This window comes from Vigna umbellata, chromosome 7 (genome assembly GCF_029865625.1).
Source record: "Vigna umbellata cultivar VRB3 chromosome 7, Vumbellata_1.0, whole genome shotgun sequence".
Classification (NCBI taxonomy): Eukaryota; Viridiplantae; Streptophyta; class Magnoliopsida; order Fabales; family Fabaceae; genus Vigna; species Vigna umbellata.
The window spans coordinates 8130521-8202609 of record NC_142171.1 but is presented as its reverse complement, the minus strand read 5'-3'; the positions used below and the strand labels follow the sequence as shown (position 1 = coordinate 8202609).

The window sequence follows — 72089 nt, the reverse complement described above, 5'->3', positions numbered from 1 at the left end:
CCTTTTTCATGTTTTCCCAACAACCCCAAACATGAACATTTAACAATACCACACAAGATCTTCTACTTAACTCAAGGTAAAGATTTTCAATCAAGGGTTTCAGTGTATGTTCAAGGCTAAGGGTTCAAAGGATAGAACACAAAGTGTTCTCTTTTAGTGGGCTAACTTTATGAATCTGGCCAATAAAAAGGGTTCCAACAAATGGCCTTGATCATATGATGCAATACAAGCAATTGATTCAATCATAGAAAACCTGGGCAAAATCATTCATGCTTTCAAAGTAATAGCATTCAAACATAACAACTCTGGAGCTCAAAACCTCACATATAAGCTCATTCACATTTGACATACACATCCTGCTTAATTTCACAATCACAATCATAATATCCTGCATTTGTTCACAAAGCTTGTGAATCACCTGTATAAGCATTTTAATGTGCACATCTATCTCAACATCAATCAATCACTAATCATCATCAAGCATTACTTATCACACAATCACAGTTAATAGCAAACCATCATAACAAACCATGTTTCCAATAGAGTACATCAAACCCTAATCTAAAACAAAAAATAAATAAGTTTAGAAAACTTAAACCAACAAAAACATAAGCATATGATAGCATTCATCCGTAAATGCTATCTCAGCTCCTCATCAATCTGAGCTGTCCTCTGTATCTTCCTCTTCTTGGATCTTCTAGTCTTGATTCTTTTTGCCCGATGAGGAGGCCATCCCTGCATCAAACATAATTCACAAAACCAAAAGATACATTGTTAAGCATTAGTAAACCACAATGAAGAAATCAGCCCCTTCAATGATGCTTTCTCCCAACCCCAAACTTAGATGGAAAACTAGTGAGCAAGTGAGTGGAAGGGAGATTTTCTAAAAAGGGATGAGGGAAAAGTTGTAGAGAACCATTGAAAAGGTATGTAGGAGTGTGTGTGCAGAGAAGAGTCTAAAAAGAGAAACCAAAACGCAGCTTAGGGTATAAAAATACCCTAATGGGCTCGGGTTCCGCTAAGGGGAAACTAAAGCCCATCTGCGAGAGTACCGCTCAGCGGTAAGTTGCCGCTCAGCGGCACTTAAGTGATGTGCTCTTCTCCTTCTTTTCTTATCCTACGTGCCTCCTAGACATGCCCCTCACTGGTTCCCTGCAATTCAATGCTTAAAATACTTATGCAAACCCTAACTAAAATAAAACAAACAAAAACAATCAATCAACTGGGTTGCCTCCCAGGTAGCGCTTGTTTAACGTCACGAGCCTGACCCAAAATCCACCAACACCCATCAGTAGGTGTTTCAAACTTACCAGCACCCATCAGTAGGTGCAAAATCTTCTCACCAACACCCATCAGTAGGTGTTACAAACTTAGTATCCTTCAGTAGATACTTAATCACCTAGCATCCTTCAGTAGATGCTAGATCCAACAAAATAATGTCCAGAATAATGTTCACAAATTATAAATTACAAAACCAAATCAAAAGTTTGTAAATCCACTGGGTTGCCTCCCAGCAAGCGCTTCTTTAACGTCACTAGCTTGACCCTGTTAAAGCTCACGTTCCATCTTCTTTATAGTTGACGTAGTCCTTCCACCAACCTTTCAACTGCTTCCTTTGGACTGTCTTAGATTCTCTAGAATATGGAGACTCTATCTCTATCATCTCCTTCTCTTTAAAGCCTTTAATAACCCACAACTTGTTCTTGAGTCTTACAGGTGTGCCAAGTTGGAGTCTTAATTTTTTCTAGTCTCTAGGAACTTCTTCTCCTTTTCCAATCTCTTCTACCTTGGGTGCCTGAAAATACAAACAATGGTTATCAGAAACCTTAAGATTTTTATTTTTACCTCTAGTTATGGGTGCATCTCGAAATGCAGCTTTATAACTGGCTTCTTCCTCCTTTGCTTGTATCTCATCTTTGAACACATCCACCACCACTCTCTCCTCTCTGTCTTGAAGAACCACTATACCTTCATTCACATCAATGATAGCCCTAGCCGTTTTCATAAACGGCCTTCCAAGTATGAAAGGTATTTTCTCAGTTTCCATCTTCATCACCACAAAGTCTGCCAAGAACTGAAGTTTGCCAACACAAACTACAATGTCTTCTGCAATCCCACATGGCTCCTTTGAAGATCCATCAGCCATTACAAGATTAACCTTTACAGGTTTTATTTCAACATGGCCAATTTGCTCCAATAGAGAATAAGGCATCAAGTTAACACTTGAGCCTAAATCAAGGAGAGCTTTCTTTACCTTTTTCTTCCCTATAATGCAAGGGATAGAAAAACTGCCTGGATCTGCTGCTTTTGGTGGGAATGATTCTTTCTTAACAGTTATACACTTTTCTTCCTCATCCTCTCTACGTCTTCTTTTTGTAGAGGTTCCTTCATCTGATTTGGTGTAAACTGCTATTTTCTGTAGAATTTGTTCCCAAGGAGCTTCATTATCAACCATTTTGAATAAATCTGTGAAATCCATTGGTTTCTCCTGCTTTGTTAGAAAAGGAAAAGTGTCCTTTCTTTCTTCTTCTCTTCTCTCTTCTGTTTCATCTTCTTCCAACTCAATGATCTCTTCATTTACACTCTTGACCACTTTGCACTCTTCTCTGGGGTTAACCTCAGTATTAGCCCCAAAGTTTCTGTTGGGTCTTTCTTCCAATTGCTTGGTGATCTGACCCATCTGAATCTCCAGATTCTTTATAGCAGCTTCAGTGCTCTTTTGAGAAGATTCAGTTTTCTGGATGAATTGCTGAAGAGTTTCTTCCAACTTTGTTGATCTGTCATTAAGCATAGATAATTGTTGCCACAAGGTTGGTTGCTGCTGCTGCTTATTAAACTGATTAGCCTGCCCTGTTTGTCCTTGGCCAATGCTTGGATGTGGTTTCCAACCCTGATTATAATTCCCTTGACGGTATGGAAACTGATTAGCCATGAAGTTAACATCCTCCAAGGCCTCCACTGGAAAAGCACACTGGCCATTTATGTGATCACCTCCACATAGTTCGCACAACTGGGTTTGTATCTGGGCAGCAGACTTCAACTCTTTAGGTAATTGAGCCAAAGTTTTTGTCAGAGTCTCTAGCTGTTGAGTTAGAATTTTATTCTGTGCTAGCAGAGCATCATGCGTTTGTAATTGTAGAACCCCTTTCTGCGGCATAGGAGCTCCTCTTTCATTGTGCAGCTCATTATCACTTGTAGCCATATTTTCAATGATTTCAGTTGCTTCCTCTGGAGTCTTCCATTTGATATTGCCTCCAGCTGAGGCATCTAGCATCATCTTGGTTTGTGAACCAAGCCCTCCAAGGAAAGTTAGGACTACTTCTTGATCTTCAAAGCCATGCGTGGGAGTTTTACGTAACAAGCTTTTATACCTATCCCATGCATGTCCAAGTGATTCTTCCATGCCCTGCTTGAATGAAGATATCTCTTGCTTTCCCTTAGTCACTTTAGATTGTGGGAAGTATTTATTCAAAAACTTTGCAACCACTGCTTCCCACTCCGTGAAACTTTCTTCTGGAAAAGAGTTCAACCAAAGTTTAGCATTGCCTCCCAATGAGAAAGGAAACAAGCTAAGTTTGATAGCTTCGTCTGGCACCCCATTAATCTTGACCGTGTTACAGATCTCATTAAATGTTGTAAGGTGCTCATATGGGCTTTCATGTGATAACCCATTAAATTGATTACTCTTTACCAGTTGAATTAATGCTGGTTTGACCTCCATGTTGGCTGCATTGACTCTAGGTCGAGCTATGCTATTGAAGTGCTGAGGTCCAGCAAGATTAGTGTAATCTGCAAGAGTTCTTCTAGCATTATTATTGTTCTCCATACTCCCTGTGCTATGAACAGAACCTTGTGGTGATGATTGTAGGAGAGTTTCAGGAGAAGGGAAAAGTTCTCTGGACGTTCTGATTCTTCTCCTCCTTCTACTCTCGTCTAGCCCTTCAAGTAGTGGTTCTGTTGTTTTCTTACTTCTAGTTCGAATTGCCTTCTGCATGCACAAGAAAACAAAACCCTAGAACAGATTTGTTAGCACAAAAAGATATAGAAGAAAATAAAGATTGAAAAGATATAAGAAGATAAAAGATTTAGAAGATAGAATCAAATAAAATAGAATAAAACCTAATCTAAAAAAAATAAAATCTAATCTAAAAGATAAAATAAAGGCTTAATTACCTACTTAGTCCCCATGTTCGGAGGTAATTTGCTGTTTAGTACCCGGTTTTAAAAATGTAGGCATTTGATACCTATGTTTTGAAATTTGTATCAATTGAATCCTACCCACTTAACGCCGTTATAAATCTAACGTTTTTTCTAACTGTGTATGTGATTTGTGGACGAGCGGTTATGGACGAGCGTTCGCTTCGTTGGACGAGCGTCCTCTTCTGCCTGACTGGGCGTTCGCTTCGCTGGACGAGCGTCCTCTTCTGCCTGACTGAGCGTTCGCTTCGCTGGACGAGCGTCCTCTTCTGCCTCGCTGGACGAGCGTCCTCTTCGCTGGACGATCGTCCTCGTCGCTCGTCCACAAACGCTCGTCCACAAATCACATACACAGTCAGAAAAACGTTAGATTTATAACGGCGTTAAGTGGGTAGGATTCAATTGATACAAATTTCAAAACATAGGTATCAAATGCCTACATTTTTAAAACCGGGTACTAAACAGCAAATTACCTCCGAACATGGGGACTAAGTAGGTAATTAAGCCTAAAATAAAATAAAATCTAACCTAACCTAAAAGATAGAATAAGAATAAAATAAAATCTAACCTAAAAAGATAAAAAAAAATAAAATCTAATAAAATAAAATAAAATCTAACCTAAAAAGATAAAAAAATAAAATCTAATAAAATAAAATAAAATCTAATCTAAAAAGATAAAATAAAATCAAATAAAAAACGAAAAATAAAAAAAACAGAAAATAAAAACAGAAAACAGAAAAACAAAAAACAAAAAAAATAAAATAAAATAAAAATAAAAATAAAATCAAATAAAATACAAACTGAAAAATATAAACAGAAAAATAAAATAAAATAAAAATTCGAAATTTAAAATAAAATAAAAAAAAATAAGTCAAAGATAATCAATAATCACACAAATTAACCAGTTAAACCACGAATCCCCGGCAACGGCGCCAAAAACTTGATGGACAAATTTGTAAGCACCAAAATATGATGTCACAAACTTGTTTCACAATCGGCAAGTATGACCGAATCGTTCAAGTAATAAAACTTGGTAAGACCAAGTATCGTTCTTCCCAAAGGACTCACGGCCTAGTTTAGTTATGTGATTTGTTGATTAGCTAGGACTTACAAACGAAATATTCAAAGTTTAATATGCAAAGACAGAAAATAAACATGTATGCATGAATTGATCAATGGCAAAGACAAAAGATAAACACTTTCAATGGAATATATGAATGAATATGTTGTTGGGGGTCAATTTCATCTCATCCACTCTCATATATTTTAGGAATTCATCATTCAAATCATCATTGTTAATGCCACTCACTAATGTACCATTCTAGATGGCTTCTCCCTAATCAAATAGTTCATACAATTCCTAGCATTCCTAATGATTAGTTCATTACCGCAGGAGCTTAAGGCAACCAATATAATATTGTCAGTAAAATATTGGGAGAAATTCCCCGGATCTAGATTTCCCCGTACGTGTCCGTATCAACAAAACCAATAATCATGCATTAGAATGAGTTAAACAATGCAAGCATTGAGCAAAGAGGAAAAACCCTAACTAATGATGAAAAGAAAGCATATGTCTTAATTCAAAGATGTATTCAACAAATCCATATATGAGAGCTTCAAGAGATTACATTGATTCCCCAACAAACATACAAGGTTTAGTTCACCATATTCATGGTGAACCTAGATGAATAACAATGAAAGTATGAAAGAATAAACCCAATAAAGGTGAAGAGGTAGCCTAAGCATCCAAGATCCTCCTTCAAAGGGGTGAAAGAGAGAGTGTTTTCCTCGTTTCTGCCAAAGATACTAACTATAGGACGTGCAAGCCCTTATATATTAATCTAGAGTTACAAAAGATTACAAAAGTCCAAGCCCAAAAAGTGCCGCTCAGCGCCATTTACCGCTCAGCGGTGGTTACGCGTCTTCTTTCTTCCCCTCAGCGGCCATTTGCCCCTCAGCGGTTCCAACGCCACCTCTTGAGTGCCGCTCAGCGGTAGTTTGCCGCTGAGCGGTGCCTTCGACTTCTCCTTTTTGCACTCTTTCTTGTCTTTTCTAATGTCCTCTCTCTTATTCTTCACTTCTTTCACCAAATTCACCTCAAAACCTGCACAAAAACACTTAAATCAAGCATAAACCTGTCCAGCTCTCTTATTTCTGAAAATATAAACAAAAGGCATGATTTCAAGCTAGTTTCTAAGTCTAAAGGTTGCTTTTAGTATCAATTTTAAGCATGAAAATAACAGTTTTTCAACTGTTATCAGTTAACCAACAAACTCAAGGTACATATATTAACCAAGGTAGGGAGGACATTCTCACAGCAACCATTGGAAAGCTAGACCACCCAGGTCATGTGTGTGGCGTTGGAGGAGCTATTGGCATGAAAGACTACTTTGACCCTAAACAAAAAAGTACAGATTCCTTGAGTCAGGAGGCATTGAGAAAGTTGGAGCTCTATATGGATGAAAGACTAAATGAGTGCACGACTATTATGGATCCACGCTTCATAGAACGCCTCCAACAACAACAAGAAATACAAAGGACACTTAAAGAAAGACTTCAAACCATGACCCAACAGAAGGACAATCTCCCCACTGAAGATCCAACAAGACATTGTCTGAGCACCAAAGGCTCATGCTCTAATGCAGATCATACTGACTACACTTGTCAATAAGATTTATTGGTTGATGAAGATTCCCCACCTTTAAAGGCCGTGGGACAACAACTTGCAGGAGGGTAGACTATTCATGGAGCTCTTCTATTGCCCCACTACGTGTGTGTGAGAATTGATGAAGTCTGAGACCCCACGCTTAAGTGTTAGTGCCGACTTTTGAAATACAATTCGTGGGGGAGGCCTTAGGCACATTTATAGCTTGGCTTAAGACATTGATCATGCCACATTTTGGCCTACCACAAGTACTATATTGTTATTCTTAGTATTTTATGTCCAAGTTAGAAATAAATGATTAATAACTTTTAAGATGTTTATCTCATTTCTACTATCTTGAGAAACAGCCCATGCCTAAACCTTTAATCAACTGCAATTTAATTTTGTTTAAGTTACTTAATAAAGAGGAATATTTCTTTATCCTGTTTTTATTTATTTATTATGATTCCTAATTTTATTGTATTTTCTATGTTTTGAATTATGCCTCCTGTTTTCCTTTAATAAAAATTATGATAATTGTTATTTATTTGTTTATGACTTATTTTCAAGGGGAGTTCTTATATTTAGGGGGAGAAATATGTTTAAAGGCTTAATTATATTTATCTTTTGTCTACTAATCCCTCTTCTTTAAGTTATGTATGAGTTACAGATCAATACAAGTTACAAAAAGCTTTAAATTAAAATATTTTTTATCATCATCAAAAAGGGGGAGATTGTTAGCATAAAGCTAAAGAGCAGAAATTTTGATGATGTCTCAAAGTCAAGTCTCAAGTGCTCTTATTGCAAGAAGATCTTCATGAAGACTTGATTTTATATTAAAGCTTTTATAATTTTGTAGATTTATGTATAGGATGTGGTTTATAATTGATTCTATGTACTGTTTGTCTTAGGTTGCGTTAAAATTTATTTTAAATCAAAAAACCTCATTTTATACTAAAGATAATTGATTATTAATTTATAATAATCGATTATCAGTAATAATTTATGACTTGCCATAATTGATTATAATGAGCAATTATGAGAATTTTTAAGGAATTTTTTTTACCGTTGTGTATTCATTAAATGTATAATTAGTTATCATAATTGGATAATTGATTATCACACGTTAATTAGTTGACAACGAATTTTTATAGGTATCCTTGAGTGAGATCTCTGTAAATTAGATTGGGACTCTCATTCTAATATACAAAATACAAAATACGAAATAAGTGTATTTTGAAAAATCTTATCTGCAATGTGCGATGGTAAGTGTTCTAGGGTTTGTTGAACCCTTGTGCTATGGCTTTGAGAACTTGGTGTGTTGGCATAGAGCGAGAACTTTCACAGGGAGTGTTTTTGAGTGTTGTTGTTGTTGCTGAGTTAAAAGCCTATCATCCTTTGTGAATCATTCGGAGGAGGTGTTCATCCTTTGTGAAGATTCAGAGGAGGTGTTCATCCCTTGTGGGTTATAGGGGAAGTGACTTTCATCTCTTGGGGTAACAAGAGAGGTGGTTTCTAAACTTTTACAAATTGTTTCTTTGTGATTGTAATTTGTAATTGTTTTGTGAGTAGTGAACTGTTTATCTTGATTTGAGATAAGTGAGTAGATGTAGAATTGGTAAGATCCGAACCAGGATAAAATCATCTGTGCAAATTTCTCTCAACCTTACTCTCTTTATTTGTTATTATTATTTGCTTAGTAAGTTTAATTGAGTAGAAATTAAAAGGCACACGTTCGTATTAAAAACCCTCTTGGTTTGTTATTCCGCGCTAATCATTCTGCTACAGCCGCTTTGACAATTGCAGAACAAGATGATCCTTTAGCAAAGTTGATGAGAAAATTACATTGGTTGAATAAAGGAATGATAGAGTTGGAGTAGGACTTAAGACTATTTGGCCTCTGGTGTCATGTGTCATTACTCCAAATGATGCACTAGAGGTCATTAGTGAAGAAAGGATGTTAAACATTTCAATCGTACAACTATGGTGCATGTAAGATTTTTTATTGTCTCCCCTTTTTAAATATTGAAATTATTACTTTGTAATATATATACTTAACTTTATTGTTAGAGGGTACATGGACACTATCATTGTGGACCAAGGTCGGACATCCCTGTATGAATTTTTTGAACCTTAGATCATTCAATCATCTGGAAACATAGTTGAATTCAAACAATCACATATGCAAACATGGATGGATGAGTCCAAGAGAGAGATGTACATCGCGCTATACATTGATAGGTATGTGTTACTCATTGTAAAATTTTATGAAGGTTTAATTAATCGACTCATTATTAATGATTCATGATAGGCGCCATTGGCAACTGATGATGATTATACCAAGACAATGCACAATTGTATGGTTTTGTTCCCTTCACACGAAGATGAAACCTGACTTGAAATCCTTGTTACAAACGTAAGTGTTACATTCTTTGATATCAATTCATTATGATATTAATATATTAACTTATGTTTCAAATTTAATTAGAGTTGTCGGTAGGCGCAAAGTATAGCAAGTTCAAATAATGTATTCAAAGGTTGCGCTTCATTGATCTTTAACTTATTAATTTTCGTATGTGAAATTTAGAGCTTCATATTTGACTATTTTCTTTGCCATGTTTAGTATAACAAGTAGTCAAATTATGGGCATTCAACTACTACATCATGTCTTGGATCAAGACCATCATCCGAGCATAAATCAAAGATGATTTGATTGAGGTAATAATATATTAAAGTCGTTTTCTTTTTGTAGTGGTTCAACAATACATCACCAATAATAGAGGACACAATAATGAAGATATGACAAGAATGAACAACATATCTTTTAGAGCGATGGAGTTAGGACATATATTAGTTTAGCTTTAAATTTTAGTTTTAAGTGTTATATATTTAGTTTATAGTTTTGATTAATTCAAACAAATTTCAAAATACATTCTGGATCTATGAAATGCCAAAACAAGTTTTTTGCTATTCAGATTTGGTAAACTGTAACAACGAATCTTTTATTTAAAAAAAATAGAAGGAATGTCTGAGAGTGCCATTTTTGGACGTCAATTGACATCTAAAAGATACACTTTCAAACGTACAAAAGTTTGCAATGCCAATTCCAGAGAGAAACCTTCACTTAGTGAGCAAAGTGTCGCATAGTGAAAAGGACGTCAAAATCCATCCTTCCAACATCAAACACCATTCATTTGAAAATCCAAAGACCACCGAATTTAAAAACTGACGTTAATCAACTCCTTTTTCTATTTTGACATTAATTAATGTTTCATAGTATAACGCCAGTATTTCGATAGACATTAAAAATAAAAAAATAACAATTTCTTCCTTTTTTATAATTTTATAATCTTATAATTGTAACATGTGATTTTTAAAACATATATATAATAATTAAAAGAAAAACTAAATTAATGACATAGTAACATTTTAAAAAACCTAAAATCATAAAGATAGATTTTAAAATTTATAAAATTAAAGATTTTAACAAATTAAAATTGATAAAGTAAATTTAAATGTTTTTATTTTATTTTATCAAAACAAATTTTATATTTTGTGTTGCAAATAATATATTTTGTTTGATACATGAAATATATTTTTGACTTTCTAATTTTTAAAACATTTATTTATTAAAATAATATTAAAAAATTATATAAGTTAGTATGTAGAAATTAAAAATATTATAATATAAAACATAAAATAGACGTAGATAATATATATATATATATATAAACATATATGTATACATATAAATATACATTACTTTATGTTTTGGTCATGTTTGGTGTGACCCTACTAAAACACTCCTAATTGTATTGAAGACTGGTGGATGCTAGAGATTGGACGGACGAACACTGTTTAACGCGCTGCAGAATGAAGACCGAGCGGGTTTGGCTCCAAGCGGGCTACCATTGGGAGCTGGACGAACGTTGAAGACCCCTTAAAACATTCCGAGATGGTTTCGAGGCCGGACGGTTCTTGATGACTGGACAAACACCTTGATCTTCCTCATGTTTCAAGTTGTTCGTTCTCCCTCCTCCTCCGAGCCAGACGGGCGGATACCTGTCAAAGGCACTCCGACGCTCAAGTTAGTAATGTAACCGAGCGGTAAGTAATGCATGTATATAGTGCATCCTATGCAACCTGTCTAGAAATCATACCTGGGACTCTTATTTATATTGGTTGTATTGGGCTTTTACCTTTTGTCGGCCTAATGGCGGTCCAATCACGCCTTAATCTCCATTAGGTGCTTTAATGAGCTATTATCGTTTGTAATCTGATCATATGGCGGTCGACCAGTATGGGTGGTTAGCCTGGATAGAATCGTTCGATTCACGGGGTCAGGGGACCATATGGTATACCGACGTTTGGGAGAGTTGGACTCAGTTTTGGGTGCGTGAGAAACCGTAAGGTACACTTTCAATCTCATTAACTTCTCACTTTTTTATTTTCTTTGGTGCATCTTACACCGAATATTATACTCAAGAACGAGTTGGAGTTATAAAGTGAAACATCTTTTCCCATTGCATCGCATAAATAAGAAGGATACACACTCAAATTCATCGATTAAAGGGACGAGAAATTTTTGTTTATTTTTTCATTACCGAAAGATCTTTTCATTAAAAAATCCATTGATAATCCATCGATAATGCATATTTCACTTATTTAGTTAGAAATCGTCAATGAATAAGGTTAACATGTCAAATAAGGCTAACATGTCAAACAAAAATGATACTTCAAATTTACAGTGAAATTCAGAATAAAAAATATCAGTATAAACTAAAACCCAACTGAACAACTTCTTCATACTTCCGACCCTTAGAAAGATACATCTCAGTTGAAACGACCAAAACCTATTCAATATTTGTCTCCTGAACTTTGCAAAGTGTTTTTCTCACCCTGGCAACAAGAAAACCGGTTAGAGACATTCATGGATTTCTAACTCTTCTTTAGTTCAAAAGCTCATCAGATGTAGTCAAAGAATGCCATCACTTTCGTCATTGTTACTCTTCAACAATTGTTGCTCTTCAATAATTAACTTGCATTAGAAAAACAACAAAAATTCATTAAAAAGGAAAGAAATTAGAAAAAGTAATACCACACCTAATTTAAAAGCTCTTATAATTAAAAGAAGTATTCAATGTCAACTAATTTCTATTTTATAATCTGTATGTATAAACTGAATTTAGTCTATGATGAGTCCCTTAGAAAAAATTACTAAATAATAATTAATTTAAATGACTAAAAATACTTAGTCATTGAATTAACCAATTTAAATACAAATTTTTAAACTGCTCAAAAAATATCAAATTAGAATCTTTGTTTGACTAAACATCTCACTCGTATCATATAAGAGACAAACTTGGAATGATCTTATCAACACTAGTTTGAGTGGAAGAGTTAGAAAAAATCAAATATTCAGCTAAATATCATTTATGATGGTTGATTTTAGCTATTCACAATATTAATTTTCTTTTATAATGTAATTGTTCATCAACATCCTATTTAAGGAAGTATTTATTTGTATTACCATAATTATAGAATTTTGATTGTACATTACTATCTGTATTTAAACAATACACACACACACACACACACACACACACATATATATATATATATATATATATATATATATATATATATATATGGGTTTGCTAACTTGTATACGCCTGTTTTTCAGTTGGTACATTTTAGCAATGTGTACTGATAACGGTTGATTTTATCGTTATCTGTGATTCAATTTTGATACTAAATTAATCCTTTTTGACTTTGAAGGTTGCTTAAACTCTTGTTTTAGTTGAATTTTGTGAATAACTGAATAGAGAGTATACTTAATGATTTTTATCACTAATTCCCTCAATTTTGTAGGTTATTGGTATGTTTTGGAAGAGGAGTTGAAGTATTATGGAGTTATAACCCAAGAAGGACAGAAAAAGAACCAAAATAGAAGGTTACAAAAGGTCGCAAGACACCTGGTTGCCCTTTTCTCGGACCCTGGGTGTAGGAGCTCACGCAACCATGCCTAATTGCCCTTTTATGGGCCCCTCAGCGCTAGTGCAGGGCGCTTGGTTGCCCTTTCTGGGGCCCTCAACACCACTCTTCACCGCAGCACGCTTGGGCGCCCTTCTAGAGGCGCTGAGTGCCAGTTCTCTTGCAGTGTCGCCTGCTTGCCCTTAGTTGGGGCGCTGAGCGCTAGCGACTTGGGCTTATGGGCCAATTTTTGATCTATTTAAGGATTTGAACGCCCTAGGGTTCACATCTTTTGATGGCTGAAGCTTAGAAACACACTTTTCACCCCTTTGGAGAGAAATTTGGGGATGTGGGAGCTCTCCTTTTCTGTTTCTAGGGTTTTTAACTCATTCTTCCATTGTTCACCCAGGTTCTCCATGACGATGAGAACTAAACTCATTTGCTGTTGGGGAAGATGTAAGGTCTAAACTTTCATGTATTTAAATATGATTTAAATTATTTTATGCTTCTTTCATTTCCTCCTTTGGTCAATGCTTGTTATGTTTTGATCACTCATAGCATGATGTTTGGATTTCTTTGTTATTGGGAAATACCTAGAAACCTTGATCTAGAGAATTTCACCCAAAATAAATATTGCCTAAGGAAAAGGGATAGGATGTTTAGTTGCCTTAAGCTTATATTCGTAATGCATAATTGATTATTAGGGATGCAAGGGATTGTGGTCTAATAATTAAGGATAGGCTTTTTACACCGAGAGATCGAGTTCTAAGTAATTTAGAAAGTGACGTTAACAATTTAATGAAGAAGATGAATTCTTATATACATGAAAGTAAGGAAGGTGAAATCTAAACCTCAACAACATAATCATCTCATATTATCAACACCATTCATTCTTGTGTCAATTGATCAATTTGCATTCATATTTACTTTTGTTGCATTTGCATTTAAACACCAACAAAATTGCTTTTCAGTCTTAATTGGTTAAGTAATTACATGACTGTTTAGTGTCATGAGTCTTCTGGGATACGATACTTGGTCTTACCATTTATTATTACTTGTTACGATTTGGTACACTTGCCAATGAGTTAACAAGTTTTTGGTACCGTTATCGGGGACTTGTGGTTTAAACTATACTTTTGTGTGATTCTTAACCAGTTTTGACTTTATTTTTATTGTTATTTTACTTTTGTTTGTTTATTTTTAATTTTTAGGCTAATTGGGTGCTCTAGTGTTTTGTTTTCTTTAGTGAATGCAGGATAAGATTCAACACTAGGAGCACAAATATATCTAAACCTCTCTTTTCAGGTCTGAAAAATAGTAGAAAAGAAGGAAGAAAAGGATTTCTAGAGAACTTTTTCCCTCTCCTGAGACTCTTCAACAACCTTTCACATTATCTGACCAGGAGATAGAAGATATGGCTGACAATCAGAATGGTAGACGTACCCTTGCAGATTATGCAGCGGTCACTAGACCTCTTGATTTTAATAGCATTGCAAGGCCAAGAGTCAATGCCGCAAGCATTGAGATGAAGTCTGCTCTCATTCAACTGGTGAAGAGCAACCAATTCAATGGATTAGCTCATGAAAATCCATATGAACATCTGGCCACTTTCAATGAAATATGCAATACAGTAAAGATTAATGGTGTGCCAGATGAGGCTATTAGACTTAGCTTGTTCCTTTTCTTAGGAGGCAATGCTAAGATGTGGCTTAATTCATTGCCAGAGAATAGCTTCACTAAGTGGGAAGATGTGGTGACAAAATTTCTGAATAAATATTTTCCTTAGTCCAAGGTTAACAAAGGCAAGCAGGAAATTTCTTCTTTTAGACAGGGCATGGACGAAACTCTAGGTTAAGCATGGGATATATTCAAAGGTTTATTGCGAAAGACGCCCACACATGGCTTTGGTGAACCCACAATGGTCATTCTTTTCCTTGAAGGACTGAGTTCACAGACTAAATTGATGTTGGATGCCTCAGTTGGAGGTAATATCAAGTGCAAGACTCTAGAGGAAGCTTATGAGTTGATTGAAAATATGACCGCCAATGATAATGAGATGCATAATGAAAGAGCTCAATTTCAACTGAAAGAAGATCTACAATTACAATCTCAAGATGCTCTGTTAGCTCAGAACAAAATAATGACTCAACAATTGGAGACTCTGATGAAGAAAATCTCTCAACTACCTCAAGAATTGTAGAATATATCTCAAGCTCAACATCAACTTTGTGAGCTATGTGGTTGAGATCTTATCAATGGGCAATGTTCCATGCAAGCTATTACCCAAGAAGAAGTCAACTTTATGGGTAATCAGGGTCGTCCAGGTAACTACAACCAAGGGTGAAAACCTCATCCAATTATGGGTCAAGGGCAAGTTGAGCAATTTAATAGACCACCACAACAACAATGGCAACAACAACCCTCCTTATTGGATATGACTGCAAAGTTCGAGGAGACACTCCAACAATTTATTCAAGTGTCAATCTCCAACCATAAAAGCACTGAAGCTGCTATAAGGAATTTGGAGATACAGGTTGGCCAACTGGCTAAGAAGTTGGAGGATAAGTTCGAGAAGAATTTTGGGGCTAATACTGAAGTTAACCCTAAGGAGGACTGTAATGCCATTATGAGTATGAGTGGCGAGATGTTAGTTGAGAGAGAAATTGAGAAAAAAGGGAAAGCTGAGTTGAGTGAAAAAGAAGAAGAGGCCGAGAGAAAAGAAAAAGAGAAAGAAGAGGCTGAGAGAAAAGGAAAAGAGAAAGATGAGGGGGAGGTAAAAGAAAAGGAGAGAGATGAGAAAAAAAGAGAAGTAATTGAGAAAATCCTTCCTTATCCAAAAAGTTATTCAAAGAAGGAAAAAGAAAAGCAATTTAAGTGTTGTATGGATATCTTCAAGCAATTGGAGATGAATATACCTTTGACTGAAGCATTGGAACAAATCCCTGCTTATGCAAAATACTTAAAACAATTCCTAAAAAAGAAGAAATATTTAGATAAGGAAACAATTGAAGTGCAGGGCAATTGCAGTGCCATCATGCAGAACACTTTCCCTCCATAATTTAAAGATTCGGGGAGTTTCATCATTCCGTACACCATTGGAAACCATAATATAGGGAAGACTTTTATTGATTTAGGGGCTAACATCAACTTGATCCCTTATCTATGCTTAAAAAGATTGGTGGTCTTGAAGTCAAGCCAACAAGAATGATGCTTCAGTTGGCAGATAGGTCCGTCAAATACCCTTATGGTGTGGTAGAAGACGTGGTGGTGAAGATGGATAAACTCCAATTTCCAGTGGACTTTGCAGTGATGAAAATGGAGGAAAATGCAGAGATACCGCTCATCTTTGGAAGACCATTCATGAAAATAGCCAAGGTTGTAATTCATGTAGATGATGGAGTATTAACATTGAAAGACCAAGATGAAGAGGTGACTTTTAATGTCTTTGATGATGTGGAGCCAATACAAGTAAATCAGACTAGTCCTAAAATACCAGATGAAGTTGGTCAAGAGGAATCATAATTGTTTTTCTCTAAGAGTGAAGGAAGTGGATGGAGATAAGGAAGAAAAGCTAGTTCATCAAGATTCTATGCTGGAAAGTAATGAACCCAAACCTGGCCAACCAGTGAAATTCAAGAACATGTTATGGGTTATCAAGGATATTAAAGCAAAGAGAGTTTTTGAAATTGAGGCTCCCTATTCTAGGAGAGTAAAGTTGGTGACTATGAATATGCTGTGATTTTTTTGGTGTCATGAAAGAAAGAAGAACACCAACATTAAAAATTCAAATTGACCATGGTGGTGTCAAGCTAATGACGTTAAACGAGCGCTTATTAGGAGGCAACCCAACTTTCTAAACTTAGTTTATGATGGTTTTAATTCTATTTATTTTTTTCTTAGTATTAGTGTGATTATGTACTTGGTTTAAATGAATAGTGTTACAATGGTTTGATTATGTGATAAATTGTTTGATGAGTAATATTGTTGTGCGCTGCTTGATTGATTGTGATTGATGTTGAGATAATGGTTAGTTTAGTCCTTAAGACAAGTGGTTTCTCTTAATTGTTTAAAACAGATGCATGATTTAAATGATTGTGATTGATGTGCTGGCAAGACTGTTATTATAATGGTGGGACTTGAGATAACCTGTGAGAGGTTGGACTCCAAAGTTTTTTTTGATTGAATGTTATTGCTTTGGAATCATAAGTGATTTTGCCTGATTTTCTATGTTGAACCACTTGTTTGCTTGTTACAAATGATCAAGGCCATCTGTTCTTATCCCATGTAAGTCAACACCAATATGTTAGCCCAACAAAGAAATTTTTTTGTTCTATCCTTTGAACCTTGAGCTGAATATGTGAAAAAAAAAACCTTTTGAAATTTTTGCGTTGAGTTGAGTTAAGTATGCATGTATGGTACAGGAGAATGGTTCAAGTTTGGTGTTGTTGGAAAAAGTGAAAAGGAAAAGAGCATTGAGCAAAGAAAGAGAAAAGCAAAAAAAAAAAAAAGTAAAAGAAGAATAAAAAGGATGTGCTCAATGAATACAAGTTGAGATTAAGTTGAGAAGTGGTTTCCCAAGTGAAAAGTAGAAAGAGAGATTAATGTTAAATTATGAAGTAAATTGTTCACTCTCTTAACTCAAGAAACTTTGTTGTCCAAAAAAACTAGTTTTCTTCTTAGCCCAGCCTCAATACAAGCCTCAAAAATTCCTCGTGATGATTACTTGCTTGTGAATGTGTTTGATGTTGTTAAATGAAAGGCAAAGTTCATTTGTGTGACATTGTGATGGTGGAGTGAAAGAGACACCTCACTACACACCTTTGAGCTTGAGTGAAACACTTTCCTTGGTGAGGAATAGTTCCATGCACTATAGGATAACAATCTTACTTGGTTGTTGATCATTCATAAGGTTGGCATCTGTTGTATATTCTTTGAGTAAGTGAGCACTATAGTTAAGCTTGAGGGGCTAAGTCATCATTACATCTTGACTGATATTTCTATGATGAGCATACATGAGTAATTTACTTGTTTGAGAAGAAAATGCTTTTTGGCGTGTTAAACCATTGTAGCGTTGTTATTTTCTTTAGGTTAAGTTACATTTTGTTTTATTTTGAGGACAAGCAAAGTTTCAAGTTTGGGATTGTGATAACGGTTGATTTTACCATTATCTATGATTCAATTTTGATACTAAATTAACCCTTTTTGACTTTGAAGCTTGCTCAAACTCTGGTTTCAGTTGAATTTTGTGAATAAGTGAATAAAGGGTATACTTAATGATTTTTATCACTAATTCCCTCAATTTTTTAGGTTATTGGTATGTTTTGGAAGAAGAGTTGAAGTATCAAGGAGTTGGAACCCAGGAAGGACAGAAAAAGCACCAGAAGAAAATGTTATAGAAGGACGCAGAACGCCTGGTTGCCCTCTTTTGCAGCCCTAGGCGTAGGAGCTCACGCAAGCACGCCTGGTTGCCCTTTTCTGGGACCCTCAACGCCGCTCTGCACCGCAGCATTCTTGGGCGCCTTTCCATGGGCGTTGAGCACTAGTTACAATGCAGTCTCGCTTGCTTGCCCTCTTGGGGGCACTGAACGCTAGTTTCAATGCACCGTTGAGCGCCTGGTTGCCCTATGAGGGGCGTTGAGCCCCAGTTCTCTCGTAGTGTCGCCTGCTTGCCCTTAGTTGGGGCGTTGAGCGCCAGCGACTTGGGCTTATGGGCCAATTTTGGATCTACTTAAGCATTTGCACGCATTAAGGTTCACATCTTTTGATGGTTAAAGCTTAAAAACACACTTTTTGCCCTTTTGGAGGTAGATTTGGGGATGTGGGAGCTCTCCTTTTCTCTTTCTAGGTTTTTTATCTTATTTTTCCATTGTTCACCCAGGTTCTCCATGATGATGGAGAACTAAACTCATTTGTTGTTGGGGAAGATGTAAGCTCTAAACTTTCATGTATTTGAATATGATTTAAATTATTTTATACTTCTTTCATTTCCTCCTTTGCTCAATGCTTGTTATGTTTTGATCACTCAGAGCATGATGTTTGGATTTCTTTGTTATTTGGAAATACCTAGAAACCTTGATCTGGAGAATTTCACCCAAAATAAATATTGCCTAGAGATAGGGATAGGATGTTTGGTTGTCTTAAGCATCTGTTCGTAATGTATAATTGATTATTAGGAATGCAAGGGATTGTGGTCTAATAATTAAGGATATGATTTTTACGCCGAGGGATCGGGTTCTAAGTAATTTAGAAAGTGACTTTAACAATTTAATGAACAAGATGAATTCTAATATACATGAAAGTAAGGAAGGTGAAATCTAAACCCCAACAACATAATCATCTCATATTATCAACACCATTCATTCTTGTGTCAAGCCTCAATTGACCAATTTGCATTCATATTTACTTTTGTTGCATTTGCTTTTAAACACCAACAAAATAGCTTTAAAGTCTTAATTAGTTAAGTAATTAAACGATTGTTTAGTGTCGTGAGTCTTCTGAGATACGATACTTGGTCTTACCATTTGTTATTACTTGATACGATTTGGTACACCTGCCAATGAGTTAACATGTACCGGGTTTTAGTAGACAAAAATACCCTCATATATTATGGATTCTAAGTTTTTAGGTCAAGAGTATTTGAATAATTTTCATTCTCAAAACTAAAAAAAAAAACAAGAAACCCCCAAACCCTTACTCACCTCTCTCATTCCTCTCAACCCTTTCTCTTTGATCTCTCCCACTCCAACATTTTCTCTGTCATCCTATGGTAGCCCCAACTGAAAACAATCAGAAACATTGGCTGTTAAACAATCTTACTGTTTCAGTAAGGATTTTGTGAGACTGAGACACTAACCTTTGACTTATATGCTTCGCTTGTATGCTCCCAGTTTAGACTGCTCAGTTGGCTTCGGTATTGGCCGTTTGGTGGACTTCAGTCTTGAATGCTCGGTCGACTTCGTGGAAAAAAGGGGGGAGATACCTATAAAAGGCACTCCAACGCTCAAGTTAAGCGCGATTTTATGAACTATTTTTCATAGTTAGATATTTAAGTCCTAATCGGACATAAGTAGTGCGTAGTCAAGTATGAGTTTAACGTGAGTTTACCTCAAACCTAAACCCTGACCAATTAATTTACCTCTTAATGGTAATAAATGCAAACCTTAGTTGTTTAACAGTAGTCGTTGTCACATTTATTGTGCCTTAACTCTGCTCAACTGTTGTCGGGACCGAACGACGAATAAGCTTTTTTCTGCATGCTGACCGTTCAATTCCTTAGGGTCGTATGTCGCCCTAACCGATCGGTAGCATATGAGCCTAAAGTGACGTAAAGGTTCTCCTACATCTTTATTGGTCGGTCGGCTATGAGCCCATAGTAACATAAGCCCCCCAAGGACTTATGAGTTTGAAGGAGGTTGTTCTCGTCGTATTGAGGAGCTTCCTTTTCATGTGCTTCAAGTCGTTGTATCTTACTTGGGCCGAACAGTTGCATGTGTCGAATCTTGTCATCCGTACTATACGGCTGACCGGCTGGATACTTGAGTCTTAGTCCTTGTTACGAGGGCTTCTTGGTTGACGAGAGGTAAATCGTTCGGTTGAGAGGAATTCTCCTCTTGGCTTTTGACCTCAACTTTCTAGGACGAGAGTGAGAGCTCACGAAGAACGCTCTTCACCGCTCGGTTTAGGACCAGGGGTTCTTGGAGAGCGCTTCCTAGATTTTGTGGACAAGAGTGAAAGTCCATGAGGAACCTCACTACTCGATTTAGGAAAAGAGTGAGAGTTCAAGAAGAACGTTCCTCATCGCTCGGTTTAGGACTAAGGGCTTTTAGAGAGAGCTCCCAGGGTTTTGTGGACAAGAGTGAGAGTTCATGAAGAACACTCCTCACCGCTCGGTTTAGGACCAGGGGCTTTTGGAGAGTGCTCCCTAGGTTTTGTGCACGAGAGTAAGAGTCCATGGAGAACCTCACCACGCAGTTTAGGATGAGAGTCAAAGTTCACGAAGAACGTTCCTCACCGCTCGGTTTAGGACCAGGGGCTTTTGGAAAGTGCTCCCTGGGTTTTGTGGACGAGAGTGAAAGTCCATGGAGAACCTCACCGCTCGGTTTAGGACAATAGTGAGAGTTCACGAAGAACGCTCCTCACCGCTCGGTTCAAGACTAGGGGATCTTGGAGAGCACTCCCTAGATTTTGTGGACAAGAGTGAAAGTCCATGGAGACCCTCACTGCTTGGTTTAGGATAAGAGTGAGAGTTCACGAAGAACGTTCCTCATTGGTCCATTTAGGACTAGGGGCTTTTGGAGAGCGTTCCCTGGGTTTTTTGGACAAGAGTGAGAGTTGATGAAGAACACTCCTCATCGCTCGGTTTAGGACCAGGGGGTTTTGGAGGACGCTCCCTTGGTTTTATGGACAAGAGAGAGAGTCCATGGAGAACCTCACCGCTCGGTTTATGACGGGAGTGAAAGTTCACGAAGAACGTTCCTCACCGCTCTATTTAGGACCAGGGGTTCTTAAAGAACGCTCCCTAGATTTTGTGGACGAGAGTGAAAGTCCATGGAGAACCTCACTGCTCGGCTTAGGACGAGAGTGAGAGTTCATGAAGAATGTTCGTCTCCACTCGGTTTAGGACAAGGGCCTTTTAGAGAGTGTTCCCTGTGTTTTGTGGACAAGAGTGAGAGTTCACGAAGAACACTCCTCACTGCTCGATTTAAGACCAGGGTGTTTTGGAGAGCGCTCCCTTGGTTTTGTGGACGAGAGTGAGAGTCAATGGAGAACCTCATCGCTCGGTTTAGGACGAGAGTGAGAGTTCATGAAGAACGTTCCTCACTGCTCGGTTTAGGACGAGAGTGAGAGTTCACGAAGAACGCTCCTCATCGCTCTATTTAGGACTAAGGGTTCTTAGAGAGCGCTCCCTAAATTTTATGGACGAGAGTGAAAGTCCATGGAGAACCTCACCACTTGGTTTAGGACGAGAGTGAGAGTTCACGAAGAATGTTTCTCACCGCTCATTTTAGGACTAGGGGCTTTTGGAGAGCGCTCCTTAGGTTTTGTGGACGAGAGTGAGAGTCCGTGGAGAACCTCACCGCTCGGTTTAGGACGAGAGTGAGAGTTTACGAAGAACGTTCCTCACTGCTTGGTTTCAGACCAAGGGCTTTTGGAGAGCGCTCCCTGTGTTTTGTGGACGAGAGTGAGAGTCCATGAAGATCCTTACCGCTCGGTTTAGGACGAGAGTGAGAGTTCACGAAGAACGTTCCTCACCGCTGGGTTTAGGACCAGGAGCTTTTGGAGAGCACTCCCTGGGTTTTGTCGACGAGAGTGAGAGTCCATGAAGAACCTTACTGCTCGGTTTAGGACAAGAGTGAGAGTTCACGAAGAACATTCGTCACTGCTCGGTTTAGGACCAAGGGCTTTTGGAGATCACTACTTGGGTTTTGTGAAATGGGCCGAACGGTAAGTTCCTAATTTGCCTAGTGATCGTGTGCATGATCCTATCATCTACAGTAAGGCCATGGAAGGCCGAATGGCCAATAACTTTGAAGTCGAACGACTGATCATATGTGATTTGAAGGGAATTGTCCGACTTTATTTATACCAAAAGTTTAAACACGTAATTCTTTTCAAAAGAATTTAATCGAAATAAAGTATAACATCAAAATTCAACTAAAGTAAACTTGAGATGAGTCGCATTCCCAGTATTAGGAAGGACTTTTCATTATATCTACTAGTCAATACGCCCCTGAATTGCGCGTTCAGAGTTATGACTGCGGCTGCGACTTTGCCTATGTTTCCGCTCCTCCTTTCTATACGGTCGATCGGTACTTCTTTGTGGAGACCTTGATGAGCTTCTTATCCGCGGTCGATCCTTCTTCACATACTTACGGAGATGGCCTACACGAATGAGTGCTTCGATTTTATCTTTGAGCGTTATACACTCTTCTGTGGTATGTCCCAAGTTTTGATGGTATTGGCAGTGCTTTTCTCCATCGGCATTTTTAGGTGAATGAAGCTTTCTGACCGAAAGAAGTTCAACACTAAGAGCTTCCTTGAGGATTTTGGCCATGGGTGCATTAATAGCTGTGTAATGATCAAACTTAAGCATTCGGGGGAAGTCCTTTGGTTGAGACCCTCCTCCCTTATCGTTGTCGCTGAACATTTGTCTGTCGTCCTTTCTCTTTTCGCCTACATCAGCTTCCTGTTGTTGCTTTCTTTGCGACATTCACATGTCCTCCATACATATAAAATTTTAACTTTTCGCCACACGTCATGTTATGTCACTGTTTTCTTTTAACTTTTATAAGTATATTTAAACAACATAATTAAAATTTATATAATTAATTAAATAAAAATATAATTAAACTTAATCTTGTTAAAAATATCAATTTTAATAAAAATATTTGTTAACATTTACATACAAATTAAATTTTGTTTGAATTTGGAGAGGGACAAAATTGTTTAATTTTTAAAATTAAGACTAAATTGAGACAAAATAAAAATACAAGGATCAAATTGAGACACAATAAAAATACAAGGACCAAATTGAGACTAATGCAATGACACGTGGCCTTACAATGCCACGTGGCACTGTCATTGAAATGTCACACTGTCATTGCCACGAGGCACAATATCAGTTTGACACGTGGCATTTTTAAAATTTTTTTAAAATAAATAATAATAATAATAAAATAATTCAAAAATTCAAAAAAACCACAAACTGACACATGTCACCTCTTTTGACGGTGTTAGTACAGAACTAATGGCGAGGTCTAAATTGATTCAATTTTTCACAATAAGGGACCTAAATGAGAGCATCTACGATACGAGGACCTACTTGAGACAATTCTACAGAAATAGAGATGTCCGAAATGATTAAACCTAAATTAAATTGTTCCAAAGTTTTATTCAATTTCGTGTGGAATGTTAAATTAAACCTTTTCATAGCCTAAAATCACCATACATCATAGCCTAAAATTACCATTTCTCCACTTAGACCATTATGGCTAAACCTCACCTATTAAAACTTCCATTTTAGACCAAAAATGACCTATAATTGTAATCATTTAAACCAAAATAACAACACCAACTTCACAACAATAATATTAGCAAGGTTACATCCAATTTAAAACAGAATCATACCAGAATTCAGGCAACTATACTAGTATCAATTAAAACATCAAACACAATGAGCACTAGAATAGATATCTCAATTATGACTAAATCATCCTATCATCCACAATATCATTGATCATACTTGCAAATTGATTTATAAGAATGAACATTAGCTTTCCTTACATGATTAAAGACCAAACTGCTCTAAAAATTCTAAAACAGCTTTAATACATAGAAAGCTCTATCTGCTCCTACAAACAACAAAAAGAAGATGATTAGAGTACACCGTTATAACTACTGATCAACAAAAACTTAAAATGTTAATATTACAAGAAAAAAAAAAAGAATATTAAGCGTTACTTAAAAATCAATACTAAAAATCTGACATTATAATTAATTACTAGTAGTATCATAATCCTATCATATTTGTGTTGGATATGTAACAAATTCTAAAACCATACATGTTAATTAACTAGTGTTGATGTTTAAAGGTTGACTCTAAGTATCAACAAAGTTAACTCTACATTATTTCTAAATAACATCGATTTAGTCGATTCAATTATGTCAACTTAGCCAACTTTGAATAGTATCACCTTAGTAGATAATATTTTATTACCAACTTTTAAATTGAGTTTTACTTATTGTGATTTAAAGTTAATTTGGTCATTTTCTAAGTGAGAGACATCCTTCATGGACTTTCTTGATGGTAGGAGAGGTGCAAAGAAAAAAAAAGAAAAAGTTTTTTAAACAACTTTTTTATAACTCATACATGATGACATGTGATTGATTTTTCAAATATTTTTTTTGAAAATAAATTCAAACAGACCAATAAAATGGTGACACATCTCCTATTGTAAAAAAGTTATTAAAATAGTTATTAATATATCATGATAAAAAAAACTGTGATGAGAGACATTTAAGTGTTAGGACATTTATAAATAAAAGTAGGAGAGAGAAATCTTGATTTATCATTAGTGCAAATTAGGTTTACATGGATCACATTTGATCATGTTTAAACATGAGTTTTGGATTAAAACATATATTATTAAGCCTCAAATGAGATTCGAAAAACTATAGTTTGAATAACATGATATAAGAGAACATTTAAGATACACAAAGAAATTGAATAGTGTATTTTTAGGTAAAAGAATACCATAGCCTGAATGGAGAATGAAAAATGCAGGCTAGGATTATGATAAATGAGTCGTCCAATGAATCATCTATAGGAAGATTAATCAAATAGAGGATTTATGAGTGGAATACGTCATAAAAGTAGAGCTAGGAGGAGACATGGGCATGCCAATAGGTATACTTGCATTAACATAAGTGGTTATTGAAATTGGTACATGCAACCTCTGCTATGGTACAATTAGTACAACCTAAAATAAAGATGTTAAGCTAGCAAATTACTAACGAATGACTTATTTGAGTGTACATTGTTGAAGACAACATACTTTATTAGGATAAGTAATATGAAGACTAAAAGGAATCTACATATTCATCATGAATCTCACCATGTAAAAATGCATTACGAATATCAAGTTATTTGATATTCTAGTTGTTAATGCAAGTAACAGTTGAATGATGATGAGTTTAGACACAGGTGATAAAATGTCGAGAAAATCCACTCCTTCCCTTTATGTATAATCATCTCTATCTAAACTAGCTTTTGTAAAATTCTATTGGTAAAATAAATTTCCTATATAAAAGCAATGGTTGATACTGTTGATAAAATACTTGTCGATACATTTTATCGAAGGATAAGTACATTTAAGTTTAAAATTTAAATTAATTTGATTCATTTATTAATTAACATCCACATTCTATTATATTTAATTTTAAATAAAATCCATTTTTATGATAACTTGTAAAATATCTTTAATCATTATACTATATTTCACGTGTTATTTTTATATTAATTTATTGGTTGGTTGAAAGAATATAATAAATTTATTTTCTTATATAAATAAATAATTATTTATAAAACATATTTGTCTGATATATTTTGAAAGACCAGAATTCTAAATTTTTTAAAATTCATTCAAATAAACAACAAAAAATTTATTTTCAAATTCTTTCGAATTCATTCAATCATTCTTTTCCAAATCCATTCAAGTAAACAAAGTTTTAGTTTTTTAAAATGTTAAAAAGCACGTGATAGTCTCCAATCATTTCTTGGCATGTTTATGCAATTTAGTCTTTAAACATTAAGGCATATGTTAATCAATTTATATTTTGTCATAAATAGTTAATGCATTGTAAAAAACCATATACATACAAACATTTTGTGTGCACATAGTTAATACTAGTTTTTCTTAGATAAAAACAAGGCATTCAAGCACCAACAACGACTACTTTTATTATTGTTACTATTCTAACAACATCTGTCATAGGTACATATGACAAATTTTTGTTTTAATTTTTTCTTTTCATTGCTTCATCTCTTGCTATAATACATGACTAAATACTATTTTGTAATTAACTAAAGAGTGATGAACTCATTCATGTTTAGGAACCAAGTCAATTCAAATGGAGGATATTTTTACAAACGGCCCAACACTGTGCACTTAATCCAGTGTGTGTGGCCCAGTCCAATGCGGCTTGGTATTTGCCAAGCATTGTGACTTCCAGCGTGGCAGAAACAGACCACGATAAACCTGAGGGAGAAGCGAGATTAGGGCGTCGAGAAGCTTCGCCTCGGGAGCTGCTTCAGGAGCGATCCGGCGACGAAGGAGACCACTGTTCGAGGTGATGAAGAAGACAAAAATGGAGAGGATAAAGAGAGAGGTAAGAAAAACTCTTTCTTGTATTATTTTGGTGTGTATGAAAAATATTACATGCTCTGTTAATTGTATACCTGAAACTGCAACAGAGAAGCTCTATTTATAGAGCTTCTGTAAACCCAAAACAGTAAACAAACAAAACTGTAAAACAATCGTAACAAACTAACTAACTGTAAATTACAAGACTACTGTCTCTTGTTGACAGTAGTGAATATTTATTCCCAATAGCCTCCCCTCAAGCTGGACGATGTATTGTCATCAGTCCAAGCTTGGGAACAATAGTCTTGAATTTGACGCGGTGAGGAAACTTGGTGAAGATATCGGCCAGCTGCTCGTCAGATCGCACGGGAAGAAGATTTAGAAGGCGCTCCTGGATTTTCTCACGGACGACATGGCAGTCAAGTTCAATATGTTTAGTCCGTTCGTGAAAGCTCTGGTTATGAGCTATGTGCCTTGCAGACTTGTTGTCGCAGTACAAGGCTGGGATTCCTGTCTCTTCAATCTGAAGGTCCTTTAGGAGATAACTCAGCCACTGTATCTCACATACAGTGGCTGCAAGGGCTCTATATTCGGCTTCAGTGGAGGATCTAGAAACGGTCCTCTGCTTCTTAGATTTCCAGGAGATAAGGGAAGATCCAAGGAAGACACAGAAACCAGTTGTGGATCTTCTTGTGTCAGGGCACGTTGCCCAGTCTGAATCGCTAAAGGCTTTTAGCTACATAGGAGAATCAGCTGCAAAGAACAATCCTTCAGATGGTTTGGACTTTATATACCTGAGAATGTGCTGTATAGCACGATAATGGTGATCAGTAGGTGAATGTACAAATTGACTAAGCAGATTAATTGAAAAACATAAATCGGGCCTGGTATTTGTGAGATACAGCAACTTCCCTATTAGCCTTCTGTAAGGTCCTGGGTCATCCAGATAGTTGTTGGGCTTGTATAGTGAGCTTGTATCACTTAGGAAGGGAGTAGATGAAGGTTTGCATCCCAACATTCCTGTTTCCTCCAGTATGTCCAAAGCATATTTTCTTTGACATAGATGGATGCCCTTTTTAGATCTGGCCACTTCTATTCCTAGGAAATATTTGAGCTCTCCAAGATTCTTTATTTGAAACTTGTTATGTAGAAGCCTCTTTATGTGATTGATTTCCACCATGGAGTTTCCTGCTAGCACAATATCATCAACATATACAAGCAGAGCAGTGAAACTTGTAGGTGTTTTTCTAATGAACAATGAATGATCAGATTTGGATTGGGTGTAATTAGCATTTATAAGGAAAGTAGAAAGTTTTTCAAACCATTGTCTGCTGGCCTGCTTTAAACCATATAATGACTTGATTAGTTTGCAAACCTGTCCCTTATTTGAGACATTCAAACCTGGGGGTGTCTCCATATAGACTTCCTCATTAAGATCTCCATGTAGAAAAGCATTGTCAACGTCTAGTTGGTGTAGGAACCAGTTGTTTGAGGCAGCTAGAGCAATAAGTAGCCGTACTGTGGTAAGTTTAGCCACAGGGGAGAAAGTGTCAAGGTAGTCTATGCCCTCCTGCTGTGTGTATCCTTTTGCCACCAAACGGGCTTTATACCTTTCAATGCTTCCATCACTTTTGTATTTTGTTTTGTACACCCATTTACATCCTATAGCGATTTTTCCTGGAGGTAGTGAAGTCAAAACCCAAGTGTCATTGTCTTGCAAGGCTTTGATTTCTCTCTGCATTGCCTCTACCCATTCATTCATGCCTTTGGCCTCACTGTAGGATTTTGGTTCCTTATTTCCAGTGACAGCCATAGTGTATCTTAAATGTTTGTCTGAAAAATTGTCACAGCACAAGAGATCAGAGATTGGATATGGAGTTTTAAAAGAATTCTTTTCAGTCAAGGAATGGTTAACCTGGTGAACATAATCCTTCAAATACCCAGGGGTCTTTCTGGGTCTGTCAGATCTTCTACATCTCTGACTTTCTTGGCTGTTTTCTGTATTGTTGCTGCTGTCTTCATCATCAGAAGGCAGTTGGACCTCTTCTGGATCAGTGATATCTGACCCTGTGTGTCTGTCAGCATCAGTGGTATAGGGATCCTTTAGAAGATCAATGAGAGTATTGGCCCTGTCCTTTTCAGTATGACAGTCTTCCCTGCTCACCTGCAGATTTCTGTAGGGAAAAATATCTTCATGGAAGATGACATTTCTGCTGATGATGAGTTCCTTTGTATTGATGTCAAGCACAATATAGCCTTTGACACCATTTTTGTACCCTAGAAAGACTCCTTTTCTTGCTCTAGGGTCAAGTTTGCTACTGTTGTTGGTAAGAGTAGAGGCAAAACATAAACAGCCAAAGGTTTTGAGGTTTAAATATGTGGGGGGCAGATTGTAGAGAAGGTCATGGGGAGTTTTGTTGTTAAGAGTGGTGGTAGGCAGCCTATTTATGAGATAAACAGCATGACCAATAGCATAAGACCAGTAGGCATTAGGGATATTAGCTTGGAAAATGAGACCACGGGTGACATTTAGTATGTGTTGGTGTTTTCTTTCAACAACAGAATTTTGTTCAGGTGTTTCAACACAACTCTTCTGATGATTGATTCCATGCAAGTTATAAAAATCTACACAACTAAATTCAGGACCATTATCAGATCTGATGGTTTTGATTGTCTTGTTAAACTGATTTTTAATCTTAACAACAAAATTTTGTAATAAATCTCTAGTTTGCCCTTTATTGTTCATTAGGAAAACCCATGTGTGCCTACTATAGTCATCTACTATGGTAAGAAAATACCTATGACCATGAACCGAAATGGTACTAAGAGGGCCCCATATATCACAGTGCACAATTTCAAAAGATTCAACAGTGACAGTAGCACTCTTAGAAAAGGGTAATTTTCGTTGCTTAGCAAAGTGGCAGGTATCACAAACAATGTTAGTGTCAATTGTAACATAAGGAAAATTCTCAGAAATCTGTTTTGTAACCCTGTCTCCAGGGTGACCTAGCCTACAATGCCACAAATTTACATCAGTGTTCTTAAAAGAGAAAGCAGTATTAGCAATGTATCTCTGGTCAGGTTTAGGCGAAACTTGTAGGTAATAGAGTCCCTTCCAAGAGTTAGCACATCCAATCATCTTCAAAGTATGGTTCTCCTTTATCTGACAAGTCTTAGAGGTAAAGGTTAAGCTGCAGTCCAAATCTTTAATAAGACTTTGGACAGAAATCAAGTTGAAACAAAATTCAGGTATGTAAAGAACATTAAAAATGATAAAATCTTTTGAGAACTGTACTGTTCCTGCATGCTCAGCAGTGAGAGCAGTGTTGTTTGGTAATTTAACAGAGATAGGTTTAATTTTAAAGAAAGTGACAAAGTTGGTCCTATCATGGGTCACATGGTCTGTGGCCCCAGTGTCTATTATCCAGGAAAGATTACCTTCTCTATTTTCAGTGTCATTCCTTTGAACTTGATTGACCTTGTGGGTAGGCTCATCAATTTTATCCATGATTCGGAGAAGCTTCTGCATCTGTTCAGCTGTAAAGGAGTTGAAAATATTGCTATTAGTAGTACCATTAGTAGTCTGTTGTGTGCTTGAAGTCCCCTCTGTTTCAGTGTTGTTTTGGCATGCATTTACAGAATTCCAGTCAGCCTTTTTATCTTGATTGTTGTCACCCTTTTTGTACCAAGGAGGGTATCCGTGCTTAGAGTAGCACTCATCTATAGTGTGGTTCATTTTGTTACAGTATGAGCACTGTTTACCATAGTTAGGATTTCTACCTCTTCCCCTTCCTTGGCCACGAAAACCAGAACCCCTTCCTTGGCCTTTCCACTGACTGTTTTTGTCAGTCACACTTGCCAGGATTTTTGTATCTGCAGAGTTGTGTTTTTCTTGTCTTTCTTGTTGCATAATGAGTGAGAAAACCCGGTTGATATTTGGGAGGGGTTCCATGAGAAGGATCTGTGTTTTAACAGTATTGTAAGAATCATTTAACCCCTTTAAAAAGCACATCACATGCTCCATTTCTCTATATTTCAAGGAGACTCGTGACAGATCACAGCTGCATGGAACTTTGCATGTACAAATAGGTATGGGTCTTAAAGACTCCAACTCTTCCCATAGAATCTTTAGATCAGTAAAGAACTGGCTAACTCCTCTCTCTCCTTGCCTAATGGAATGTATTTCTTGAAGTAAATCAGAAATCTTGAAGTAGTCACCTTTGGAAAATCTTTCTTTCAGTTCATCCCACAATTCTTTGGCTTCTTCAATGTATATGACACTTTCTGCAATCTGTGGTGATAGAGTCTTTGTTATCCAAGACAAAATCATCACATTGCATCTCTCCCATACGTCAAACAAAGGGTCATTCTTCTGGGGTTTCTTTATAGACCCATCAATGAACTTTATCTTGTTTTTAGAGAGCAAGGCTCTCCTCATACTTCTGCTCCAAGAGGAGTAGTTGCTGTCATTCAACGTCTGAGTAACCAGTGTGAGGCCTGGATTCTCACCTGGATGTAGATAATAGGGGCTGGATGGATTGGAAAATTGATCCATCTGATCCATGGTGGAAGAACCAGTCCAAGAAGATACCAAGAAGATACCAAGAAGGGTAAGGATGCCAAGATCAGAGCCAACGGAAGCAGAGCAGGTACTAGACCTGCTCTGATACCATTTTACAAACGGCCCAACACTGTGCACTTAATCCAGTGTGTGTGGCCCAGTCCAATGCGGCTTGGTATTTGCCAAGCATTGTGACTTCCAGCGTGGCAGAAACAGACCACGATAAACTTGAGGGAGAAGCGAGATTAGGGCGTCGAGAAGCTTCGCCTCGGGAGCTGCTTCAGGAGCGATCCGGCGACGAAGGAGACCACTGTTCGAGGTGATGAAGAAGACAAAAATGGAGAGGATAAAGAGAGAGGTAAGAAAAACTCTTTCTTGTATTATTTTGGTGTGTATGAAAAATATTACATGCTCTGTTAATTGTATACCTGAAACTGCAACAGAGAAGCTCTGTAAACCCAAAACAGTAAACAAACAAAACTGTAAAACAATCGTAACAAACTAACTAACTGTAAATTACAAGACTACTGTCTCTTGTTGACAGTAGTGAATATTTATTCCCAATACTTTCCATCGCAACAAAGATTGCAGAATACGCAGTGCATCCAATTTTACATCAAGCTCAATACTTGTGTTGTTTCAACAACTTTGCTTCGAATCTTCCAAATGCCAAAGAACAATTGGAATTGACTCGAGACAGAGCGAATGAGCAAATTAGAGAAGCCATCAATAAAGTTGAAAAAGTTAAGCCAAGTGTGGAGAAGTGGCTGAAAGATGTTGAAAAAGTCTTAGAAGAAGTGAAAATGTTGGAAGAAAGAATATTGCATGTGAATAAAAGCTATTTCAAAAGGCAATGTCAATATTCTCTTGCAAAAGAAATAGAAAGAAAAACAACTGAAATGATTAAGCTCCATCGTAATAGCAAATTTGAACCGTTTTCAAGGATTACTGAACTTCCAGGCATGAAGTACTATTCTTCCAACGATTTCTTTATGTTCAACTCTACAAAAGAATCTTACAATAAGCTTCTACAAGAATTAAAGAATAAAAGTGCTTTCCTAATTGGATTAGTTGGATTAGGAGGCTCAGGGAAAACTACTTTGGCAAAAGAAGTGGGTAAAAAAGTTGAAGAGATGAAACTCTTTAAGAAGGTTGTCTTGGCAACAATGTCTCAATCTCTAAATATCATAACTATCTAAGATTGGATTGTTGATCAATTGGGCTTCAAGTTTAGAGAAGAATCAGATATAGGAAGAGCACAGAGACTATCAGAAAGATTAAGGAAAGGTACAACTCTTGTAATCGTGGATGATGTATGGGAAAAACTAAACTTTGAAGCCTTAGGTATTCCGCTTGATGAAAGCAGCAAGGATTGTTGCGTATTGATAACTACTCGAAGTATAGAAGTATGCATTTCTATGCATTTCTTTATTAATAAATAGATTTCATGTTGCTGCACAACGTTTTATATCATTACCAGTCAAAGATCTGTTTATAAGAGCAAAGTTACTTTATTTGAGGGACCTTAAGGGAGATTATAAAAATATAATCCCATCCATGGATCCACAAGGCATGAATAAGTTGATAGCCTTGAAACTCCGAGACTGTAAAGAGATAGAATGTCTCATTGATAACACTATCAATACCAGATTACTTCAAAGTGAAGTTGTGTTCTCCACCCTTGTTTACTTAAGTTTGGTAGACTTACCTAACCTTCGAGAGCTGTTTTGTGATCCCTCCTCTCGATGTTCTCTCCAAAATTTACAAGAGCTCAAGATAAAAAATTGTGGTGAATTATATAGCATATCCTTTCCAAGAAACTCAAAGCTATGCAATCTGAAAGTCCTTTCAATATCAGAATGCCCAATGCTAGCTTCTCTCTTCACGTCATCCATTGTCCAAACTCTAGAGCTGTTAGAGGATCTAACAATATATAAATGCAGATCATTGAGACACATAATTGAAGAAGAGAATGATGCTCTTTCAAGCACTCAAAGTCACTATTCTTTGGCGCTCCCTAAATTAAGGATTGTTACAATTCATGGATGTGAGATTTTGGAGTATATGTTCTCTGTGTTTTTTGTCGAAGGGCTTTTAAGTTTGAAGAGTGTGACGATTTGGGAGAACCCAAAGTTGAAGTATGTATTTGGTAGTGAAAAGGAACATAATGTTGTAGGGTACCCAAGTTTCCAGCAGATTAATACGAGAATAAATTTGTTTAATTTGGATACATTAACATTTTATTGTTTACCAAATCTAATTGTCATGCACATCTCCCAAGTCCTAATGTATTATTTTATTTGGATTGTCCAAAATTGTTCAACTCTTCCATACACAAGGTGACGAATGCTTCAGATATCCAACAACACACAACTCCAACGGTAATATATTTATTATTAGGCTTAATACCTCTTTTGGTCCCTCTTTATAAGGGAAATGTTCAAGTCCGTCCTACCTTTTTTAAAAAGTTCAATGTGGTCCCAACTTGTGAAAAAAGTGTCCAATTTAATCCTTTTTGGTTACGGCGTCAAATTTTTAACGGTGCAGTTATCACCCTAGACAAAAGTTAATGACGTGTACATTTTCTCTGACTGCGTGGCAACCCTAATTCCCAAATCCTAGCTTCCTTGTGCCGCCAATTCCCCAATTTTGATTGCAAACACTTACCTTCGTCCCTCCCATCCTGCGAGGGGCTAGCCGAATCGTAACCCATGCTGTCAGACCAGAGCTATACGAATTATAGCCCAATTCAGCACGAACTCATCACAACAGCTCCAAAACACAATTCCAGCAAAATCAATTTTGATTACTGCCTTCTTCTAGTGCTTCTGTGCCTCGAAAATCCTATTTAAACTTCACTAACCTTATTACACTCTGCAATTTTTCCCTTCGTCCCCTAAAGAAAACAAAGCCCGCAAATTAGGTTTCCTCACCGCGGACCAGATTAAATTCAGCAGAACAGAATACTGCCCTGGCCTATTGGTGAACGGACGAAGGGTTCCGACGAATCAGCCTTTAGAGTTTATCAGAAATTTCCTAATTGAGTTGCAGCTTGTTGTTATCAGAAATATCCAAATGAAAGCCCTTTATTCCTAATTGAGTTGCATGTTGTTGATGCCACAAGCTGTGTTATTTATTTTGAAAGTGATACCACCAGGGTGATACCCAATTCGGATTTCCAATTCCTCCAAAATGCTTATCCCCAAATCGCGATTTCTACAACCCAAACCCTAACTCAGAATTTTTTAATCACTGCCACGTGAACTTTAATGAAAAACACTGTCACTGCCACGTTATGAAGCTAAACAGCCACGTTGCACAGATCACTCCACGTTGTCAGCTGGCACTAGTGCAAAAATCACATTTTATAACGTACAAAAATGACCTATTATAACGTACAAACTGGGGACATAGTTCTGAACGTTATAGTAGGTCTGCGCATTTTATAACATAGCAAAAAAGTACGTTATAATAGATTCATCTTATTATAACGTAGCAAAAAAGTACGTTATAATATCTATTATAACGTAGAAAAAAAAGTACGTTATAAAAGGTGATTTTTTTTAAAAAAAAAATTATGCTTACATTTTGACATCCAATCAAATTTTCTGGTATTATCTTTTTATCTAATCAATATATAATCAATATAACATGTATTATAATCAATAAACAAATATATAATCAATATAACATGTATTATAATAAACAAAATGGAATTCATTTCATACATTAAAATGTCTAACAATATTTAATATATTATTTGTACATAAATATAAGCAAACCTCTTAAAACAAATCAAATGGGCCATAGATTAAAAAAATAATGTTCACTACAAATCATCTCCCCTCCTTTCTAAATTCCCCAGATATCAAAAATGTAGACTAATGGGTCTTATTCCAAGTCTGTGTTGCTTGGCTTCTAGCTTTCTTCTCTGTATCAGGCAAAAATATTAAATTATCAGCAACTACCGGATAAGGCACTAAGACTAAATGAAAACAAAATCAGTCAAACAAAATAACAATCCAGAATAACAATCCATTTGCATACATACATTTTTCTTCCAGCACCCTTACCATTATATTTTAATTCTGAATTAGCAAGTACCTAAATCCAACTTTCATAATAGTATCAACCAATAGAAAATTAACCTAGAATTCATAACTCAAGGTTACAAACTGGATTACAGCAAATCATAACGGCACTACGCTCGGTGTTAACTTATTCTCTTTTAAAGCATCCTTAGCGTCCATACCATTCACTCAATAACATTTCAGTGCAGTAAAACATATAATTTATGTGCTTAAGGAATGTTTAAAAATCTAACAATGTTATGTCAAATTAGAAACTCTAATCTTCTCTAATTATTATGTACTAAAATTTCTAATTCTATTTCCACAAAAAAAAAAAAGGACAGCTAGTAAATTTTCTTCATACAACATACTCACACTACAACCAAGTTTATCATACTTTGATTAGCATGTCAAAAGTGAGAAATAGAGCATCATTCTCGGTTCCTCCAATATTCCACTATATTTCCAGAAATCATATATTTTCAATCATACATAACAACCACAAATTCTATCCTAGCATCAATTCACACATAATAACTTTTCAAGAATCTCGAAACCATTCATAAAACTACAACAACCAGGGAATATGCAATGCAACGCTATAATCACTTCCCTACATCATATTTCATCCAACATATTCAAGTATATATTAATTCCGCATCAACATTATGTTGTTTAAAGATGATCCTTATATATATATATATATATATATATATATATATATATATATACCAACCAGAAAAATACACATAATCAACCATAAATTTCTAGTTCTTAATTTATAAACCCAAAATCAGAACTCAATATGTACACTTCCTACATAATTTTTCTGCTATTATGTACAATTGGTATGAACAAATCAACAAACACTAGGCGGGTATTTTTCAGCATAATGCTTGCATCATCTGAAGGAAAAGGGATTAACTAACCATGGATTTGTTAGAAAAGCGACATTGGGGACGAGTGGTCCAGGAGCAACAAAAGTGGGTCACGGGAGAATAACAAGCTCAACAGAAAAAAAAAAACATAACTCGGAAAGTGCTAGTATTCAGGAAATGGTAAGGCATACATATGATATCATGCTTAAGATTTAGACGTGAAGTTTCCTGTGACCAGATTAGGGGGATTAAACCTTGATTCTGGACCATAGAGCATATTTGGACTATAAGACCTTCAAGAACCTAAAATGAAGAACTTTCTATTCTTTCCAAAAGTTAGAGTCCACAATATCACATAGAAGCAATATATCCTAACACCATGAAATACAACAGAGCAGGGGTATGACATTACTGAACTGGAACATGATAATAATGAGATTATAACAGCACTGCTACACACCTCACAAATATCTCTCTAAGTTCTAAAACAAATCAAAATTTCGAGGAAGTAGCCATTATTAACTCTAAAATGCAATTAATGACATATTCAAAGACACAAGCATGCATACATTAAGTTATATAATCATTCAAGCATACATTAATCAAATTTTTAAAACAAGCTCAACATTTTTTCCTCCAATCAAACCAGTTGCTTCTGGATTGAGTAATTAGAACCAGAAAATTAAAAATTACCTCCAACAAATGAGGATAAAGACCATTGATGCAACCTTCACCTATGGCACCAAGGGCCAGGACAACATCTTCCCGTTCTTTCCAAGCATCATCCCCACCAGCAAACAACTTAGCCTGAACAAATTCTTATAACCTTTAGTATATCCACACAAAAAAATAAGGCTTGTGGAGAAAATAATGGGAAACAACATATATTTGATGCTTTATAAATGTTGCAACTTCAACAACATCATTAATCCAAGCCTATCACAAAAAATAGTAAAACCCCAAAATCTTTTTACCTGGCATTTTGTCCCCATCAGCACCTTCTAGAACCACGAGGTAGTGAACAAAAGAAATCACGACCTCATGCTTTCCATTACTGCACAACAATAGCGCATACATTTGACAAATGAAAATAAATAATAATAAAAATACAAATCACACAATAAACAGAGTATACCAAGCTCCTCTTCAGCCATTATTACCAGCACACCAACACATAGACTCTCTCTCACCACACCACTCCAGAGAATGATGAATAAGACTACACAGAATACTACACCAAAGAATGATAAACGAGTGATGACTCCTAGTCGAGGCGGATCGTCGTGAATCCATGATTCTGGTGTAAAATCGATTCGGCGAACAAGGACACAGCGGAAGACGGTGAAATCAAAAGCAAACCCTAGATTCGAAGGTTTGTTCGGAGGAGATTCTAGGGTTCGAGGTAGGAAGGGATTTAATCGGTGGAAAAGGTTGGAACGAAGATTTAATCGGTGTAAATAGATAGAAACCAATCTCAATCAGTGAAAAATGAAGAAAAAAAGCAAAACAATCGGTAAAAAGATAAGAGATAAGGAAAACCTAGAGCAAGATGAGGTTTGGTGTTTGAGGCGACGCTCAAAGGCAATGAAGAAGATGTAGTTCGGTGAGGAGTGAACGCGAGATGTGGTTCAGTGATGGTGAGAGAGGAGTGTTGTTGGAAGAGCGCGATTTAGAGAAGAAGAGAGGAGGGAACGTGAAATCAGAGATAGCGAGAGAGAAACGTGAAAAGTCAGATAGGAAAAGATATTATAACTGATTTTTAAAACTTCGTTATAATACATCAAAAAATTTATTACTATAACGGATATACAAAACTACGTTATAATATATCTTAAACTTATTTACAAGTTTGCCACCGCATTTTATATTATGACTAATATACAAAACTACGTTATAATATGTTTTACTTTTATTACGATTCTGCCACCGGTCAACCTATTATAATGGATAATTTTTATCCGTTATAATAAGTCTGTTATAGAAAGTTGTTTTTCCACTAGTGTGGATTGTTAAATATTTAACGCCGTGACCAAAAAGGATTTAATTGGACAATTTTTTCACAAGTTGGGACCACATTGAACTTTTTAAAAAAGGTAGGACGGACTTGAACATTTCCCTTATAAAGAGAGACTAAAAGAGGTATTAAGCCTTATTATTATTTCATTAACTTGATTAAAATAGTGAGTTTTAAACATAAATTAATATATGTGATTATAAATCGGTATAGTTTCTCGAGTGATATTGTTTAAATGCATTAAGCATAACAATCATATCGTAGTAGTTTTTCTTTATCATTTACTTTTATTTTCTGATCAACATTATAATTTATTTTCTTATTATGTTTGAAATTGGAAAATATATTTATAAATTAAATTAATCATGGATAATCTTTTATGTCTTCCAATAAACAAGTATTTATTATCTATTTGATCAATTATGTTTTGAGTTGTATTCAGACCCACTGATGAATAAAATCTGATGAGTAGAGTGATAAACTTTAAAGTATTAACAGTGAATTGTGTTGTGTACACAGGAGAATGAAATATTATGGTCGATCACCAACACATCCAACCAATTGGAAGATTTATTACTTCATCCACTAAACTTGGATATAAAGTCTCTATCCCTTTCCAATATACCTGAACTCAATTTCATATGGAAAGGTCCCACAGGTTTTCTAAGCCTTCAAAACCTCTGCGATATTGTAGTGCTTTTGGTTTTGAACATGAACCTGATGGTGGTGATTTAGAAGAAATGGATAAGGATGGAAAACAAGTAGTATTAGAGAACTTGAAAATTATAAGACTCATAAATTTGCCAAACTTCCGAGAGATTCACCACGGATTTATGTTAAAAGATCATGTCAATCAAACCATACAGGAATGTCCGAAGTATTCCTCGAGTTTATATCTACATCCAGGTAAAATTCACATGGCATTTTTCTAAACACAATTACAATGTCCTTGGATTATTATGTTGTCAAATGACATTATTTTATTAAGTTTTTGGTTAAACTTTGCTCCATGATGAAATAATGTAAATAAACGTATTTTTTTGGTTATCAGATATGTAAAGATGCTACAATTAAGCATTGTATCACCCAACTGATGTTGAGTGTCATGAAACTTTAACCAATTTATTTTCATACCTCAATGAGTTCAACTTAGCTCCAGCTGCACTAACACAAGTCAAAATATCCGAAAAATATTTATGCAATTGAAAAAGTTATTTTTAACATGTTTTTGTATCTCATGCTAAATAAACCCAATTATAACAAATCCTAATTAAAATATTATGTTAAAGTACAAAAATCAATTAAGAATCCAATATTAAAGGCTAAATGAGGGCATATATGCACTCGTTCCATTATGCTCGAATGCCAAAGTAATTTGAGTTTGAAAGTTTGGATATTAAATGCGTAGTAAATGTAATCACTTGTCTCCTTACCTCAAACTTGTATTTATATAATTTTCTAACTCAATTGTGTCTTGTATTTTTTACATGAAGACATATGATCCCTTTTAGGTTAGCATCCTCCATGGATATTGTTGGAAATCTCATATCAACTAGAGATAAAATCAATTTATAATATACAATTGTGTGTAAACTTTACCTTAAAAGCCGGTTTTATGAGGTTGAGTTAGGCTTATATAGTCCACTTCTTAACATGGTATCAAAACTATGGTTAGTGCCTATCCTAGCGATATTTGTTGTTTGTTGGGCATGTTGTTTCACCTACTATCAGGTCATTATCGGACCACCATTAATGTCTAGTTTCACGCTCGATATGTATACACCTTGGCGTGACAGGGTTTGTTGGAAGTCTCACATCGACTAGAGATAAGGTCAATTTATAATATATAAGTGAGTGCAAACCTCAACTTAAAAGCCAGTTTTGTGAGGTCAAGTTAGGCTTAAAGTCTACTTCTTAACCGGTATTATGAATGAATGAATCCAAAAGCCACAACTAACTTCATGTGTCTATCTCGACGATGTAGTAGACAAAATCAAAGATCTTAGATATGTGATATTGAATCTAAAGGAGTCAATCTTGAATTTGAAAGAGGTGATTTCAATAGGATTGAAGAAAAAGAGATAAGAAAGAAGAGAGTTTAGACTCACCCGTGATCATCTTTAATCCTGATTTCACAAAAGGGACCACATAATCTCTATTTAATCAGACTCAATAGAGTTAAAAAAAAACATAAAAACCAAATTAATAATTAAACCTTATTAAACATAAACATGATTACATTCTAAATCACATTAATGCTAATTTAATATAATAGATCGCATTGAATCGATTTAACTTGAAAAAAAAGAAGCAAATATTAAAACTAGAAGATTAACATATAATGACACTTGAAAAACAACAAATATTAAAACTAGAAGAAATCAAGACTAAATTAATAATTAAAACTACCAATTTTGTATATCATAAATTTATATGAGCTTTTAAATATATATATATATATATATATATATATATATATATATATATATATATATATATATATGAATAGAGAAATAATAACTATATTGAAATTACAGTTTGTATGAAAAAATTTATATATTAATTAATTTTTATCCAAACCTATAGGGAAAAGTGGCGTTCAACACCCCAATCCACCACCCAGAGCTCAAAAGTTAGAGAGCTTACTAACTTCGTGGCGCTCAACAATATATCAAAAGATGAATACCTTTTCAAATGATCAAATTAGTATTCTTGACACAAATAATTGATTTGAAAATAGGTTTTTAACTTTGAGGGACTACCAATTTGCCCACTTATTCAAGAATTTAGTTCATTTAATCAAACTAACTACCCAAAATAGAACCAAACAGAGTTCGTATAGTACAAACTAGAATTTTTTTAAACTAAGTAGCTAAACAAGTCTTAAATGACTTAAAAACTGAGTCCAAACCCCAAGTTCCTTCCCAAACCAATTCTTCTAAAATTTCACATGTAAAAACCTCCAATTTAGAAAAAAAAAACTAGCCCAATATTTTTCCTTTTCACTAGTTCAACATGAACAACAATTTCTAACCAATTATGACCTCAAATATAACAGCTCAAATGATAAAAACATATAGCACTTAAGAGCCATTCATAATAATCTTTCTGATTTCAGATTATACATTTACACCAAATTCAACCAATCACAGTATTCGGGATTTTTCAGCAAGTTATATATCTTAACTTCATAACTCATTCCATTATCCTAATTAAAGCACACTAGTTCAAATTTAATAGATATTCTTAAGCCTTATAAACAAACATATAACTTCCCTTGCTTGTTAAAAATACTTAAACTTATAAATTAAAGAATATTTTTAATTAGAAGAAAAAATATAAATAGTTCTGGAAGTTCTCAATCGAAGGATACGCTGCAATAATAAATGAATTTATGGCAAAAACCTAAGTGAGACGGATAATGTATATAGCTGCCACGTAAACAAAGAAATCAGATTCCTGAAACGTGTAATTCTAACTCATCTCATTGTGTTTCTTAAACATAAAATTGGTTCAATTTGTTATTCGTATGGAGATGATATTGTTAATACTTTCTAAACTCTGAATTTCAAAGGGAAGAATATATTATTTTTCTTTTTTTAGTTTTGCAGGAAATGTTATGAATAATATTTCAAGTAAAAGGGAAGAAGACATGGATAATTCATCTTCAGATCACAATAAGACCCCGTTTGGATCTCGTTTAAGGAGGAGTTGCTTATCGTTTGCAGCTTCTGTACAAGAAGGTTTTCGATATGTAAAAGCATTTTTTGTGGGTCAGGTTCGAAATCCAAACACGTCCTTTGTTTCTGTGTTTTTTTGTGTGTTAGTTTTTTAATAGCTGTGTGATACAAGATTTTGTGTGTGAAAAACAGGTAAAGACAATTACTGCAAGAAACGAGCAAGAGGCAAGTGAAGCTGAACTCGAAGCTACCAAGAAGCAGGTTGATGCTACAGACGCTGCTCAAGATATCAAGAACAGACTCAAAATATCCCAGTAATTTATAACTATGTAATATATCTTGATGCAGCTATTTAAGAGAAACTTAAGAAGACACAGAAAAAATGAATTGTTTATCTTAATAGAACGAAATTATTATTACAATTTATTTTATTACTTAATTAAACTTTTTATCGAAAATTTTAACTATATTTACGATTTTTATTTTATTTTCTAATTAAATTATTAATTGAAACTATCAATATTTGTATGATTGATATTTAGTAATATATAAGTGAATTTTAATCTTTTAATTCTGTTTTATTTGAATGAAATTATTACTTATTTTTCAAATTAGTATAGGTTAAGTCTGTAACAGTTTTACTTGTCAGAAACAAAAAACATGAACCCTCTTTAAGAAAAAAATAATCAAACAAAACCATTATAAAGTTGGCAAACAAGAAGAAAGCCGAAGAAACCCTTCCCCTGTCTGCAATTTGTAATCGAGTCCAATGTAGAATATCTTCATACACAACATATCCAATACAAGCAAACAAGGTAACATACATGCAATTTTAAAAGGTGTTGTAGATAGGAGCATTTTCATATTCAACGATATAACTTAATACTCTTTTATAGCAGAAAAGGGGTTAGGACCTTCTAGGCGTATATAATCATACATTACTCCCTGAAAGCGAGCCAAGGGACCATTTGCCACAGTTTGAGTTAAAAACAGAGTGTTAACACCTTTTACTAGCAAAAACCCAGACACATCAATGTTGAATAGCCAATAGAGTCCATGAATTCCATGTCTAGCTATTGAAAAGTCTTTTCCAATCACCCCTGTAGTAAACACAGGAGGGTCTTGTTCCGGATCATTCACTCTAACCTTAATATTCGATCCAAAAACATCATGGGATTAGACAAGCCATAGAAAGTGAAAACATGTTAAGAAATTGATGGAGAAATATATACATACATATATATATATATATATATATATATATATATATATATATATATAGGTTTTTCATGAGGTTTTGAACCTGTAATTCTGACACATTTGCACTTGCAAGTGCCAACCGCAGTTTGTAGATTTTACTTGCCTCTGTGTCATCGAGGTTGAACTTAATTTGCCATGTAGTTCCTTGGTAACTGCCATCTTCTTTCTTTCTGTATTTTTTAACCAATATAAGATTTAATGGATGAAATAAGTGTTTATAAAGACAATGTTCTCGGCTGGAATTTCATCTCAATAGTTTTTATACACTGATTTGTCTTCTTAAAAGTAGTAGTTTTAGCGCACTAACATACCTTGTGACCTGTGCAAAGAACCAATCTTTTGTATAATCACTTACACCCACAGTGTAAATTAAATCTTCATTTGGGTATAATTCTGCATACCTTTCCCACAACCCATATTGCCTATACCTGTGAAGAATGAACCAAATTTAAGAATGATTAGTAGTTTTGGTGGGAGCAGAAAGCTGCAAATGTTGAATAAGTTGTTATTTATTTGTGTGAATAGGATCTGACTTGTCTGGATGATGAACATAAAGCTTATTGATGTAGTTGGGATTGGGATCAGGAACATAGAATTCAGCAGCAGAACGATCTGGAATGCCTATCTCCCATAATGTTGGGCCATCTCTTGGAGCCTCAAAAACAATCTCACCAACATCAATTTCACAACCTACATATTGCATTTTTCATACACTTTCACAAATCATCATCTCTGTAAAGTGAATACTTGTTTATTCTCAAATTATGATGTACATTAAATTAAAGGATATGAACATTGATGGGTGGCATTCTCGAATTTGGATTATTCCTCAGGTTTTTAGCTTTCAATCAGTATATTTGGAAGTTTCAATGAAGGTTCAAAAAACCCAACAACTCATCAGTAGTAGGAAGGAATTATCCTCCTAAGCTTAAACACAATAACAAATGAAAGAAATGAGAGATTGATGTTTTGATTTTTCATTTAGATGATGAAAATGGGTTTTTGATATGATTGTTTAATACCTCATTATATTGATTCAATATGCACTTAACAGAGAACAGAACCTGGTGTTATGGTGAGGAGAACATTACTCCAATACTCTCCAATGAAACCTGGAACCCATGCATAGAGATTGTAATTCCCACTGCGTATATTCTCGATTGAGAAGTATCCTTTCTCGTTTGCTTTGCTCCAAAATTGGTATCCCTAACCAAACAAAAAGGCATTGAAAGTGTTTGATTATTTGACTCAGAGAAAAAGAAAACAGAACTCAAATTTTGGGTTATAAAAGAAACATATGCATCCATCGTTTGCTTAAACCTTGCATTCTCTTTGCCATGATCCAGATTCTCCTGGTGCTGCCACTCCTATATAAGCGCCTTCTGCTATTATATACTCATCACTCAAAAACCTGACAAAAATTGTCATAGGAAACATATTAGTAACTCACTTTAATCTTTGGCTTTTGCAAAAAGTTTCATCTTGTTCCTAATTTTTCATGGTATCATAACTGTTTTTTTACCTGTCTTGGACTAGTAATGTGCCACAGACACTGCCTCGTTGGGTAGACTTCTGAAAATCTTCGGAGGCTGGAAAATCATAGGGCCAACTTTGAACTTCTGCCTTCGTCTAAAACCCATTTTGGATTTAGATTTTTTTGATATTTCATGAAGCTTTTTCGAAACAAATGAATTTTCTTATAGATTTTATAAAGTGCTATGAATATTTGTTAGAAAAGTCTCACATTCTAATAGTAAGTAATAGTTGAGAAGTTTAACAAGTTGATAATGAGAATGAAAAGACCTTATCTTTAGCATCTTCCCATAGCACTTTGGGGTCATCACCATCTAATAAAGTGTTAAGATAAACAAAAGTTGGCCCAAAAACTTTCTTCCATGGCTCCTTTGGTTGCAATTTCAGAACTATATCTTCTCCTGCGTAATGAGCACTCAGAAACATCTGACACAAACATAATGTTACGTGTTTATTTTTCATTCAGCACATCGATACGAATACATCTAACAAAATATTTCATATAAAATATCCCTCATTAATAAGTTCATTTGACAAAATTATTAGACCACTTTTTTTTTTCACATAGTTTACCATCAATTTTCTTATATTTTGTTATTATGTTAAATCTGTAATCTAGTGTTAGTGTGTTATCGATAAACAGTGTTATTTTATAACTAATTTTGACAAACAATGTTGTCTATTATCAACATGATTATAACATGCATAAAAATTTGAAAAATATGACTATATGTTAATTAAATGATGAAATTTATAATTGGACAATCTCTACTTGCACCTCTATAAATTCTAAATATTTATATTCTGGTTATACAATTTAAAATATAAATTGTATTTCAAAATACAAAATCTAGAATGAAATCTTTTGTATATAATTTAAAATATATTCATATTTCAAATTAAACAATCTAAAATTATTTTTTCGTTTTGTATTTCAAATCATGTAATTTAAAATAAATTTTTTTTTTTTAAAGGCACAATCCAAAATATAAATTTGTATTATACAAGATAAAAAAAATATGTGGTAAAGATTGAAGTTACGGTAGTGCAAGAAGAAATGCAGTATAGTTGAGTTGGAAAAAGGAACTTACAGCCAGGCTTATTGGGCCGACATGGGAAGTAAGGTTCTGTTTTACTAGGCCACCTGAACGAAACTCATTGCTTGGTATGATTACCCAAAACCCTACAAATGGGTCTGTTTGAGATTGAGAACTTATCCATCCATGAACCATAAGATCTTTGTTTTCACTTGAGTATTGGTACTTGTCATCAACCTTAATCAATAAATAATAAATTTCATTAACCATATATAGTGTTATAAATTAAGGGTATTTTTAATTACAAATATTTTTAACAATTAAAAGAAATCACTAATTTCAACTTTGAGCTATTATATTATTTCATAAAGGGTCCCTAAGATGACGTATTTCAGGAAAATTTAAAGATTAAAATTTAGAGTTTTTTTCTTTTTATTATTTGAGCATGACAAAGAGAAATAATGTTTTTCAGAATTCTTAATTTTACTTTTTATACAATGACAAAAAATAATTAAAAATTATAATTAAAAAATACTGAAATTTAAAAGATACTTAAAACTTAATTAAGTATTATTATTATTTTTGAATTGAAATTTACCTCTCCCTTAAACTCTGGCTCCAAAGGATTAACAAGCAAAACTGCTTCTGGTGGAACAAGTTCTTCCCCTCTTCCTGGCAATCTGTCATCAGGGAGAGGCATAAATCTTTGTCTATTATCAGACACCACCATGTAATGAAACCTGCAAAAATATAATTTCTCAAAATCGTTTTTCCACACTAACATCATAATTAATTTTCAAACAAGATTAAGCATGAGATTAGTCATAATTAAGGTTAATTATCCTTACTTTTCTTTACTAAGTTTGTAAACAGTCCTTATTTGAGGTATGTTGAAAGCAGGCCAGTCCTGTAAATGTTCAAAGATGGTGTAGGAGTAAAATCCTGAGGAATTGGAAAGCATCACATACCTGCACAGAAATTTTGTGTAAATGTGATTAATCAATTATTAATTACTATTAATTAATAGATTATTGATTTCATGGTTTTAATATGTAACTTGCCTCTTATCAATATTAAGAGGTGCTTTCTCTCCCTTTAGAGATGGATCCCACTTACTTGTGAATGAGATTTCAACCTCTTTCTCATTTTCCACTATCACACTAAAACTTGTTCCCACAATCCTGCACACCATTAATTGAAAACCACCTTCATCATTGTTATTTACACATGGAATATCTCTAACACAGTATATTCTTAATTTATGAAAGGCATTTAAAATACCTATAATTAATCTTAATCTAAATAACATTTTTTAAATATAAGTTTTCACCAACATAAGAAAGGGTATGCAAGTAAATTAAAAACATTGGATGGAACATTCATCTGGGAAAGAACGCTAATTAATAGAACATTTAACATGCAACTTAGATTCATTACTGTGTGTTTGGAAGGGATTCATGGGACAAACTTAATAATAATGACATATAAATTATAGACAGTAAGATATGAATCCAATTTAATAACAATAAGATATAGTTGAATTCATATAAGATATATTTTTAATATGAGATTTTAAGACAACAAATTTATAAGTTTTTTATATGTCGTTTACCTTTTTCATCATCTCTATTAGTGTATTTATTTTGGTACTCAATAATCCTATTTAGAAAGTGAAGTTAAGAATAACTTAAATGTATATTTCTTTTTCAATTTTTTGAAATAAATTTCTAGAGATAAAACAGTAAAAAAATTTAGAGACAATATCTAAAATAGATAAAATTATATTTATATTCTCACAATCATCCCATTACTTGGTTTGATGCAATAATAAAAAGATGATAATTCTTTAAACGAAAATTATAACCATGTACCGTTCAAATGTGCCCGTGGTTCCTGTACTTCCAGCTACACTCCAAACAACGTCCCAGTACCTATGAAATCATGATCTAAAATAATCATAACAATGGGGAAAAATTGTGAAGCACACTCATCAAATCTGAGTCTGAGTTTCAAACACATGCATACCCTCTATCTCCACTTTTGTTACGAGTTTCAAGCAGATTATCAATGCCACTATATTGAATTCTGGTAACAAATCCACCAGGGTTGGATAAATACACTTGCACTATGCCATTGTCCATAACCACCTGCAGTAATCTCAGAACATTAATCTGTTATGCAATGCCTTAATCGATCATAAAAGTAGGAAAACAATGTCTCACTTGATCGTCTTCCACATAAAGCTTCACTGCTGGTGATGCCATGGTGATGATCTTTGTCACTTGCAAATGTAGTTTTGGTGCTGAGTATTTATCTGATATTCAAGTTCTTGAGTTTCTTCAGAAGAGTCTTTGGTCAGGTTTTGCTTCAACTAAAGGGCAAGCATTTTTTCTGTCTATTATTTACTTGTTCGATTTCATGGTCATATATATGCTTTTACTCAAAGGTAACCGTGTACGTTTAGGATTTGTGATTTATCTACGTTAAACCCTCAACAAACATCAGACTGCATAAGGAACACATGTGTTAGTTGCAAAATTTGTAGTATTCCCTTGTCTTTTGTAACATTCCGAATAATGATATGTGTTGGGAAATTGTTTATTGCGGCACCTAATTTCGCACTATTTTTTTTTTTTTGCATGGAAAAGTTTAAGTATAACCGCTCTTACATTGCAACTTCCAATTTAGCACTGTAATATATAATCCAGGCTGTCCCAATGGTCACACCCAGTCTAGCATGTGACAGCAATTTTATAACATTATCTTTAGAAACAGTTTTGATATTTATTTTATTAACTTTCTAATTTTGATTTTGATTTTAAATAAAAATATTTGGTGCAAATGACCTTTCACACATGCTTTAACATTGTGGTAAAAAAATAACACATGGTAAAGATTCTTCAACAGAATTCTTAGCAGAGCGTTCCATTTCTAGAAATTACCATCAGAATGAATGAAAAGGAACAGAAAATCTCCTGAAATACTGAAATATTGTCAACAAAAGAAGCATGTAACTACATATATTTTCTATAATGACAATGCCGATGTGTTCTTCACTTCTACTACATTAGCAAAAGTATATATGAGACGGCTTCTGATGCAGGGGAATGAATTGTACAGAAAAGGCAGAATCCTAAAAGGTTTTGGTTTCGTTGCTAATGCACATCACTGGGCTCTGCCTTCCTCTGTAGAAAAAAAGATCCCAGTATGACAGCAATACCAGTGATGGCTATAGTGAAAAGAAGGCGTTTAGTTGAGAAGTCATTCTGCGGCCTTCTTCTAGCACCTTGATCTCCCTCGGTTTCCCTCACATTCCTTCACATAAGACAAAAGAAATGCATTAATTGTAAGCATGAGACACCTTGTGAAGAATGAAAAATGATAGAAATAAATCATACAACAATGATATGCAGAGGGTGGCGTATCATGATTCTTACATAAGAAATTTAACTACAACACAAGCACTTGTTGAAACCTTTATTAAAATGACGAAATCAAATTCAGATGTTGAAGACCAATTCTTTCCTATATTGTTCATTATTAATTAATTTATAATTAAGACAACATTACAAAAATATTACAATACTCGTTCCATCGTAAAAGGAGGACAAGGAAAAAAAACGAAAAAAAAAAGATACATAGTAGGAAAGTATAAAGGGAAAAAGTTCTTGATAAAAGGGCTCTACATTGACAAGAAAGAAATCCTTACAGCACTAAAAGTTTGAAAGGTATGTGAAAAGGTAGCAGTAAAGTTGAAAAGTACGTCATTTCCATTTTTTTTTAATTTAGGCATTATATTATGTCTTAATATCATGCTCTTTTACACTACCTTTGACATTTTCTTCTTGTAACATTATTTTTACTATTCACAAATATTTTGTATTAAAAATCATAAAAATAATGTTTTCCTTATTTCTTTTGGACCTCACATAATGTGATACCTATTTTCAAATTTCTTTTTGTAAAAAAATGTAAAAAATTAAATAAAAAATTTCAAGAAAATAAAAAATATTTTCTTTTTTATTTTGGTGTCTTTCAGACCGTCCACGTCGGCTCAGCACTTATTATTTTTATTTTCTCAATCTTCACAAAACTATCAAAAAAATCCAAAATCTTCAAAAACTAAAAACATCAACATTTCAAACAAACAATCTTTTATACATAACTACGTAACCCTGATTTCTCATTCTGAATGACAATAAGTACAAGCAAAGTATTCAGATGCTAATACCTTCCCTACGTGTAACCAACTCCCGAATCCAAAATCCGGTTTATGTATATCATATCTTATTTTATGGTTTTTCATAATTTTTCCAAGGTGGCAACTCCAAAACCTTTTTTCAAACCCATTCTTTTATGGTTTGTCATCCCGCAATTTCGGTTGCGATAAGAAGACTCTTGGATAACAAGTAGATTGAGAGAGATGCTGAATATAAAAACAATTATTAACATGAACACCGAGGACCAAGCCATAGGGCTAAATCAAAATTCCAACACCTAGAACAGGACAGAAGAGGCCAGTGAACAAAATGGGAGTGATGGCATGATATGGAGGGAAGTATGATAGGATGCATGACATTAAATCTGGTGACATTGCTCAGACGGATAGTTCATAGCAGGATATGCATTGGAACTTGACTGTTTTCAGCCTAAAATCTCACAAGAACTATTTTGCAGTGTCATAAACCAACATTCTCAAACATTTATGTTATTGGGTGAAAGCACGTGAATGATTTTACACTTAATAATAGTACTGACATGCACTATGAAAGCTTGTAAACATAATTATTCCTATCAATAATTAAACAGTTGCAACACGATAATTCTTCAGCAGCAATATAAATATAGAAAAGAAGAATTAACATTCTAGTATATTTGGGTGGAGAATTTTTAGGGAGTAATTCATTTTTATTGAGAATTAGAAATATTTTAGGACAATATTTTGTTCAGAGAAAACATCCTAAAATAAATTAAAATTTTAGGAATTTATGAGAATAATTTGAAAATTTAAAAATACAAAATTTCAAATATTACTTTAAAAGTAAGAATTTGAAATTGTTTACTAAATGTATGTCTCTTCTCTTTATATTCCTTCTCCTTTTAAGCGTTGATCAGGGTAGCTTCAAGCAGATTTAGCTGAGGTCGTGTTGGCTCAATTAAGGTCTTGGCTTTCACCTAGATCGAGGTCCAACCATTGTCAACACAACATCGTTTTGAAGATAGATGTTGACTAAGTTTTTCTCGTGTTAAAGTCGACTGCATTTATTTTTCAGTTGCCATCACCAACTTTTCATTTTGTGTTGATATAGTTCGATGATATTTCTCAATTCCCGATAGTGTTTTCTTTGACAACATCAACATTGTTTATCGAATGAGGTCAAACATGAATCTTTTGGTTGGGCATCACCTTGGATTATTTTTGGTTAATGTTAGTCAGGGTTGTTTTTTGACCAATGTTGACAAAACCTACGTCCAGGTTATTTTTCAACCAGAATTAAAATTAAGGTTATCTAGACCAAAATAGATAAATCTATTTCTCAGCTGATAATGTTAGCCGGAGTTTTTAATTGACATCGATGAAACTATTTTTTGGTTGATGTAAGTTAGAGTTTTTTAGTAGACTTGATAGAGTTTATTTTTTGATTGGCATTGTTAAAAGTATTTTCACGAGAGCTACTTTTCAATTGATGTTTGTCAAGGTTTTCTTGACCAATGTCGATGGAGTTGTTTTTCAGGGGATGTCAATCATAGTTTTCTTTTGGAGCTTGTAGTGGCTAATTTATATCAATGTCTATACGGATTTCTTTTTCAATCAGTGTTACTAGTGTTATTTTGATAAGACTTTTAAGGTGTATGTTAGGAAAAAGGTTCAAAATTAGAAGTTACAAAACAGTTAACAGTAGTTGGACAGTTTATGAGTGGTTAGAGAAAGTTATTTAATCTAGTAGGGATTATCTTTTAGCCTGTGTTCGTTTGAAGGTATTTCACTGTTTACGTGAAATACTGAAGACGGATTTGAGGTTCAAGTGATGTTCGCTTGCGACGATTTGGACGGATAAAAAAGCGAAGATTTGCGAGATTTGAGTGTTTACACCATCCCGCTAATTTGAGAAGATTTGCGTTGATTTGGGCGAAAAAGACTGCTTTGCCCTGTACTATTATCAAATTTCCAAGCACACCGTTCAACCATGCATAATATAAAAAATGCATATTCGATTCTGATGTTATTCAGAACTGATTCCAACCATACCAAACATAATATAAAAAACCCATGCACTGTGCTTTCACGAGTAAAGTCCATTGTTGCTGCCCATGTGATTTACCACTTTCCACTGTCCTCGCCAATGCATTTCTGGCTTTTGCAGCGTGCTTTTGCAGCCATAATAGCTGGCGAGATTCTTTGTTTGACTATACAATTCACTGGAAAGGAGACATTGAGGTTTGAATTTGAAAACAAAGGTCTGACCATGAAGACTATTAATAAGACCGTGCTTGATAGATGAGTTTGGTCTGTGTTGATGCGTGTGTGCACATAGAGAGCTAAGTTTGAAGAGCTTTAGTTTGAGCAGCTTTGGGCAAGTGAGAAAAGTGTCTGAGAAGTGTGTCTGTGTGCTGGAGTATTGTCTTCTCAGTGAGCACGGAGTAGAGGTAATGTTTCTTTTTGGATTTTGATGTGGTTGTTGCAGGTTGAAGGTGTGTGATGTAGATGAAGAGCAAGACAGTGGTTAATGGATGAGGAAGAACGTGGTTGACGATGACGAGGGAGTTGAAGACGGGATGTGTATTCGGTTACAAAGAATAGCCTAACCGGTTTGACCTTTTGGAAGGAGTTGCAGGCGAGGCGTATCCGGTTCCAGCTTGGAGAAGAAGTTCGAAATGATGCGTACTCGGTAAGCATATCCAGTTCCAATGCTGCATTCCGTCATCGTTTCCACAGCAATGGTTGGGTCCAGCGTGAAAGGGAGGACGGAGAGGAGGGAGATGAGGGAGATGTTGCAGGATGAAGGTTTGTGCGTTGGAGGACATGTGGTGGTGGTGGCCATGGACGAATGCAAATGTAAGTATAGGTTGATGGAGATCGAGGTGGAGAGGAGGAGGAAGACGGTTCTGTGTAGGGTGAAGGCCAACGCTTTCCATCAGCGGATGCCGTGTGCTTCGCCGAAAATGGGATCCATGAACTTGTACATGCAGTAGCAGCCCCATGATGCCGTGGGCTTCGCCAAAAATGGGTTCCATGAACCTGTACATGTTGAACGATATGGTTTGTAACTGCAACAGGCTAACCCTTTGTATGCGTTGCAGGTTTTTGGAAGCAGAACGTGCATTTTGTGAGAGACTCAGATCAACTGGGTTAGTTAAGGAGGTCATTCGGTCGACAGTGGAGGAACAAGTTACTCAATTTCTGCATATAATTGGCCATAATGTGAAGAATCAAAGTGTACCATTTTTCTTTCATCGATTTGGTTCGACGGTTAGCAAACACTTCCACAATGTGTTGGATGTTATTTTAACTTTGGAATCTGAATTTTTAATTCAACCCTCAGGAAATGAGGTTCATCCATATCTCTTGAACAACAATCGATTTTACCCGTACTTTAAGGTACAAATTTCTACATATTTGAAGATGTTATTTTTATCAAAGGATGATACAAAATAATGAGTGCTATGATGACTTGTTAATTGTATATTTAGGATTGTTTAGGGGTCATAGACGGTACTCATGTTCGTGTGAAGGTGCCAAGATTAGATGCAGCGAGATTTCGAGGAAGAAAAGATTGGCCAACTCAAAATGTGTTTGCGGCGTGTGATTTTGATATCAAATTCACATACATTCTAGCTGGGTGGGAAGGCACTGCATTTGACTCTAGAATTTTAAAAAATGCTCTTAATCGAGAGGATCTGTTGGTTATCCCCCAAGGTCAGTGTGTATATTGCATTTGTGAAGATTTTATTTATTAGTCACTAAATACCTTTATGTGTACAACATTCTAGAAAAATACTACCTCGGTGATGCTGGATTTATGTTGAAAAGCACAGTTTTAACTCCATATAGAGGCGTCAGATATCACCTTAAAGAATATACACGTAGAGGACCGCAGAATCCACGCGAGTTGTTTAATCATCGCCATTCATCGTTGAGAAATGTTATTGAAAGAAGTTTTGGTGTGTTGAAAAAACGATTCCCTATCATTGCAAGTGGGATTGAACCACACTATGGATTGGAGACAATGACAGACATCATATTAGCTTTTTGACCACACAATCCCAAGGATCTATTGAGTGCCATGGAGATCGCTAGAGATGTGGAAGGAGTTTCAAGTGATGTAAGGTCTAGGGAGAGGACAACAACTAGAAGTAATTTGTATCAAAGTCGTTTTCAAGGAAGTAGGGGAATGTTTCTCGAGTAGAACGTTGAAGGGGACTCGGAATGAACCAGGGAGTTCCAGTCACATTAGCATGGCTAGAAGAGATGGAGGGGGAGTAACCTTGGAGTCTAAGGTGGGCAGTTCGAATTCAGGTGAAAACAGAACGAGGGGATTGCGGAATTTACCCTACCCTGAATATATTAAGTGAAGGGAAGAGGGCAGATGTTTTCAATGTGGAGGACCATAGAGTCCTAGTCATAAATGTCCTGATAAGAACCTTCGGGTGTTAATTTTGGGGGAGAATGAAGAGGAAGAGGAGCCTGAAGAAGGAAAAGATAAGGACCATTCACAATCAATTTCCAAATTTTCACCTTGAAGACAAGGTTGTTAGGAATCCGGGAAGTATTGATAAGACTTTTAAGCTGTATGTTAGGAAAAAGGTTCAAAATTAAAAGTTACAAAACAATTAACAGTAGTTGGACAGTTTATTGGTGGTTAGAGGAAGTTATTTAATCTAGTAAGGGTTATCTTTTAAGGAGGAAACGGTTCCTCCTAGTGGTGTGTGTATTTTTTTTCAGAGGCTTGTCTGGTGTAGAAGGGATTTTCTTCCCTTGTAAGTTGTTGGATGTTTTCTGTATTATGTTTTTCCTAATTAGAGTGTGATCATACATTGTGCAGTAAGATTTGTGTGATAATTTCTTAAACTGAATTTGAAATCTGGTTTCTTGTCTCCAAGAAAAAACATATTTGGTGGTAATTTTTTATTTAGCAGTAATTTGAATACTCTACTCAAGTAAGAAAAAAAATTTAATAATTGTGAATTGTCTTATCGAAATAAGACATTTGAAATGAACAATAAAAATTCAATGTATTTGAATTTTCTGGAAAGTATAGAATTCCTATCCAAACACAAGGTTAGGAGGCTCAATTTCTAGCTATATGAAATGTTATGGACTAACTTAACTAAGCTTAAACTATTGGGTCGGAGGTTCAATATTGGTTTTATATCTAATACATTCATTCATGCAAGATTCCATTGGGCTTTTATACATGAATAATGCCCACTCCACCTAGATCTAAAGTTCAACTTGGTTATGAATGGGTTGGCAAGGAAAAAATTCATAACCACTTGATCATAGAGCTGCTGGTACCATTTCAAGCACCAATACTCCTTACAGCTTAACATGTTGAATGAAGGCTCGAGACTGGATTTATGTCTGCTACATGAAGTAACCAAACCTATAGTGTCAGTTGAAGCTTGAAATGGAACAGCTACACAAGCATTAACTCTACTAATAACAGGGTCCTGGTAAACGGTGCAATCATGCACTTAATACTTGCACGTGTGGCCCAAAATTAGACACAAGTAGAAGACAATAGGGATACACAATCATTCCTTAACCCTCAGAACGGATGATAGCAAGTAAAAAATGGGGAAAAAGTGTAGACATATACATGCATAGTGAAAAAAATATATGCACACTATAATGAGATTGCTGGACTTTGGTCTATGAAAAATAACATATAATCCTACAACTGAGAAATTGTGAACAAAATTATAAAATATTCAGAGATTGTTCACAAAAATGCTGTAATTTCCTACCTTGAAGAGCCCACAGAAGTATCTTGGATAATGCCATTGCACCGACCTTCATGGCTGAATCTTTCACGAAGTCTAACATATTTGTTACATATGTGACAAAGTTCTGTTCGATTCCCACATACTTCCTGAAAGTTACAAATATTAAACTGATATTAGAGCAAAAGTATATAAGATCTCAGCTTGAAAATTCTTTATAAACACTACCTGATGCTCAGCCAGATCAATTGCTGGCAATGGAAACTCACAGAACTCACAAGTGACAATCCTTTGAGGGCATTCTTCACCTTTATGGATATCTAAAATATCACGCTCCATTGTCTCACTGCATAATGAACAAGAAACCTGCGCCAAACCATCTCTTAGTTTAGAACTAAAACAAAGGTGGATTTTGAATCTGACTTTAAGACCATTACAGTTTGCCATGGAGGCTGGGTTCCAAGGAGGTGGTACACATATAGCCAGTTATGATGCACAAATATGATACATGTATTAGATAAAATACATATTTGATTTTCAACACAACTGTTTTTAAAATATTCAGAAGATAAAGAGGATAACATACAATTTTCATTTGTAGTTCATTGATAGACAATCATTCCATGTTTCTTTCTTATGTGTGTTTCTATGTCTCGTGTTATACAGTTTAGATTCTCTGCTTTTCCTTAGAGGCTTAGATATTTCCTTCATATGAATCAATGCAGTATCCAAGCGCATTAGTTATCAGTTGAATGTAGAAAATGCAAGTATTGGTACACAACTATTTCATTGTTTATAAGGATGATGTTAACCCTAACACATCTACTGAACCAGTATTCCAGATTTTATTATTCTTCCATTTTTCTTCCTTTAAAGATATGATGGGGTCTTTCATTGAAGGCTCATACCTAATAAGATTTGCAGAAAATATAGATTTAAGCATCCACGGTCATGTATCATATAATAACCATGATACAATCAATTAGTAAAATACATTTGCATACTACAGCAAACTTTTCATCTTCTTTACATGATACCTCATAAACCTCAAATAGGAGAGAATGAAATTATACTCTATGAAATAAAGCGGGAATAAAAAAACCACTAATAAATCTACTTTAAGAATAATTTTTTATATCCCCATTGATGAGACCTTCACTTGACCAACAGTATCCAAATAAATTATCATATATCCAGCAGTCCATCTTTCCAGGCAAGTCATTCATAAATCCAAACAATCCATGTGTTTATGAATTAATTTTTAATTGACCAGTATTCTTAAGTCCAATTCAACTTTAGGATGGGTGATGAAGTATTTAAAATACCCATCAGACATCCCTCTCTGAAATCTTCTTAGCATGCCCTCCCAGATTTCAAGTTTTCCAGGCAACAAAGTACATTATTTCCTCTGCTTGTTATGGTAAGAGGACTTCTAGAGGTGTTCTAGTGAATGTTTCTTACTCAGTAAACTATGACGGTTCTTAGGCTCTTCTTTGCTTGTAATGTCGTCCTAATAGAATTTAGGAAGTTATAGAATTAGATAGAGACTGGTTATACAATTAGTAAGTTGCTATAGTTGGAAAAGCCTTGTAGAAGGAAAGGCATTCAGATCAATTAGATTTGGGAACTAAGCATTTGCTCTGTTATAGTCTTCAAGAAAGGGGAAACCCATGAAAAAAATCATCTCATTTGATTCATTGATTTGTTGTTAGTAATTCAAAAAACATTAGTATTTTCTTTTATTTCTGTTTTTCTCAGCTTTTGCTCAGAACCCGTTTTGGGTTCTAATTGTTTCTTCCTGAAGCTTGCAAGAACTTTTGGTGCCCATGCATATATTGCGGTGTTTTAAAACCCAAGAACCCTCACTTCATTTTAATTATATTCTTCCACAAGATTATAAAACACTGCATGTGTTTGCATCTATGCTAAATGCAGAAACAAAATAAACTAAATGAGATTGACAATTTTTTAAATAAAAGCATTGCAATTTTTCACTCTTGTCAATGCTAAGAACTCAGCGTGTAGAGGTCAGCACCTAAGTTCAGGATATGTCTTCAAAATTTGATTTGCTCTGAACTATGTACTAGGCAGTCAAGAATCCTAGGACTCTCTACCAAAATTATTGTCTTCCAATTACACAAAATGATTCCCAGTAAGACGAATTTCCTGTACATTCCACACAATTGAACCTGGGAAAACAGAAAGCAAATAACATAGAACTTCACGTACCGGTGCATGTGTGTTTAAATAATGATCCTCCAGGTTTTTTCTAGGAACCATATCACCACAGATTTTGCATTTTTCAAGTTTCCGAGAGCAATGAGCATAATGCAAGTCAATATTTGCAACAGGTACAGCCCGATCACTGAAATCATATCATTAATGTAAAGAAACAAACATCATGCATAAAAACAAAGTCAATGCTTCCATTTATCAAACAAATAATCTCAATTTCCCACAATTTTATTTATTATTACAACTTTGACATAAAGCAATTGAACAAAATAATCAATTTTGACATAAAGAGTTTTACCAGTGAGTGCATATACTAGTGTCTTGATCCGGAACAGCTTCCATAGCCGAAAACTGAAACAATCTGGAGAAAGAAGAAAGAGATGGAGATTCGGATTATACGAGTATTGGGAGAAATAGGTTTCGGAGAATTTTAGATTCTGACTAAACAAGGTTTGGTAGATCTTAGATTCCGATATCTGAATGGACTTTTGGTTGGGATAACTTTTTGGGGGCTTTGGGATGATTCAAGACTTTAAGTCACAAATGAAATTGCGGTATGATTATGGTACGCCCCATTCATGCCAGAAACATCCACCAGATTGGGCCACTTTGGTTTAGATTACCATTCTTCATACATTTTTCGTTTTACGGTTATCCATTAGTTCAATTTTTCTACCTGTACTCCTATAATTAGTAAATGAACACCTTAATTGTTTTAAAAAAATCAGAGTTTTATTTCATTTTTAACCTGTGTAGCACTGACGACACCAGATGTTGGAGTTATATGGATAAATGTCAGACTTAATTAATTTCAAGTTTTTTTATAAATTTTAATATTTATGATTAAATTTTCATTAAATATTTTTAATTATTGATTATTCAAAAATGTTATATTTATCTATTAAATTATTTTAATTGGATTTCCTTTGTTAATTGAATGCTATTTTGTTTAGTGAACTTAGTTGTCCATTTTTTTATATAAAAAAATTGATGTTTTATAATTAGTATAAAATAATATTATGATTCATATAAAATAATAAATAATTTTTATTTTTTTAATCAACTATAATATGTTTTATATTAATTAAAAATTTAATATTTCTTAACACACACAAAATAATAAAACAAAATAATAATTACGTTATTTAATTAACAAAAAATTTAATTATAATAACTTAATTAAAAAGTATAAAAGTTTTAAAAACTTAATAAACCAAAAAAAAAATATTATAAATTTATTTAGAAATATATAAATACACAAATAACATAAACTTTTATTAAACTTAAATGTGATAGCATCATTTCGTTGTTGACTCCAGTTACTTTTCAAATTATACTATTTAAGAATAAAATATATAGATAGGATCATTTAGAAGTATGTTATGTTATATTTGTTTAAACCAGAAATTGTGTGAATATTACGAATTCTATGATCTGGAAATTAAAAAAGTATTTTAGATAATATTATTTGTTCGGTTTAATAGGTTCGGAGGTCCCTATATTTGCGGGTTCGTTTCAATTGGGTCCTCCAATTTTGAAAGTGATCAATTGAGTCCCTAATTTGGTAAATGTGATTCAATAATAGGATCGTCGTCAAATGCAGTTAACAACATTAACTTTGTTATCAAGTGGCAAGCTGAGGCATCCGGGTGGCATCCTTCGTGGATTTTTAATATTTTTAATTGTTAAATATATTAATAAATGAAAATATAATTAGAAATTATTAAACATATTAAATTATTAAACATATTAAGCAATGTTTCTTATTTTGGTCTCAAGCAATGAACTTGGTCTGAAGCAATATTATGTGGAACATTTTCTAACAAGTGTACGATCTCAGGTTCATACACGGTGTGAACAACAAATAAATGAACTTCTCCATTTAGCCTAGCTAAGTTCATCATCTGCATGGCTCCTCTATCATCAGACAAAGCCTCTAATCTATCATCTAACACAGAACCCCCCCCCCCCCTACACAATACCACTACTCCTTAAATCCATCATATCCAAGTCCTTTTACTACACTGACTATAATGAAGTAACTCCACACGTCTGGGTCAAAAGACAGAGTTGTACTTTCCCCCTCATATTTAAGTGGCCCATCGTTTATGAAGTGACCTCCATGGTGGAAAACAACTTCAAAATGATCCTCCATGTAATACACTATAACAGTATATATCCTATAAAATAATAAGACGACAACAACAACAAAAATTATATAAAATTAGAAGCAGGACAAGGAAACACAGGGACCAACTACAACATAACTTAAACAAAACAAAAAGCACAAGAAACAAACATGGGGCACCACATTGCAACATTGCAACATTGCAACACCAATATAAAGCACAACAACAATTACGGTCTACTACGGCACTTCAAACATGGGGGACCACTTTCAACACCAATTTCTATAACAATATAAATAACACACTACCACACCACTTCGAACATGGGGGACCACGACTGACCATGCATCATTGTCAAAATTATACAAAGAAGTAAACATTTACTAACCTGGACACGTGCTACACCTCCAACGATCTTCGTGAAACTCTTCCACGTGATTCACCGCCAAAAATTACAAGCTTCTACTCAAAACCACCGATAGATCACCACAATTTTATGCAACGAAAGCTTATGTCTAAGTAATTTCTCACGCAAAAGCGATGCTCCCCAAATGCTAGCACAATGTCATTTCCAGCAACGAACCCTAACTTTGCAGATTTCCCCAATTTCTCAGATAGAAGCTACCCCAAAATAGGAAACATTGCTTAATATGTTTAATAATTTAATATGTTTAATAATTTCTAATTATATTTTCATTTATTAATATATTTAACAACTAAAAATATTAAAAATCCACGAAGGATGCCACTTGGATGCCTCAACTTGCCACTTGATAACAAAGTTAACGTCGTTAACTGCATTTGACGACGATCCTATTATTTAATCACATTTACCAAATTAGGGACCCAATTGATCACTTTCAAAATTGGAGGACCCAATTGAAACGAACCCACAAATATAGGGACCTCTGAACCTATTAAACCTATTTGTTATTATATAAGTAGCTTCTGACTGATCACTAGTGCAGAAAGGGCTTTAGACGTCCGTTCTTTTGGCCTTTTGACGTCCGACGTTCCCCCGACGTCTTTGTGGGTGACGTTACTCAGGCGTCCGTTGTGCCAGACCGGACGTCTATATAGACGTCCGTTGTCTTAGGCCGGACGTCTATACAGACGTCCGTTGTGCCAAGCCGGACGTCTATATAAACGTCCGGCTCCTCCCTCCCCCGACGTCTACCTGGCTGAATTGTTTGTGGTAGGGGCTGGGGGGTTGGACGTCCGTTTGTGCACTGCCAGACGTCTATAGACGTCCGACTGTGCACTAACGGACGTCTACTGGGCGTATTTTTTTAAAAAATTAATTTATTTTTTCAATAAAACCACACCTGAAAAGCAGAAAAATGTCCCAGAACAATTTTGCAATAATATAAATATGTGTTTCTTATAAACAAAGTTATACTTAATGTGGAGTTCAATCCACTACCAAAACTATCAACATAAAACTTAAACTAAAACTAAACAATGTTCAACAAGAAATAAAACTATTCCTAACTCCATCTTTGCAGAAGATAAGCAGTCCACTCCTGCCTTATCTGTTTAATTGTGTCCTCTGGAATAGGCGATGTACTCTTGAAGCGCTGCAAAATTCAAGAAAGATTCATTATGGTTTCATATATGTTGAAGATGAATTTGATTTGTAATGTATTGAAGGTATACATCATTACCTCATTCCAGTCATCTGTAATGACAGCTCGAATGATGGTCTTAATCCAACACATCACATAGAAGCCACATTCCCATGAATCTAGCTGCTGGTTACACTAAAATCACAAACTAAATAGTTAAGAATTTAGATCATTCAATAACATAGAAAATGAATTAGAAACTATAAATGACTTACAACCTTTGGATACAAAATTTGAACCAGTTGACCACGAGATTTACCAATAACTCTGTACAGATTGAAAACACAAAGTATAATTAATATGACTATTTTATCATAAAAGTTGAAGGTGAACATCAAATTCAAAGTCATTTTTGGAGAAACACTTACCCTTGAAGCATGGTTCTCAAGTCATTTTTCATCCTCCTGTGCAACGAACAAAACCATATAATTTTACATTGTTTGGGAATGATGACCATCAACTGCCAGTGCGACCTATCACGAAGGACAAATAGTTATTCAACTAATTAAGGAAACTATAATAATGAACTGACCACATAGAACAACACCTACCCCTCAATGTATGGCACAAGGTATACGTCTCTTTTTGACTCATCCATCCATGTTTACAAATAATGTTGTCTGTTTTGAAGTGTGTTACCAGACGGTTGAATGGTCTGCGGTTCAACAAATCCGTACATGGAAGACCGACCTTGGTCTACAACGATTGTGTCCATGTACCTAAAACAACAAAGTTAAGTTGTTAGAAACTATAACAATGTAAATAAAAGTAATATGAAAGACCAAATTGACTATCTTACATGCACCACAGCTGAATGATGGAAATATTCAACATCCTGTCTCCCCCAATCACCTCCAATGCATCAGAGAATGTGATATAAACTGGCACATGTGGGGGAAGACCAAATACTCTCAAATCCCAGTATAGTTTTAATGATGCTTTCTTCAATCTGGGTAATTTTGTCATTAACTTTGATAGAGGATCATCCTCCGCTTCAGCCATCTCATCATCTTCATGTATGACTGTATCATGAATTGGCTGCTTCGGAGGACGTGTGAACTGAAGATAAGAATTTGTGTCAAAGTGTTATCAACAATTATTTGAAGAATAAACATAGAAATACTAAGGAAAAAGACATTATACCTGTGGAGTAGCGATGTGGGACATGATCAATGTTTAGGCCAGGCAATAAATGATCCTATGGCCTTCCCCACAAAGTTAATTTCTGGAGTAGGTACAGGCACCTGAGCCTGGGGATCCCGAACCTCGTCAATGGTCACACGCACGTGCTGGGGTAATATGGCAACACCATGAATGGTCTGCCCTCCCTCAAGCACTCGTCCAACAACCACAATGCGTGGGGGATCCCCATCAACCAACAGCTCATATTGATCGCTATACTGAGTGGGGTCTATAGCAGAGCATGATCCTCTAGTGCTGACACGAGGTGGTGTGGGAGTTTCATCGGCCCCCATGTTGCCTTGCGTCATGGAATGAAGCTTTTCTTCAAGCGCTCTTTGTATTTGTTTTTGTAGCTGCTCCATGAATCGTTGCTCCATTGATCTCATGCTTTGGTTGAGTCTTTCTTCCACTGAAGATCCATCTGCCTCACTGTCTCCTGACTCATTGATTGGGGGGTTTTCTGTGTAGGTCCAAAGTAGTCACGAAGACCAATCGCCCCAAGAACTCCACGTACACGTCCTGGGTGCTCGGGCCTTCCAATGGCCGTTGTTAGAATGTCGTCCCTACCTTGGCCAGCAAATGTGCCCTGAGTTTGTTGCTCAACCAACTCATCTTGCACATAAGAAAACCAAGTTACTTAGAAGACAATTCATGTGATAGATACACAATCAAATAACTGCTTATAATTTGAACTTACAATTCTCTGTGAGATCAAGGCAGCTGAGGAAGATGTCATGTTCCCATCAGATTTAGTCCGAGCAGCCTTCCACAGCTCGTACCTAGCAGGTGCAGGTGCTAGGTCCGGCGACTCAAGTCCCAAGGCATCTGCTCTAGACTTTCTCAGTTTCTTCTCCAGTTTTGCATATCCACCTCGTGATAACAAGTGGGGTGTGTCGTTTAGCCTTTGTCTTTCTTGGGCGGCTAACCTTTTACCCTGTGAAACCATGTATATAAATAAGTGTAAAATCATAAAAACTCAATGAAAGATGATCTTAAGAAACATACCTTCCATTCCTCAAACTCTCTAGATGCACGAAACTGCATCCAATCCTCCTCTGTGAAGGTATAATGCTGACATGGATTTTCATGTTGTCTATCTCCAAAGACATATAGTCGTGTCAGCCTTGTCTTGAAATCCCTCCATCTTATCGCTATATGCGATAACACTTTCTTTCTAATTTGCATTGTGTTTGGAATATCAAAATGTTGTTGTTTAAAACAAAAAACTTGTTATTCCAAAAGAAAACATAAAAGATAAGTATATCACAAATTGCATGAAGTATAAACATACCTGAATATCTTGCCATAAGAGGTTCTTGTCGACCTCTAGGACGTCATCCCAACATGCATGAAGGATAGAGACATGACTTTTTGCTAACTTACCCAGATAACTCCTAAACCTATCAGCATTTGGCCCTGATGGATGACCTGATCTGGGGTCGATGTCAAGATGCCTCCTCTGACCATCCACGCGTCCGGATGTCACATCTGCCACTCGGGTGACGCCTCGTCCACGTCTGCTCTTTCCCGATCCTGAGTCTGAGGCCGACATACCTGAAAAATTAAACAACGTTAGTAATAATTCAATTATGATGAACATACATATAAAGTCAATAAAAGTGAAAATATCAACCTATTAATTAATTGTTTTTTCCCAAATGCCTTCGTTGTGATCACTACGAATTGCCTGCATGACATCGGCAACGTCATCAACTAGGTCTTCAGTGGGTCTACATGCAACAGATGTTGTCTCAAGTATATCAAGAGAATCGTCATCATCATGGCCATGCATGTTTTTTCCTTCTAAAACCACTAACCATTTGTTATTCGCTGGATCATTTACGTAGAATATTTGTCTTGCTTGACTAGCCATGATAAATGGTTCATCAGTGTAATTCATCTTGTTCAAGTCTACCAATGTGAAACCAAGGTCATCCATCATGACACCAGAATTTATATCAACCCATTTACACTTAAAAACTGGGACTTTAAAAGTGACGTAATCAACTTCCCATATTTCTTGTATTATTCGAAAATAACTGATGGATGCTGTGATTGGATTTTTGTCTTTAGAACTAGCAAAGTGCGCAGCCTTAGCTTGTAGTGTGACGCCACTATTTTGAACTCTGCTTTTGTCATCTTCTACCTTTGTCTGAAAAGAAATATTGTTTATATAGTACCCACCATATGTAATGACATATGTGTTCGGCCCACGAGATAACCTCAATAAAGTTTCAGAAACATGTGGAGTCGCATAAATCTTTTTCTTAAACCATTGCAAGAAGGTTTTCACATGTTCATTAAGATGCCATTTTTCACTCATTTTTGGGTTTGCTGCCTTTATTTCATTAACGTGGTCAGAAATGTAAGGAATCACATCAACAGTGTTGTTTAAGACGTACAAATGAGGTTGGTCAATTTCTTTTTTGCTAACACTTTGAATTCTCACACCTCGAACACCCTTAGCTTCACATTTTCCTTCATATCTGCTCTTGGGAAGACCGACGGGTTCACAAGATGGCATATAACTTGAACAAAATTCAATGGCTTCTTCTGCAACGTATCGCTCTATGATTGAAGTTTCTGGTCTATACTGATTCTTGACATATCCCTTTAAGATCTTCATGTATCTTTCAACTGGGTACATCCACCTTAAGAAGACTGGGCCGCATATTCGAATTTCTCTGACTAGATGAACAATCAAATGTACCATGATGTCAAAAAAGGAAGGTGGAAAATACATCTCCAATTGACATAGTAGTCTTATTCCCTCATTTTCCAATTCATCTAAACCTCGAGGGTCAACAACTTTCTTGCAAATGGCATTAAAGAAAAAACTCAGACGTGTCAGAATACCCCTAACAGAATGAGGTAATATGCCTCGAATAACAACAGGTAACAATTGTTGCATCAATACATGATAATCGTGAGACTTTAAACCAACTAGCTTTAAGTCTTGCATAGACACAAGGTTACTGATATTTGAAGAATAACCTTGTGGAACCTTCACACTTCTTAAATAGTTACAAAAACTTTGTTTTTCTAATTTGGAAAGTGTGTGACAGGCTGGGGGTAGATAGGTGCATCTTCCTATTATCTGTGGATGTAACTCAGATCGGATTCCCATGTCAGCCAAATCTTGTCTTGCTTTAATTCCGTCTTTGCTCTTCCCTTTGACATTTAATAAAGTTCCGATGACACTGTCACATCAATGCAATGTCTAACATCAAGTTCACACCAATATGGAAGCTTAAAAAATATCGATCGTTTCTTCCAAATGTTCTTTGCAGAGGTACTTTTATGATGTTTTCCAAACACAATGTCAATGTTTTTGACTTCGTTGTACACCTCTTCACCATTCCGGGGTCTGCACACAACCTCATCCTCAACACTTCCATTAAATGCTTTTTTCAATCTACGATAAGGATGATTACGAGGAAGAAATTTTCGATGTCTTGTATATACCGTCTTCTGACCATGCTTCAACTAAAGGTAACTAGTGTTTTCTTCACATATGGGACATGCAAAATGACCTTTAACACTATAACCGCTCAAGTTTCCATACGCTGGGAAATCATTTATAGTGCAAAACAACATTGCACGCAAACGAAACTGTTCCTGAACATGTGAATCAAACACGTCGATGCCTTCTTCCCACAACAATTTCAAATCATCAATTAAAGGTGCTAAGTAAACATCAATGTCATTTCCAGGTTGTCTAGGACCCGATATCATCATGGACAACATCACATATTTTCTCTTCATGCACAACGAAGGAGAAAGATTGTAAATCATCAACATAACTGGCCATGAACTGTGTTTGCTACTTAAGTTTCCATAAGGATTCATACCATCAGTTGCAAGTGCAAGCCTTAAGTTTCTTGGATCTGCACCAAATTCAGGGAATTTGTCATCAATCTTTTTCCATTGTGGAGAATCAGCACGGTGTCGAAGAAGATTATCGCACTTTCTTTCGTCAGAGCGCCATTTAATGTTCTTTGCATCTTCTTTAACAGAGAACATACATTTGAACCTAGGTATTATAGGCAAATACCACATCACCTTAGCAGGTGCACCATCATTACCTTCATTACTAGTGACTCTGTCAGATTTCTTTTTAAAACGGGATAAACCACATGTTGGACAATACTTTAACGAAGCAAACTTCTTTGTGTACAAAACACAATCATTAGGACAAGCATGTATATTTTGATATTCAAGACCCATTGGACAAAATTTTTTTGGCCTTGTAATTACGAATAGGTAGAATATTATTTTCTGGAAGCATCTCCTTCAACAACTCCAACAACTCGGTGAAACTTTTATCGGTCTATCCATTCCTTGCTTTTAAACTAAACAACTTTAAAGTTGAAGATAGACGTGTAAAGTTCGAGCATCCTGGGAACAACGGTTGCTCTGAATCATTAATAAGAGAATCATACAAATTAGCCCTTCCAAAATTATCTTCATCGACATCACGTATCATGTCCTCTAAATGGTCACTCATCCATTCTTCCACATAATCAGTTCCTCGTGACGTGGTAGGCTGCTCCAGTACTTCTCCATGCCAAGTCCAAACGGTATAAGTCCTCATTATGCCGTACATGAATAGATGGTCACGCACATTGTCTAAGTCTTGCCGTATTTGATTAAGACAACGGACACAATGACAAAAATATGTCCCGTTGACAGACTTAGCATTTTGTTCAACGTATTGCAAGAACTTCGAAACACCCTTATCATATTCTTCACTGATGCGACGTTCGTTCATCCAGCTTCGATCCATACTATGTTCATAAAATCATCAGTTCAAGTTTTTTAACTCTCACAATGTTAGGCTCTACCCATTCAAAAAAATTAATTTTCATAATTTGCTCAGACACGTGCATTGAAGTCTACATCATAAAATTGATAAGATTTCGGCAACATTTCACATTGGTCTCCGAAATACACGAAATGAGAGTAGTCAACGATGACCACAATCAAATATGCATCTGGAGAACAACACAAGTACTGAACCGAAATTTTATCAATCTTATCCATAAACTCCAATTGACATGTTATTGCAAATTATGAAAATTAATTTTCTCAAACTGTCCAATCGGACAATTCAAAATTTAACACAAACGATTAAAAGATTAATCGTTTGTGTTAAATTTCAAACGGGAACTAAGTGTCACTCAATGATTTGATACTTATAATAACACAACTAATACATGCATATTCAAAAGCCAATAACACATGCACACTTTAGAGTAAAAAACATACATACACAAAACCCAATTACATGCATACAAAAACATACATACACAAAACCGAATTACATGCATACAAAAATTTATCAATAACAACAAGCTAACCTGAAAAGTAGATTCGAAGTGAGAGGGAGGGAAATCGAGGAGGGAACGACCTAAAACATAGCCCAAAAACAGTCAAAGAAGCCGCCCAAGAACACGCAAGACACTGCATAAAAACGGACCGAAAAAGATTTTTAATCGGTCCAAAAGAGAGAAAACGCACCTCGAAAATCAATGGCGCAGACAGTGTTTGCGGGGAAGATGATGAACAATGAGCGTAACTGCTCGCGGGTTCGCGTTTCCCATATTAATACTGTTAGACGTCCGGTACTCTGGGGCCCCGACGTCTATAATATTATAGACGTCCGGCCCGTCACTAATATGACGTCTTTAGGGATTTAAAATTGATATTCGCGGGGGTTTTAGACGTCCGTGGTGGGGGGCCCGGATGTCTATAATATTATAGACATCCGTGGGAGTGGAACGGACGTCTACTAGGCTGAACAACTGAATGTTTCAACTCCCCATGTCAGCCCCTTAAACGTCCGTCTTGGGAGGGGCTTGACGTCTATAATATTATAGACGTCCGTGGGAGGGGGACGGACGTCTACTAGGCTGAACAACTGAACGTTTCAACTCTCCAAACACTCTGTAAGCACCCTAAATGTCCGTTGGGGAGGGCCCGGACGTCTATAATATTATAGACGTCCGCCCCCTCCCAAGACGGACGTTTAAGGGGCTGAAGACAATTAATTCTCCAACCTACCTGTCAGCACCCTAAACGTCTGTTTGGGAGGGGGCGGACGTCTATAATATTATAGACGTCCGGGCCCTCCTAGGACGGACGTTTAAGGCTGACATGGGGAGTTGAAGCGTTGATTTGTTCAGCCTCGTAGACGTCCGTCCCCCTTCCATGGACGTCTATAATATTATAGACGTCCGTCCCCCCAACGGATGTCTAGAGTTTCACTTATTTACGATTATGCCACCGGTCAATTATTTACGTTGGGACTTTTATGGACGGACGTCTATGGGGGACGTTAAAAGCCAATTCTGCACTAGTGGATTTATTCGGATAAAATAAACTAGTGTTACCAATACGGAACATCCAATCCAAATGGATATGGTTAGTGATTTTAAAACACATCTTTTAGAAGTGGAAAAATACTTTCAAAATATGTATTCCAAATTTATTTATTGATAGTTTCAAATCATATATTAGGGCCGTTAATATTCTGTATTTAAAAAGTTTTTTTCTCTAATGTTAAACAAAGTTTCATATTATTTTAAAAGGTTTTAAAACTTTTTTGGTAGTTACATTAACAAATTTTTCAACACACGGATGAAAAAAAATTAACTAATTTATTAAATGAAATGGACATGTTTTCCGAAATAAATGATATTAATAGATATTATTATGTCAAGTATGGTCAATGGTCAATTGAGAATAACATTATTTAAATAGATTGTGATAATGTCTTTATAATTTTTGGACATCTCAACTTAATTAATATATTTAAACTATAATAAATATTGAATTAAATTTCAACTTTAATTCTTTAAAAATAAAAATTAAGAAGAATAAGATGTTCTGCCTTCTTTTATAAAATATTCTATTTATTTTACACTAAAAGTCAAATGTTCCATTAATTTATCCTTATGCAAAGGATAGCTTCATCTATTCCACTAGCTCAAATCTTTTAGACTTAAGATAGACAAAAGAAAAGTACGAAAAGATCAATATCACTTTTTTCTTTCTTAATCTATAAATATATGTTATAATATAGTATGACATGATATAATACTAATGTGAATACATTGAAAACTATTTTGTCAATAACTTTTTTATTATACATGTCTAAAATTATTTTGGATATTCAACTTGAAATTTTTTAATATCGACTCACATCACAAATTATCTCATTATTTTGAATTATATTTAGAGAATGATTTCTTCAACTATTAATGTATTATGTCAGTTAAGATATTTATAAAGTAAAAATGAATTGTGACTAATCAAGATTAAGACTTTGTTCACTTGAATGGATTTGGGGAGAGTGATTGAGGGGATTTGAGAGAACTTGAAGGTAATTTTTTTTTTGTTTATTTGAGTAGATTTGGAGGTAAGTGAGACTGGATTTGGAAGTAAAGTTTGTGAGAATTAGTGTAGGATTTGATTGATGTGACAAAAAATTTTATTCAAGTAAACAAAGCCTAATAGTTAAAGCACATTAAACAAATTAATTAAAGTTATTATGTATGAAAACTAGATCAAATTATGTAAAAACTCATAAACATAATATAAATAAATTTTTTTGAGATAAATTAATCATATACATTATTACAATATTTATTATCATCTAATACATACCTTAACTTGAGTTAGAGTGCCTTTTGCATGTATACACCTTTTCCGATTAGAGTGACATCTAGATCTAAGAATGGACATTTTAGTTTGAAGATTGAAAAGTACTATAAAGAATTTCTTGTGAAATCTATACAAAGATGACGGTTAGACAAGGAAGTTGACTTCACGAGAGCAAGTAGTTTTAGGTGGGAAGTCAAACTTCAGTCTAATTTGTAGGGGTCAAAGCTTTAATAGTCTTAAGCGAAACTGAGCACGATGTGACAGAGTAAAAGGCTTTAAAGGAAATATTCCCAAAATGTTCTTCATCTCTCACAACATCTTTTTCTTGAGTGTAGTGATTATGATCCTATCTTTTTGCTTTAGTGATCTGCACAAATATCAAGAACAAAGTATACAAGCATCGAAACATTTTATCGTACTTACATTAAATGATTTGAACATTCATAAGTGTTAGACTGTATTACATGTTCAAGACATTTTGTCATTTGTCATGTCATTCACAAATGCATCGTTTGATAAAACATACAATATTATAGTCATTAGGTACTATAAAACATTAGATGTTTCTTCAAATATTATAGCATTTAGAGGTAATTCGTTAAATGATGTATTCTTTAAAATGCTTTGCTTGAGATGACATTATATAAAAAACTTTTTAGCCTTAGTGTTATACAAGAGATATAATTTTTTTTTTCATAAGGCGCTAGTTTATTACTCATATAGTCTATTGGATCATTTCAATGAGAGATGCTTTATTTTCTTAGTTATTGTTCATAACTTTTGTTTATTAGATAGTTTAGTCTAGAAAACATTATTCATAAGCTTGACTTTATTTAGATCAGACGTTAAAAAATATTTCTTTCTTAGACGTTATTTCTTTAAAACAAATTTTCACATAGAACAATATTTCGTTTAATGTTTTTTTTGTTAAACTTCAAAATCTGAGTTGCTTAAATAGTCTATTATCTAAATGATCTTATCTTAACGTATTAGAGTACTTATAATTTATTAGGTAACCTAATATATTGTTTTCTTCCTCCTTATTTTTAATTGTTGGACTTATTCTATATTTAAAAATCTACTCATACCTAAGGTATTTTACCTTAATCTTGATTATACTTTTTTTTTATTATGTTCAAATGATGTATTGTCAATTTCAAGTTTTATATTTATTACTTTTATTCCCTAATATATTTATATAATGTTTATATTTTTTCACAAATAAAATTCTGACTCTCAATTTTAAGTATTCAATCACATAAATTCTTTATTGTTATAAATCTTATTTACACAATTGAATATAGATTAAAGTTAAAAAATAAATATCTATGTTTAAATTTGAATTATTTTTAATATTTTTCGTCTTGTAAGATTTGATTCAATATAATCTTTATTGATATATAAAAAAAATTAAGAAGACATTAAATATTTTTCGTCTTTTAAGATTTGATTCAATATTTTTCGTTGGTTTTTTTAAATCATAAAATCACTAGTACAAAAAGAGCGTTACGCGTTCAACATCCAATCACTGAATAACCGACGTTAAAAATGAGGGGTGTCATTTTTGTAAATAAATGCAATTATTAAACGTCGTTTAAA

The 72089-nt window shown here is 35.0% G+C and overlaps 2 protein-coding genes, 1 long non-coding RNA gene and 2 pseudogenes across 9 annotated transcripts; 2 read left to right on the top strand and 3 right to left on the bottom strand.

Annotated features, from left to right (window-relative positions):
• Positions 1-31238: 31238 nt before the first annotated feature.
• Positions 31239-34333, top strand: LOC124819902 (uncharacterized; annotated as a pseudogene).
• Positions 34334-34913: 580 nt separating this feature from the next.
• Positions 34914-37920, bottom strand: LOC124819960 (uncharacterized). 2 transcript variants are annotated; one of them, XR_015780589.1, is made up of 5 exons: positions 37725-37920; positions 37321-37575; positions 37160-37239; positions 36879-36992; positions 34914-35168 (listed from the first exon to the last, which is right to left on the bottom strand). It is a non-coding gene; the product is annotated as an uncharacterized LOC124819960 (long non-coding RNA). The 2 variants fall into 2 exon arrangements; XR_015780588.1 differs by having other exon boundaries at positions 37321-37917.
• A 3643-nt stretch (positions 37921-41563) lies between these two features.
• On the top strand, positions 41564-43805 carry LOC124819941 (uncharacterized). 4 transcript variants are annotated; one of them, XM_088094548.1, is made up of 4 exons: positions 41564-41667; positions 41811-41977; positions 42072-42193; positions 43665-43804. In XM_088094548.1, the coding sequence occupies exons 2-4, from the start codon at positions 41819-41821 to the stop codon at positions 43669-43671; spliced, it is 288 nt and encodes a 95-aa protein (XP_087950674.1). In that variant the 5' UTR covers positions 41564-41667; positions 41811-41818; the 3' UTR covers positions 43672-43804. The 4 variants fall into 4 exon arrangements, with proteins under 4 accessions (XP_087950674.1, XP_087950673.1, XP_087950675.1 ...); XM_088094547.1 differs by having other exon boundaries at positions 41586-41667; positions 41803-41977; XM_088094549.1 differs by lacking the exon at positions 41564-41667 and having other exon boundaries at positions 41674-41977; positions 42072-42208; positions 43665-43805.
• LOC124819950 (uncharacterized) lies at positions 42587-48092 on the bottom strand (annotated as a pseudogene). The gene is made up of 15 exons (XR_015780832.1): positions 47932-48092; positions 47735-47856; positions 47581-47640; positions 46771-46890; positions 46558-46677; positions 46308-46449; positions 45764-45946; positions 44943-45098; positions 44662-44768; positions 44460-44550; positions 44187-44345; positions 43673-43869; positions 43451-43567; positions 43183-43309; positions 42587-43025 (listed from the first exon to the last, which is right to left on the bottom strand). The product of XR_015780832.1 is annotated as an uncharacterized LOC124819950 (transcript).
• A 567-nt stretch (positions 48093-48659) lies between these two features.
• On the bottom strand, positions 48660-58450 carry LOC124819912 (uncharacterized). 2 transcript variants are annotated; one of them, XM_047291535.2, is made up of 5 exons: positions 58188-58435; positions 57884-58019; positions 55883-56020; positions 55679-55803; positions 48660-49024 (listed from the first exon to the last, which is right to left on the bottom strand). In XM_047291535.2, the coding sequence occupies exons 1-5, from the start codon at positions 58229-58231 to the stop codon at positions 48865-48867; spliced, it is 603 nt and encodes a 200-aa protein (XP_047147491.1). In that variant the 5' UTR covers positions 58232-58435; the 3' UTR covers positions 48660-48864. The 2 variants fall into 2 exon arrangements, with proteins under 2 accessions (XP_047147491.1, XP_047147483.1); XM_047291527.2 differs by lacking the exon at positions 48660-49024 and adding an exon at positions 54977-55292 and having other exon boundaries at positions 58188-58450.
• Positions 58451-72089: the final 13639 nt, after the last annotated feature.

Bases quoted from the DNA above. Each gene is read 5' to 3' on its own strand.
- LOC124819941 (XM_088094548.1), top strand. From the start codon at position 41,819: ATGAATAATATTTCAAGTAAAAGGGAAGAAGACATGGATAATTCATCT. The intron at 41,978-42,071 runs GTTCGAAATCCA...TGTGAAAAACAG, and splicing joins AAGCATTTTTTGTGGGTCAG to GTAAAGACAATTACTGCAAG.
- LOC124819912 (XM_047291527.2), bottom strand. From the start codon at position 58,231: ATGGAAGCTGTTCCGGATCAAGACACTAGTATATGCACTCACTG. The intron at 55,804-55,882 runs GTAGTGTTTATA...TGTAACTTTCAG, and splicing joins TTGATCTGGCTGAGCATCAG to GAAGTATGTGGGAATCGAAC. The intron at 55,293-55,678 runs GTAGGAAATTAC...TTCATGTAGCAG, and splicing joins ACTTCTGTGGGCTCTTCAAG to ACATAAATCCAGTCTCGAGC.